This window comes from Rana temporaria, chromosome 1 (genome assembly GCF_905171775.1).
Source record: "Rana temporaria chromosome 1, aRanTem1.1, whole genome shotgun sequence".
Lineage (NCBI taxonomy): Eukaryota > Metazoa > Chordata > Amphibia > Anura > Ranidae > Rana > Rana temporaria.
In genome coordinates this window covers 658,338,685-658,403,592 of record NC_053489.1, presented here as the reverse complement: position 1 = coordinate 658,403,592, position 64,908 = coordinate 658,338,685, and the positions used below count along the sequence as shown (strand labels likewise).

At 43.3% G+C, this 64,908-nt stretch overlaps 1 protein-coding gene across 1 annotated transcript; it reads right to left on the bottom strand.

Annotated features, from left to right (window-relative positions):
• Positions 1–4,319: 4,319 nt before the first annotated feature.
• LOC120944263 (vomeronasal type-2 receptor 116-like) lies at positions 4,320–29,558 on the bottom strand. The gene is made up of 6 exons (XM_040358260.1): positions 29,520–29,558; positions 26,447–27,277; positions 15,468–15,692; positions 11,136–11,227; positions 10,825–10,904; positions 4,320–5,305 (listed from the first exon to the last, which is right to left on the bottom strand). Exons 1-6 carry the CDS (start codon positions 29,556–29,558, stop codon positions 4,404–4,406), a joined length of 2,169 nt encoding a protein of 722 aa, XP_040214194.1. The 3' UTR covers positions 4,320–4,403.
• Positions 29,559–64,908: the final 35,350 nt, after the last annotated feature.

Below are 64,908 nucleotides of genomic sequence, written 5' to 3'. Positions count from 1 at the left end.
TAAATTGCACCACCACAGTTGGGGAAACTCCACTGACTTTTAAACTGGGCAGCAACATCCTGGCATTGCTGGGTGTTTGAAGGTAACTGGGGAGTCAAACAAGTAAAAAAAAAAGGAATACTTCTGCACATACCATTGCAAGCATATTTGACACAAACATTATTGGCCAACATAAAAGTATAACATTTAAATGAGTATTTAAAGACATAAGTGTAATTTCAACATATCAGATTCCTCATCCTCCCTCTGGTGGCCCATTCTAAAAATGTTATGGTGGGGGGTGGGTAGATGTTTTGGACAGGTAACCCTCTCCACTTTCATGAGAGCTGAATGCAGAAATAATGTGTGACAATTTGGCAAGCCCCTCCTTACTTACAATATTGGAAGCCCAGTGGACAGGTAAGAAGGGTCATAATCCAAAAATATGAATACACAGTGCCTACATTTAAGCATATATTGACATTCATAATCAAGGTAATAGGAGACCAAAACTTTCAACAGTACAATTTGAAGGTAATCAGGCAGGCCCTTGCACTACATGCTTTGGTGAATTCATCCAGAAATCTGACCACAGAAGAGGTATACTGTGTGTGGGTTTTGCAAAATCAGCAGATAGAGTAGTTGTATCGGTTTACTTAGCATTTGGGGGGGGGGGGGGGTTACAAAAGAATTTGTGCACCCAAAAAGATGGACTCTTGCACTCTGCATGAATTTGAGGACAACAATAAGATTGTGGAACATTTTAGGAGGTGTTTAGGCTAATAATTTGGCTGACAAAAAACATTGTTAAACCGGGAGTTCACCCGAAATCTTTTTTTAACATTAGATTGAGGCTCATTTTGTCAAGGGGAATCGGGTAGTTTTTTTAAAAACAAAGCAGTATTTACCGTTTTAGAGAGCGATCTTTTCCGCCACTTCCGGGTATGGTCTTTGGGACTGGGCGTTCCTATTTGATTGACAGTCTTCCGACAGGCTTCCGACGGTCGCATCTATCGCGTCATGAGTAGCCGAAAGAAGCCGAACGTCGGTGCGGCTCTATACGGCGCCTGCGCACCGACGTTCGGCTACTTTCTGAAAATCGTGACGCGATAGATGTGACCCTCGGAAGCCTGTCGGAAGACTGTCAATCAAATAGGAACGCCCAGTCCCGCAGGCCATACCCGGAAGCGGCGGAGAAGATCGCTCTCTAAAACGGTAAGTACTGCTTCGTTTTTTAAAAAAACTACCCGATTCCCCTTGACAAAATGAGCATGAATCTAATGTTAAAAATTTTAATTTCCGGGTGAACCTCCACTTTAAGTTACTAGGCTATGTGTGTATTGGCCCAGGGTAGCATGCTGGGGAGGTTAGTGAAGGGAAATATGCATGTAGGCTAAAAATGATCAGAAAAAGCTTACAACATGCATTAAGACAAAGAGGACATTCACAGCATATTACAATAATGGGAATGATGGAATCAATCAATTATTACAATACATTAGAAAACATTAAATACATAGAATATGATGTTAAAGGAGAAAACGTACCCAAATATAGTCCTTCTGCAGGACTTGAATAATGGTAGAACAGGTCTCTGGAATAATGAGTCCCAGAGCCTGGGGGAGATCCCAGTCGTAAACTTCAGGACCTGGAGACTTCTCCCTGTCGCCAAGTACCGCAAGGTACTATGAGCCTTTGCTTTGAAGTAATGGCAAGCCTCATGCATGTGTCCTGATTCCTAATATAGGGGGACAACAATGCCAAGAGTTGCTGAAATCAGGAGTCCATCACCAGGAGTTAATTCCTAAAATCATCAGGATTATTTTCCTGGAGCTCCCGCAACAAAGGCATATGATAAAATTGGTCACGATTAAGCAACCAATTTTTGGTCCAAGAATTCCTTCTCCTCCTTTTTCCTGGATCGGGCTAGGGTCAAAGCAATAACTCAAAGCTCAAAAATAGCATGTTCTCTTCTCGGAATGCACAACTTGGCTGGTTGACGAACGACCGCTCGGAAACAAACTGAAAAGCACGAAGCTGAAAAGCTCAAATCAACACTGACCAAACTTCTAATCTTGAGGAAAACCACTTCAAGTCCAGACTGTTCACCCTTTCCAGTCCTGGCAATTTTTTTATTTTCAGTGCTAATATATTTAAATGACAAATAGTCATGCAACACTTTATCCATATAAATTGTATGTCATTTTTATAATAAGTTACACCTATCAGTGCCAGCCAACTGTCAGTGCCACCTATTAGTGCTCATCAGCGCCAGCCACCAGTCAGTGCCCAAAAGTGCCGCCTATTAGTGCCAGCCACCAGTGCTAGTCACCAGTCAGTGCCCATAAGTGCCTATCAGGGCCAGCCACCTGTCAGTGCCACCTATCAGTCCCCATCTGTCAAACTGTCACATGACATTGACAAAAAGTATCGGCCTACACACGATCGGTTTGGACCAATGAAAACGGTCCATCAGACCGTTGTCCTCTGGTTAACCTATCGTGTGTACGAGGCCTTAAGGTTTGACCTCATATTAGATGGTTTTGGTAAACCCGAAGAGAAAAACCTGCAGGAAAACTAATAGTGTGTATGGGGCTTGAGACTGGTGTGGTGGGGATGAGGAACATTATTGCTGGCTGTACTGGTCTGGTGACATTTTTACTGGTGTGGCAGTAATCAGGAACACTTTTTCTGGCTTACATTGGTCTGGTGCATTGCGCTAAATGACGTCGCACGGACGTCATTGGTTTAGACGTTAAAGTAAATGGCGTCCAGCTCCATTCACGGACGACTTACGCAAACGATGTGATTTTTTAAATTTTGACGCGTCCACCTAGAGGGTGGATTTCTGAAGTTGTAACCACCACCTCTAAACTTTTAAATGGTAAACGGACCATTACAGGGACCGACATGATAGATAAAATGCACCTGCTGGAAAAACAAAAATAGGGAAGAAAGAAATAACAGCTGATTCATGATAATATATGTTTATTATTTATCCTATCCCATACTTCTCCTTTAAATCAATGAAGAATAATAAGTATATATTTGTAAAGTATACAAGTAATACAAATATTTATATAAATATGTTTATAGGCATCAACTTTTAAATATAATTTAAATAAAATTGACCAAAAACCGCAACAGTTTTTCCTTAAAGTGGATGTAAACCCAATTCATGAAATTTGAGCTGGGCACATACAGTACATCTGCAGTATTTTGTTATCTCTTTTCAATGAGCTAAGTCTTATAGCTCTCTCCTAAACCCAATCCTCTGTTATCAGCCTGAGAACTCCTGACATATTTTTTTACTTTTTAGACAAAAGCAGCCAGAATCTTTTGTCGGAGGAGGCTGCTAAAATAGGGTAGCAGAGAGCAGCTCCTATTACAAAACACCTCTGAGAGTCTTTGCCTATGATGAGAGGGGGTGTGTGCCTTTTCCTCCAATCAGCAATGTTAACTATATTGGCTGTATCCCCAGACATCACACTCTGTGTCAACCAGGAAGAGAAAATCTCTACTTTCTAAACAGTATATAAATGTGAAGACAGCAGATATACATGTAAAACCTATGGGCCAGATTTACAAAAGAGATACGACGGCTTATCTCCTGATACGCCGTCGTATCTCTGAGAGACGTTTGTCGTATCTATGCGGCTGATTCATAGAATCAGTTCCGCATAGATAGCCCTAAGATCCGACAGGTGTAATTGACTTACACCGTCGGATATTAGAATGCAATTCTAGGCCGGCCGCTAGGTGGCGATTCCATAGTGGTCGGCGTAGAATATGCAAATGACTAGTTACGGCGATTCACGAACGTCCGCGTTACCCGTCGCTCCAACTTTACGTTGTTTCCGTCAAGATACGCCGCGTAAAACTAGGGATCCCCTCTAGGTGGACTAACCAATGTTAAGTATAGCCGTCGTTCCCGCGTCGAAATTTCAAAAATCACATCGTTTGCGTAAGTCGTCCGTGAATGGCGCTGGACGCCATTTACTTTAACGTCTAAACCAATGAGGTCCGTGCGACGTCATTTAGTGCAATGCACGTCGGGTAATTTTCCCGACGGAGCATGCGCAGTACGTTCGGCGCGGGAACGCTCCTAATTTAAATGGTGCCCGCCCCAATTAGAATTAGGCGGGCTTGCGCAGAGCACATTTACATTACACCGCCGCAAGTTTACAGGTAAGAGCTTTGTGAATCAGGGACTTACGCTGTAAACTTGCGGAGGTGTAACGTAAATGGGATACGTTACGCCGCCGCTGCGTAACGGAAATCTCTGAGAATCTGGCCCTATGTAGGGAGATTTGGTTCATCTCTGTGTATCATCTGAGGCTGTTCACTGGGTGTATGGAGGGTTTACATCCACTTTAATGATAAATGCCTAATATATAAAAATCAGGATGAAAAAGCTTTAAATGTCAGTGTGCATGTCTAAGTAAAACCTGTTTTACATTTAGATCTGGTCTAATCACAATAATGTAACATTTTGGAATAAATATACATCCAAGGACTCCAACACTTGAAGAAATGATTGCGAATATCTCTACAAGCACAGTGTTCTTCCCTGTAACACTCATATAAGCTGGGATAAAAGCAATCCAGACACTGCAGAACACCAGCATGCTGAAGGTGATATATTTGGCTTCATTGAAACTATCTGGTAAATTTCTGGACAAAAAAGACATAATGAAACTAAGAGCTGCTAGAAGTCCCATGTAACCCAGAAGTATGGAAAATGCCAACATAGAGCCTTCATTACACTGAGAAATAATTATGCCTGGATATGCGTGAATATTATTTTCTGGAAATGGAGGAGAAGTACATAACCATATTAGGCTAATTAAGATCTGGATACACGGGCAAATAAAGACAATAGCTTTGGTAATTTTTATTCCAATAAATGTTCCTGAGGAATGTCTAGGCTTAATGGCTTTGAAAGCCATGTAAATCATGACAGTCTTGGCCAAGATAGAGGACACAGCTACTGAGAAGATGATTCCATATGAGGTGTGCTGTGCCATACAGCTGGCAGGCATTGGACGACCTATGAACAATAGGATGCAGAGGAAACTCAACATGATGGATACCAGTAAAAGGATGCTCAAGTTTTGATTATTAGCTTTGATGACCGGGGTGTCTTTGTATATTATGAACATGCCCAAGATAATTGATGTTTTAATGAAAAATAGGGCAGATATTGCACATACTACAATGGAACTTGGGTCATTATCATATGAGAGGAATTCCACTGGTTTTGGAACACACCGATTCTTGTCATTTGGCCACTTGTCTTCTGGGCACTTTATGCATGATGTTTTATCTAGAAAAAAAAAAAATATTTAAATGACATATCAGTAAGATTTTTTTTTTAATTTGCAAAGATTATTTAGGAATTACAAGGAAAGGAAAAGGAACACTAATATGCTCAAAGATGCCTAATACATTTTAAAATAACAGGTGCACTTTAAACACTTCCATACCGGGCCTATTTTGGCACTTCTCTCCTACATGCAAAAATCATAATTTTTTTGTTAGAAAATTACTTAGAACCCCCAAACATATATGTTTTTTTAGCAGACACACTAGGGAATAAAATGCCGGTCATTGCCACTTTTTATCTTGCACGGTATTTGCGCAATCATTTTTCAAACGCCTTTTTCATGAATTAAAAAACGGTTTCATGAATTAAAAATAACAAATCAGTAAAGTTAGCCCAATTTTTTTATATAATGTGAAAGATGAAGTTACGCCGAGTAAATAGATACCTAACATGTCACGCTTTAAAATTGCGCACACTCATGGAATGGCGCCAAACGTCAGTACTTAAAAATCTCCATAGGCGTTGCTTATTTTTTTTTTTACAAGTTACAAATTTAGAGTTACAGAGGAGGTCTAGTGCTAGAATTGTTGCTGGCGCTCTAACGCACGTGGCGATACCTCACATGTGTGGTTTGAACGGCGTTTACATGTGTGGGCGGGACTTACGTGTGTGTTCGCTTCTTAACGCAAGCTACCGGGGATAGGGGTGTTTAAATTTATTTTTTTATTATTTTATTCTTTATTTTACTCAATTTCTTTTATTTTACACTTTTTTTTAATTATTTTTTTATCACTTTTATTCCTATTACAAGGAATGTAAACATCCCTTGTAATAGGAATGGTTTGTGACAGGTACTCTTTATGGACAGATGCGGGGTCAATAAGACCCCACATCTCTCCTCCAGGCTAGAAAGCATTAGATCGTGAAAAAAAATTCACAGACATCGCCCCCTCTCGCCGCCATCCGGTGCTTCGCCGAGCTCTCCCGTGCCATCGGGGGCCCGGAGAAAGAATCATCCAGAGCCGGATGGGAAGCATAGAGATGACTGGTGACCGGATGGTCACCAGTCATCTCTATGACCGTCGGAGGCCCGGACGTGATGTGATGACGTCACGCAAAGGTACCCGGAAGTAAACAAAGCCGCGATTGCGGCTAGAAAGCATGAAATCAGTAAAAAAATTGATGTGGGGTCTTATTGACCCTGCACCTCTCAATAAAGAGGACCTGTCTAATCCTATTACAAGGGATGTTTACATTCTTTGTAATATGAATAAAAGTGATCAAAAAAATGTAAATGTAAAAAAGAGTGTAAAAATAAAAAAAAAGTAAAATAAGAAAATAAATAATAAAAAAAATATTTTAAAACGCTCCTGTCCCCGGTAGCTCGTGCTCAGAAGCGAATGTACACGTAAGTCCCGCCCACGTATGTAAACGCCGTTCAAACCACATATGTGAGGTAGAGCGTGTGCAACAATTCTAGCACTAGACCTCCTCTCTAAACTGGTAACCTGTAAAATTTATCAAAGCGTCGCCTATGGAGGTTTTTAAGTAACGAAGTTTGGCGCTATTCCATAAGTGTGCACAATTTTAAAGCGTGACGTGTTAGGTATCTATTTACTCTGCATAACATCATCTTTCGTATTTTACAACAAAATTGTGCTAACTTTACTGTTTTGTTGTTTTTTAATTAATGAAACAATTTTTTTCCAAAAAAAAGGTGTTTGAAAAGTTATTGAGCAAATACTGTGCAAGATAAAAAGTTTCAATGGCCGCCATTTTATTCCCTAGGGTGTCTGCTAAAAAAACATATATAACATTTGGGGTTTCTGAGTAATTTTCTAGCAAAATAATGATGATTTGTACATGTAGGAGAGAAGTACCAGAATAGGCCCAGTATTGAGGCGGGAGTTCACCCATAAAACATTTTTAACATTAGATTGAGGCTCATTTTGTCTAGGGGAATCAGCTAGTTGTTTTAAAATCGAAGCAGTACTTACCGTTGTAGAGAGCGATCTTCTCCGCCGCTTCCGGGTATGGGTCTTCGGGAGCGGGCGTTCCTATTTTGATTGACAGTCTTCCGACAGGCTTCCGACAGTCGCATACATCGCATCACGAGTAGCCGAAAGAAGCCGAACGTCGGTGTGGCTCTATACGGCGCCTGCACACCGACGTTCGGCTTCTTTCGGAAAATCGTGACGTGATAGATGCGACCGTCGGAAGCCTGTCGAAAGACTGTCAATCAAAATAGGAACGCCCAGTCCCGCAACCCATACCCGGAAGCGGCGGAGAAGATGCATCTCTAAAACGGTAAGTACTGCTTCGATTTAAAAAAAAACTAGCCGATTCCCCTAGACAAAATGAGCAGGAATCTAAGGGTAAAAAACGTTATTTCCGGGTGAACCTCCCCTTTAAAGCACTGTATTGAAGTGATTAAAGAATAAGCACATTTTAATGTTCTTACCTCATTGTCCATTCCACTTCCCCAAGTAGGTAGGATCTACTTATCTACAACCCTGTTTCTCTGATATCTTCACTATGAGACCTAATTTGAGCTATTTATGATCTCTTATAACATAAAGGTCCAACTATAGGGGTGAAAGTTTGGTCACACTGGTGAAAGTGGCACAGAAGGTATGAAGGAACAAGAACTTAGGAGTGATACACAAGTGTTGCAATGAATACACCTTGGAAAAGGACCGATGATCACTATTAACCACTTCAGCCCCGGACCATTTGGCCGGCCAAAGCCCAGAGCACTTTTTGCAATTGGGCACCGCGTCGCTTTAACTGACAATTGTGTGCTCGTGTGACGTGGCTCCCAAACATAATTGACATCCTTTTTTTCCCAAAAATATAGCTTTTTTTAAGTGATATTTGATCACCTCTGCGGTTTCATTTTTTTGCGCTATAAACAAAAATAGAGCGTACATTTTGAAAAAAATACGTATTTTTTACTTTTTGGTATAATAAATATCCCCAAAAAATATATAAAAAAAAATATTTTTTTTCCTCAGTTTAGGTTGAAACGTATTCTTCTACATATTTTTGGTAAAAAAAAAATGCAATAAGCATTTATCGATTGGTTTGCGCAAAAGTTATAGCGTCTACAAAATAGGGGATAGTTTTATGGCATTTTTATTAATATTTTTTTTTTACTAGTAATGGCAGAGATCAGCGATGTTTTGGGACAATTCACATTTATGCAGTGATCAGTGCTATAAAAATGCACTGATTACTGTGTAAATGTAACTGGCAGTGAATGGGTTAACTTGTAGTGGGTGCTGAAGTGGTTAAGTGTGTGACCTAGGGATGTCTTCTAACTGTGTGGGAAGGGGCTATGTGTGACACGACCCTGATCACCACTCCCGATCACAGGGAGCTGTGATCAGTGTCCTGTCACTAGGCAGAAGGGGGAAATGCTTGTTTATATTAGCATTTCCCCATTCTTCCTCTCCGTGAGATGATTGCGGGACTCCCAGAAGACATCGAGTCCACAGGACCTGTTGTCAGACTCACGGAGCTTGCAACCCCCGGGCCTTAAAGGCGACATATATACGTCGATCTGCCCAGCCGTGCTGTTCTGCCTACTGTATATAGTATACTTTTATTGTGATTTTATTAAAATCCCTTTAATCAATGCATGGAGTCAAGTTGAATTTTTATTTTTATCAACAATAAATTGGGTTGCCCCTGCAGGAGACATTGATTGTGATAAAACTCTTCTTTAACCACGTAAGCCCCGGACCATATTGCTGGTCAAAGACCAGAGCACTTTTTGCGATTCGGCACTGCTTTGCTTTAACTGACAATTGCGCGGTCGTGCGACGTGGCTCCCAAACAAAATTGGTGTCCTTTTTTTCCCACAAATAGAGCTTTCTTTTCTTGGTATTTCATCACCTCTGCGGTTTTTAGTTTTTGCGCTATAAACAAAAATAGAGCGTCAATTTTGAAAAAAATTAATATTTTTTACCATAATAAATATCCCCCAAAAATATATAAAAAAACAATTTTTTTTAGGCCGATACGTATTCTTCTACATATTTTTCGAAAAAAAAAAATCGCAATAAGCGTTTATTGATTGGTTTGCGCAAAAGTTATAGCGTTTACAAAATAGGGGATAGTTTTATGGCATTTTCATTAATATTTTTTTTTTACTAATAATGGCGGCGATCAGCGATTTTTTTTCGGTACTGCGACATTATGGCGAACACTTCGGACACTTTTGACACATTTTTGGGACCAATGACATTTTTATAGCGATCAGTGCTATAAAAATGCATTGATTACTATAAAAATGACACTGGCAGTGAAGGGGTTAACACTAGGGGGCGGGGAAGGGGTTAAGTATGTTCCCTGGGTGTGTTCTAACTGTAAGAGTGGGGGGGGGGTGGCCTCACTAGGGGAAATGACTGATCGCTGTTCATACATTGTATGAACAGAGACGGTCAGGCATTTCTTCCCTGACAGGACCGGGAGCTGTGTGTTTACACACACAGCTCCCAGTTCTCGAGCGATCGTGGGTGCCCGGCAGTGATTGCGACCGCCGGGCACGCGCGCAGGAGTCAGGAGCGAGCAGGGGGCGCGTGTGCTTGCCTCTGGCGGCGCGCGGGCTCCCCTATTGGCAGCTGGTCGGCAAGCAGTTAAATTCTAATCAAGCTACTCCCTGCGCACTTTAATTCAGTTTCTGACAGAGATCTCCCCAGTTTCCAGCTTCGGGGGAGGGCAGAGAGTGCCAAAATGGATGGATTTTTTCACAGCGTTTTTTCGGCGTAGGGGGTTTCCCCTTAAAACCCATAGCAGACCGAAGGGCCTGGTATGCTCTTGGAGGGGGAACTCATGCCGTTTTTTTTTTTTTTTTTTATTTGCCGTGGAGTTTCCCCTCAAGATCATCAAAGAACAAGTCGGATCAGGCAAGACGGCGATCTGACTTTGATCAGACTTCAGTGATATTCAATGGGCTGAAGTAGGATCAAAGTCGGACCAAAGTAGTACAGGGAGCATTTTCAAAGTCAAACCGACTTGTGTCGGACCAGTTAAGATGGCTCCCATATGGAAACATTGATTTTTACATGACTATGGTATAACAGATGTGCAATTAAACCGTATTATTACCCCTACTACCCAAAACCAACCTTCTTCCCATTAAATGGAGACCACACCAGTTGTTGGGTAAAATAATAGGCCGTAGCAGCCTTATTTTTATTAAAGATAATAATTTAACAATTTTAACGTAAACAACACACCTGTCCTATAACTAACTGACGTTGGTCTCTGCAGGCGAAAGCCTGTAACTGTAACATTATAAATATATATAAACATATATATACACAAACTCAAACCCTGTATATATATAAACATATATATACAATTAACTCCTCAATTGCACTGCGGTCTCTCGTGCCCTTCTGTCAGGCCTCAAGCCGATGCGTGCTCAGAGACCCTCCCGACCGCAGTGCACCATACCGTTCCCTCCAGGTAACCTCCGTTATCTGGGCACCATCCTTTTTCCTGTCACCGACAGGTCTTAACTCCCTTATTTTCCGGCTCCTCCTTCACCCGCAGAGACCAAAACCACGCTGCCACGACAACCTCGCTGAACCTATGGATGAAACAAAACACAAACCAACATACACAACACAACACTGACGTACAACATGACCTACATGACCGCAAGATACGAAAAACAAGGGAGGGTGGGTGGGAACTTTTCAGCTCACTGTGCTTGCCCAGGGGCGGGAACAGCCCCTTTTATGACCTCCTCTCTCCTCCCCCTCAACCCCTCACAGCCAATGGTTAATTTTCACTGATAACCCAGTCATGGGGGCCCTACTCTGAGTCACTGCGCTCCTGGATCCGGGCCTGCTCGTCATGCGACATGAGCTCCCAATGTCGGTGCTTTTGTCGTACCGGTGTGAACACGGCCTTAGAGAGATAAACACACATATGCAGCTAAGAGGAGTTTCACCTGTTTCATTGGATATTTCACCATTTGAACACTGAGCACAATCAAAGCAGCATTGATGCATTTTTTTCATGAATGTTCTTCTGTAGCCATTAGGGCATTCTTCAGAACATCTGGAAATAGGAACCTAGAACACATTTAGGATAAAAAATATGACCATTCACAACCTTTTCTACCCATTTAATTGCTTATTTTTAGTTTTGGATAAAGTAGGGAAGTGTTAGAATCCATGTGAGGCGTTTATTGCTGCCTGTATCCTGGTTGAGGAGATGTATCCTCTTTATTCATTCTGGTGACTATTTTCTTTGAGACATTGGGGTTGATTTACTAAAGGAAAATAGACTGTGAACTTTGCACAATGCAGATGCTGGGCCGGATTCAGCAAGAATTTACGCCGGCGTATCTATAGATACGCCGCGTAATTTCAAAGCTGCGCCGGCGTTTCTTCTTTCTGTATTCAGAAAGCAAGATACGCCGAAATTAGGCTAAGATCCGACTGGCGTAAGTCTCTTACGCCGTCGTATCTTAGGGTGCATATTTACGCTGGCCGCTAGGTGGAACTTCCATAGTTTTCGGAGTAGAATATGCAAGTATGGACGTTGTTCCCACGTCAAATTTTGAATTTTTTACGTTGTTTTGTTAGTCGATAGCGAATAGGGCTGGACGTAATTTACGTTCACGTCAAAACCAATACGTCCTTGCGGCGTACTTTGGAGCAATGCACCCTGGGATATGTACACGGACGGCGCATGCGCCGTTTGTAAAAAACGCCAATCACGTCGGGTCACCACCCATTTACATAAAACACGCCCCTCTCATCCTCATTTGAATTAGGCGCGCTTACGCCGGCCCCATTTACGCTACGCCGCCGTAACTTGGGAGGCAAGTGCTTTGTAAATACAGCACTTGCCTCACTTACTTACGGCGGCATAGCGTAAATACGATACGCAACACCGCCGTAACAATGCGCGATTCTACATGAATCTAGCCCGCTCTCTGCAAGATCATTTGCTCCAGAGCTTAGTTAATGAGCAGAAGCTCTGCTGACTTCTATCATCCAATCACGTGCAAGCAAACATGCTGTTTTATTTATTTTTTACTTGCATGTGATTGGGTATTCTTTGTAAAGTGAAGCTTCACCTCATTTACTAAGCTCAAAAACAACTGTACTTGCAGAGTTCAACTGCACTTTGCAAAGTGCACAGTCTATTTGCCTTTAGTAAATCTACCCCATAAAGTGATGGTATGTCCTATATTTTACAGTTGTCAATAAAACAACTGGTGAGGGTAAATCTACCAATCGAGACCCGTGTTTCGGGAGTAACCGTCTAAGAGGTAAATTCCCCTAATTTTGTACAGATTTCCTCTCACTTCCTGTTGTGTCTCAAGGATAGTATATAAAAAAATCCCACATAACTGACTTAGATAGCAATTTTTTTTATTTTTAATTAGAGCATTCATGTACTTTTTTTTGCAAAAATATCAATGCTTTCCACTAATTCTACAGACACTTATTTCACTCTCCTCATCCAGTATTCCAGACATATCCATTTGTACTGTCTTACTTCCTTACAGAGTATAGGTTATGACATAGGAAGGAGTTGACCAGCTGACCTCATTAGCACACACCCTGCATCATCCACCCTCCACATTCCAACATGCGTCTTTTTTTTGAGTGGGGAGGTGTTTTGGAGCATTTTTACTCATTACATAGGGCAGCCCATTCACCTGAACTGGCTGCTGTTTGTAGGGCAGCCCATTCACCTGAACGGGCTGCTGTTTGTAGGGCAGCCCATTCACCTGAACAGGCTGCTGTTTGTAGGGCAGCCCATTCACCTGAATGGGCTGTTGTGTGTAGGGCAGCCCATTCAGGTGGATGGGCTGCCTTATGTGTAATGAGTGAAAATGCTCCAAAACACCTTCCCACCCTCGCAAAAAAAAAGATGCATGTGGGAATGCGAGTTCCCGCTATGCAGAGATGTGAACGAGCCTTGACAAGCTTAGTGTTTCTGTCCACTCCCTTCTATGTACTTGTATAAAGATGGCCATACACTATGCAATCTGATTATATATTGTGTATTTAGTGAGAAGTGTGATCACTGATTGATTACATTTCATTTAAAAAACGTGCATCTGGGAGTGGGTGGGTAGATGATGCAGGGTGTGTGCTAATGAGGTCAGCTGGTCAACTCCTAATGGATACATCCGGAAACATGGATGAGGACAAGTAAAGTAATTGTATGTAGAACTAATGGAAAGCATTGATATGTTTGCAAAAAAAGTATATGAAAGCTCTATTGGTACATAGGGGAGCAGGAATTTAGAAAGAAAAAAAGTGCACAAAGGTGAATTTAACCTTTAACCTCCCTGGCGGTATGATTCTTTCAGAAAAAACATGCTGAAAGCGGTACCATTATTTGCAAGGAAATTTGGCGTTTTATACTGTAGGCCTGTAGTTTTTAGGAATAACTCACTTAAATCTGACCAAACCAGAGTTTAATAGGCATCCCGGGTATGACATTTTTTTAAAAACAAAATTATAAATTATAATATAATAAATAATTACAAATAATTATAACAAATAATAATATAATTCTAATAAAAATTATTCAATAATGTAATCAACTCAAAATCACTGAAATTTGCTCAGTTGCAGAATTGTCGCTGTCATTATTTTTTTTTTTTATGACGAATTTCCCCACAAATCGCTATCGCACAATTCTGCAAGTGATTATAATTTATTATCGCTGTTTTCTAGCTGATTTTTTTACATAAAGGGACACTTTTGGTTGCTATGGACAATCTCCAGTTTGCAGGCAGAAAGAACAGTTTTTATTATATAAAAGTACATGTAGGACACTGGGCAGACCACTAGGGACAAGGGGGGTGTGTTTTTTTTACATACAGTACTGTAATCTATAAGATTACAGTATACTGTATGTATAGTGTTTGTTTACGTTTTTGAATTTGACGCCAATCTCCGCTCCCGTGCGTCGTAACTTCGCAGGGAACGGAGATCGGCGGCACAGGAGGATGCTGCGTGAATCGAGCGAGGACCCGCTCACTCACACAGTGCGGTGACATCGCTGGATCCAGGAGAAGGTAAGCCAGCGCACGCTGCAGGCTCTGCATAGCTACCCCGAGCGTGACTCGGGGTTACCGATTTTAGCCAAAAAAATCAACCCCGAGTCACGCTCGGGGATACCGCCAGGAGGGTTAAAGTGGTTGTAAACCCTTAGGCCTCGTACACATGATAGGTTAACCAGAGGACAACGGTCTGACGGACCATTTTCATTGGTCAAAACCGATCGTGTGTGGGCCCCATAGGCTATTTAACCTTTGGTTAAAAAAAGCAAACTTGCTTTAAAATGTAACCGATGGATTGCTAACCGATAGGTCAAAACCGATCGTTAGTATGCAAAACCATCGGTTAAAAATGCACGCATGGTCAGAATCAAGTCGACGCATGCTTGGAAGCATTGAACTTCGTTTTTTTCAGCACATCGTTGTGTTTTACGTCACCGCGTTCTGACACGATCGGTTATTTAGTACCATAAAACGTATAAGAAAGGTACAAGTGCATGGTTCCAACTTAAAGGGGATGTAAAGGTACAATTTTTTTTCCTAAATAGCTTCCTTTACCTTAGTGCAGTCCTCCTTCACTTACCTCATCCTTCCATTTTGCTTTTAAATGTCCTTATTTCTTCTGAGAAATCCTCACTTCCTGTTCTTCTGTCTGTAACTCCACACCGTAATGCAAGGCTTTCTCCCTGGTGTGGAGTGTCGTGCTCGCCCCCTCCCTTGGACTACAGGACAGGACCCCACTAACACACAGCTCCATTCTTTATCTGCAACATAGAGAGCATCGTGACTCTCCTGTAGTTCAAGGGAGGGGCGAGCATGACACTCCACACCAGGGAGAAAGCCTTGCATTACTGTGTGGAGTTACAGACAGAAGAACAGGAAGTGAGGATTTCTCCGAAGAAATAAGGACATTTAAAAGCAAAATGGAAGGATGAGGTAAGTGAAGGAGGACTGCACTAAGGTAAAGGAAGCTATTTAGGAAAAAAAATTGTACCTTTACAACCCCTTTAAGGGAAGGTGGGTTTACTTTAAGAAAAAAATATCTGTATTCACCCTGCCTACACAACCTCCCCAAATTAAATGATGCATTTTATTTTATTCTTGTAACCCACTTACCATACCACGTTTCCAATAGTATGCAGCTTGGCTGACTACGAGTGCCTCTTGTTCTTGCAATGATGCATTGAAAACTGCAAAATCTTTGAATTGGACTCTATTATTAGTTACAGCTGCAAAATAATGTATGTCGTAAAAAGCAGCCATTTCTCCTCTCTCATTAAAATAGACTTGTTCCCCCAATGGATCATGGAAGCGGACTCTTTGTAGAAAGTACTGAAAATTCTGAAAGAATAATCATTTGAAAACTGAGTTCTACGCTACAGAGAAAATATGTTATGATATTGTAGACCTTTAAATGACAGAAATATCGAAATCTCAGTGGAGGCACCAATGAGGTTTTTGTGTGCACTCCCAAAAATTCTACCATTATTCACATAGAACCCCCAATCATGAGCCAACATAATCAAAGTCTGCATTAAACTTTTTCTGCAAGCCAATTTCAAATGCAATAGCAGAATTGACAAGACAGATCCAATAATGTAATCTGTGATGTAATCTTTTGGCTACCTGTGACTCTTGAGACTAAGGCCCGGATTCACGTAGATGCGCGTAACTTTGTGCGGCGTTACGTATCCTATTTACACTACACCTTCGCAACTTTTACAGGCAAGTGCCGTATTCTCAAAAGAAAGTTGCGGCGGCGTAGCGTAAATAGGCCGGCGTAAGCCCACCTAATTCAAATTGTGAAGAGGTGGGCGTGTGTTATGTAAATTAACCATGATCCAGCGTGATTGACGTTTTTAACGAATGCGCCGTCCGTGGACATATCCCAGTGCGCATTGCTCCAAATACGCCGCAAGGACGTATTGGTTTCGACGTGAACGTAAATGGCGTCCAGTCCCATTCACGGACGACTTACGCAAACAACGTAAATTTTTCAAAATTCTACGCGGGAACGACGTCCATCCTTAACATTGGTACGCCGCATGTACGCCACCATATAGAAGGGGTAACTTTATGCCGGGAAAAGTCTAACGTAAACGGCGTATCTGTACTGCGTCGGCCGGGCGTACGTTCGTGAATTCGCGTATCTAGGCGTATTCTAGGCGTAAATCAGCGTACACGCCACTAGCGGCCAGTGTAAATATGCAGTTAAGATCCGTCGGCGTAAGAGACTTACGCCGGTCGGATCTAATAGAAATCTATGCATAACTGATTCTAGGAATCAGGCGCATAGATACGACCGGCCAGACTTAGAGATACGACGGCATATCTGGAGATACGCCGTCGTCATATGACGTCCTTGAATATGAGAAGTGATATCTGAATGATGGGTACACTTACAGACACCATTCAGATATTTTCTTTTTCAACCAGCGATTCCCTACACCATAAGAATGATCATAGTGGTTGTTCAGCCACTTGATCATTCTTACGGGCAGCGAGAAGGGACGTCCCCCCTCCCGCTGCCCTCTGGTGCTTCTCTGGGCTTGCCGCTGCCTTTTGGCGAACCTGAGAAGGGATTTGCCGGCCCCCGAATGCTGACCATAGAGATTTCCTGTGGACCAGATGGTCCCCGGAGTCTCTATAATCGTTCGGAGGCCAGGCGCTCGGCCTCTGCATTCAAGCAAATAAGGCCACCTTGGCTGGGAAGCTGAGATCTTTTTTTTTTATTTCAGGATTCCCAGCCTAGAGGTGAAATGTTGGGACTTATTGACCATATCGCACTGTAAAGAGGACCGATCATGCCATATTCCTATTACAAGGGATGTTTACATTCCTTGTAATAGGAATAAAAGTGATTAAAAAATATGTAAAAAAAAAAGTGTCAAACTAGAAAAATAAAAGTAAAATTTCCAATAAAAAAATTAAAGCTCCCCTGTCCCTGTGTACTCGCAAGCAGAAGTGAAGGCATATTTAAGTCGCGCCCACATATGTAAACGGTGTTCAAATTACACATGTGAGATATTTCCACAAATAATTCTTAGCACTAGACCTCCTCTGCAACTCAAGGGGCCAGATCCACAAAGGAGTTACGCTGGCGTATCTATTGATATGCCGCGTAACTTCTATTTTGCTCCGGCGTATCTTTGTTTTGTATCCACAAAACAAGATATGCCTGAAGCTGTGCTAGATCCGACTGGCGTACGTCTTAGTAAGCTGTCGGATCTTAGGTGCATATTTACGCTGGCCGCTAGGTGGCGTTTCCGTCGATTTCCGCGTTGAGTATGCAAATTAGCTAGATACGGCGATCCACGAACCTACGTCCGCCCGGCGCATTTTACGTCGTTTCCATAAGGCTTTTTTCGGCGTATAGTTACCCCTGCTATATCAGGCGTATCCTATGTTAATTATGGACGTCGTTTGCGTAAGTCGTTCGCGAATAGGGATTTGCGTAGAATGACGTTCACGTCGTAAGCATTGGCTTGTTGTGGGTTAATTTCGAGCATGCGCACTGGGATACCCCCACGGACGGCGCATTCCTTAAAAAAAACGTAATTTACGTTGGGTCAAGACGTATTAACATAAAACACGCCCCCATCACATACATTTGAATTGTGCGCCCTTACGCCGACAAAGATACACTACGCCGCCGTAACTTATGGCAAAATTTCTTTGAGAATACTGAAAATACGCTGTAAGTTACGGCGGTGTATTGTTTCTGAGATACACTACGCCGGACGGAAAGAAGCGCCGCGATTCATGGATCTGGCCCAAGATATGTAACCAGTAAAAAAATCTAATCGTTGTTTATGGGGTTTTCTTAAGTACCAAGGTTTGGTGCCATTCCATGAGCGTGTGAAATTTTTAAGCGTGACATGTTAGGCATCTTTTTACTTGGCGTAACATCATATTTCACATTATGCAAAAAAATTGGGCTAACTTTACTGTTTTTTTTTTTAAAGCATGAATACCGCGTGAGATAAAAGTTTAAACAACTGCCATTTTATTCTATAGGGTTCTGTTTAATTTTCTAGCAAAAAAAATATGGTTTTTACATGTAGGAGAGAAATGTCATAATTGGCCTGGTAGGCAAGAGGTTAAAGCATAAATAAGTTCACCTTTAGTAACATGTTACATGGTACAGTATACCTATTTCCAGTGTGTAAGATGTACCAGGTTACTTACTAAGCCACCTGCCTGTACCTCAACCCAATCCCCGGGGGGTGGGGGATCCTCTCCCCACATCCACTGTCAAAATTCAAAAACAGTGAGGCCATTTGGGCTCCGCCTATACAGCCACATCATTGATTTACAGAGTTCTGTGAATGAATGCACTACAACTACTGCCTATCCCCTCAATGAACTGCAAGGGCATTGGCAAGCCCTCTTTTAGATCATTGATCTTCCTGGACTTCAGTATTTGTTTTCCTGAACTCTGGAAAAATTCAAAATGATAACAAATAATTTTTTGTTGCTTTTCAGTGATAACAGATGTTCAATATTACCATCTAATTTCACTGCCCATTCTGCCAAAGATGGTATTGTGGTAAACGTTTAATGTCGAGGTATTATAGCTCTTGCTCTTGCTGCCAAAAGCAAGCGCCTTAGGACATCCTTTTGAACTAATCTAGTAGGGCATAGAGATTTGCGGCGGCGTAACGTATCGTCTTTACGTTACACCGCCGCAAGTTTTCAGCGCAAGTGCCTGATTCACCAAGCACTTGCGTATAAACTTACGGTGGTGTAACGTAAAGCCGTCCGGTGCAAGCCCGCCTAATTCAAATGGGGCGTGTACCATTTAAATTAGTCGCGCTCCCGCGCCGAACGTTCTGCGCATGCTACGTGTGAAAATTTCCCGCCGTGCTTTGCGCGAAATTATGGCGCCCCGACGTATTTTTTGAACGGCGACGTACGTTACGTCATTTTGTATTCCTGGACGTCTTACGCAAAAAAAAAATTGAAATTCGACGCGGGAACGACGGCCATACTTTAACATGGCTATTCTAAATGTAAGCCATGAAAAAACAGGCTTTTGTTTGCGACGGGAAAAAACGGCGTAAGAGAATGCGACGAACGCGCGTACCTTCGTGGATCGCCGTAAACAGCTAATTTGCATACCCGACGCTGGAAAACGACGCGAACTCCACCCATCGGCCGCTGGAAAATTACACCTAAGATCCGAAGGCGTACAAAGCCGTACGCCTGTCGGATCTTAGCCAAAAGCTGTCGTATCTTTGTTTGTGAATTACAAATAAAGATACGACGCGGCAAATTTGAAAGTACGCCGGAGTATCAGCAGATACAACGGCGTACTTTTTCTGTGAATCTGGCCCAGAATGACAGAGAGAAATACAACTTTCAGCACACAGTCTGTGATTGACAGCCTCGACTGTGCATGTTTCTCTATGAAATTGCATACATGTGGTATAGCCCTTCATTCAGGTCTCAGATTACATTAGACATGTGCAGAATGGAAACCTTTGTTATGTTTCATTGTTTTCATTGTTACTAATTTTTGTTTTGGTGATTTGTTTCAAAAATTAATTTAGTTCCATTTTGTTTCCTTTTGTTTATTACATTTCTAACGAATTCCACATTTTGAGAAAGATCTATATTCAGATCAGTCAAAACATTATTTTAATTCTGTGTAAAGAATAGCTGGTTGTTAAGGAGCGGGCCGAGAAGCCGGTCGCCACGTCCTTGGCAACCGATGACTCATCGGCTGTCAGTGAGCTTCCCTGTCCCCTGACAGCAGAATGAAAACAGGATTGCCGGAAAAAAAATTAGGAAAAAAAACAGTATGCCCCCCAATCCATACCAAACTCTTATCTGAGCATGTAGCCTTGCAGGCCAGGAAGGGGGGAGGGGCGAGAACCCCCCATCCTGAACCATGCCAGGCCACAGTAAAAAAAAAGGTCACCCCCCTAGACATGATTACTCCCATCCAGGGACACAGTTAAATGACAGGTAAACATAGGGGCGTGGGTTATCCGGTGATGTAACTCAATGACCCCGCCCCCATGTCTACCTCTCATTGGGTGAGTGTCATTATGGGGCAGGATCACCAGGTAACCCCGCCCCATGTTTATCGGTCATTCCGGAATGACACTCACCCAATGAGAGGGAGACATGGGGGCGACGTCACATGGTTACGTCGCAATGTAACCCTGTCCCTAGGTTTATCCGTCATTCAGCTGTTTCCCTGAATGGGAACAATCCTGTTCATCTTCATCAGTGTTCCATTTGGGGCAGTGTTTTTTTTTTTTTTTAATCAAGGATTTTTTTACCCTTTGAGCATTTTTCGTTGAATGAGTAGGGGTACTGGGGGTCTGGAATCTGGGGTGGGGCCCTTTTAAAAGGGGCTTCCAGATTCTTATACGCCCCTCACCAGTAGGCCCATACAACCATTGGGCCCCCTCTTTCCTGGCCTGCCAGCCTGCATGCTCATATAAGGGTCCGGTATGGTATGGATTTTTTTTTAACTGGCATTTGTTTTGTTTACATTCTGCTGTCAGTGAGGAATCCCATTGACAGCAGATAAGTCATGATTGTTAAGGGTGCCATCGGAGCGTTCAGAGCTGTCACACTTTAAATGACAATTGCGCGGTCATGCAACACTGTACCCAAACTACATTTTTATAATTTTCTTCCCATAAATAGAGCTTTCTTTTGGTGGTATTTGATCATCTTTTTGGGTTTTTATTTTTTGCTAAACAATCTAAAAAAGACCTGTAAAAAAAAGGTTGTTTTCCCCTTCACTGACGGGCACTGATGAGGTGGCACTGATGGACACTGGTGAGTTGGCACTGATAAAGTGGCACTGATGGGCACCGATGAGGAGGCACGGATATGTAGAACTGATGGGCACTGCTATGCAGCACTGATGGGCACCAATAGGTGGCACTGATATGCAGCACTCATGGGCACTAATGGGAACTGACAGGTGGCACCGATGAGCACTGACAAGCCGCACTGTGATGGGCACTGACAAGAAGCTGTGATGGGCACTGACAAGAAGCTGTGATGGGCACTGACAGGCGGCTGTGATGGACACTGACAGGCGGCACTGATTGGCACTGATAGGCAGTACTGATTGGCACTGACAGGTGGCACTAATGGGCAGTGCTGATGGGCAGCACTTATGATGAGATACTGATAAATTACTGTGGTGGGCTCTGATTTGCACTGTGGTGGACACTGGCAGACTTTATTGTTGGGACACTGCTGGGCACTGAATGGCAGGTGATTGGCCCATCTGATTGGTCACAGCTGATCACATGGTAAGAAGCCTCTATCAGGGGCTTCTTATCACGATCGGAGATGTGGCGTGTCCGACAGAGGGCGCGCGTCGGCATGTTATCCTGCTGGACTTCATATGACGCCGCCAGGCACGCGCATTGACACCTGTGTGACGCGGCCGGTGGCCGTATATAGACGGCCTCCCGGCAGGACAGAGCCACCTTGTGGCTTTATATAGTCGGCCGCAGGGTGTGAAGAGGTTAAAATAACAAACATGTTATACTTACCTCCACTGTGCAGTTTGTTTTGCACAAAGTGGCCCCGATCCACGTCTTCTGGGGTCCCTCGGCGGCTGCCTCTGGTCCTCCCCGCAATTACTGACCACAGTCATGCGAGAGCCCGCATGGTGGTGAGTGGCCATAGCTGTATCACTCAGCCCTGCCCCTCAGTGCTCCGTGTCACTGGATGTGATTGACAGCAGCGCCAGCCATCTCATGGAGAAGAAGAACAGGGAAATGCTGATGAAAACAAGCATTTCCCCATTCTTCCTAGTGACAGGACACTGATCACTGCTCCCTGTAATCGGGAACGGTGATCAGTGTCATGTCACACGTAGCCCACAGTAAGAACACATCCCTAGGACACACTTAACCCCTTCAGCGCCCCCTCCTGGTTAACCCCTTCACTGCCAGTGTCATTTTTACAGTAATCAGTGCATTTTTATAGCACTGATCACTGTATCAATGACAATGGTCCCAAAATGGCGTCAAAATTGTCCGATGTGTCCGCTATGATGTCGCAGTCACGATAAAAATCGTTGATTGCCGCCATTACTAGTAGAAAAAAATTATAATAAAAATGCCATAAAACTATCCCCTATTTTGTAGACGCTATAACTTTTGCGCAAACCAATAGCTAAACGCTTATTGTGATTTTTCTTACCAAAAATATGTAGAAGAATACGTATCGGCCTAAACTGAGGAAATAAAACGTTTCTTTTTTTTATATATATATTTTTGGGGGATATTTATTATTGCAAAATGTAAAAAATATATATTTTTTCCGAATTGTCGCTCTATTTTTGTTTATAGCGCAAAAAATAAAAACCACAGAGGTGATCAAATACCCCCAAAAGAAAGCTCTATTAGTGGGGAAAATAGGACGTCAATTTTGTTTGGGAGCCACATTGTACGACCGCGCAATTGTGAGTTAAAGCAACGCAATGCCTTAACTGAGGTTACTTACGGGTGCTGTTAGGAGAGATCATATCACCCCAGTTTTGAATACCTTGCATTGGTTGCCCATCGGTGAGCGGGTTCTGTTTAAGATTGGCTGTTTTATGCATAGGATAGTTCATGGATGTGGACCAGAGTACCTCCGGAATAAATTCACAGGATATGCTCCTAGTAGAGTACTTCTTTCAGCGGGACAAATTAATATTGTTGTCCCTAGGGTGAAGAAACAGAGACGAGGAGGATGTGCTTTCTCGGTGCAGGGGGGGGGGGGGGGGGGGGTAAGGTATGGAATGATTAACCGTTGGTTCTAAAAATCACCACCAATTTTCCAAGCTTCAGGAAGAGTTTGAAGACCTTGCTCTTCCAGACGTTTTATGGGGCTTATAGGTCACTGCACCCTGGCCAGTAAGGGAGCTAGATTAAGAAGATCAGAATCTCCCTGCTCATTATAGTCATACGCATCGAGGCCCATGGCTAAAGCCCTGTACACACGATCGGTCCATCCCATGAAAACGGTCTGATGGACCGATTTCATCGGTTAACCGATGAAGCTGACTGATGGTCAGTCGTGCCTACACACCATTGGTTAAAAAACTGATCGTGTCAGAACGCGGTGACGTAAAACACAACGACGTGCTGAAAAAAACGAAGTTCAATGCTTCCAAGCATGCGTCGACTTGATTCTGAGCATGCGTGGATTTTTAACCGATGGACGTGCCTACAAACGATCGTTTTTTTTTCTATCGGTTAGGTATCCATCGGTTGAATTTAAAACAAGATTGCTTTTTTTTAACCTATGGATAAATAACCGATGGGGCCTACACACGATCGGTTTGGTCCGATGAAAACGGTCCATCAGACCGTTCTCATCGGTTTGACCGATCGTGTGTACACGGCATAAGACTGTGTTTATAAGCATTTTTTAATAATCATAATAATAAGTGCCGAATCGCAAAAAGTGCTCTGGTCTTTGGGCAGCCAAATGGTCCGGGGCTGAAGTGGTTAATGTAAAGTAAGCACTGTTTTTTTTTTCATAATTTCCACCACTTATCCATCAGAAACTCAACTGTTGATAATGCAATACACGATGCACAAGGATGATAGACCAGAGTATACTGAGTGCAGTATGTCTGATAATATGGAATTTATTAATTAAAACAGCCAAATGGCTACACACTAAAAAGTAGTACAAAATGTGCTCATAAAAAGGGAAGTGTAGTCACTGTGGATCGTCAGCCGATGATGGTGGCTTCTCTGGTAAAGGTTTTGTTGATTGCTGTCCAGGGAAGAAGCGTGGCAGAGCAATGCGGGCTGGAAGTGACTGTTCGGTGGCATGCGTTCCAGCCTGGAGCCCACGCGTCACTCAGCGACAGGAAGTGACGTCAGGCAGGGGCACGTGGTGAACAGTCACTTCCGGGTTTCGCTGTGCCTGCAGTGCTCTGCCACGCTTCTTCCCTGGACAGCAATCAACAAAACCTTTACCAGAGAAGCCACCATCATCGTCTGATGATCCACGGTGACTACACTTCCCTTTTTATGAGCACATTTTGTACTGCTTTTTAGTGAGTAGCCATTTGGCTCATTTTAATTAATACATTCCATATTATCAGACATACTGCACTTAGTAGGCGCATTATTTCTTTTTCTTTTTGCTATTACAGAGTCTTACTTCACTCTCCAAAGTGCTGCCACGATGTATATGTCATCTTGAACTGTTTATATACGAACTTTAAATATTGGGACTTTCATTACCATCCTCTTTATTATTATTCAGTCACTGGTCTTTTCGTTTCCCCTCCTCCCCTTCCCTTTTTATAATTATTTATTTATCCACTTTTTGTGGTATTGTAGTTTAAATTTCCCTCTTTCGCGCCATCATTGTGTTTGTTTGTTTTTTCATAGACCAGAGTATATACCTTGAACAAACAATATTGGCTATCAATTGGCAGCCAGGCAAGCTTATTTCTTTTAAATATCTGAGCAGCGGCGGTCCGTCCATAGAAGGCGCTCCGCACCGCCACTGAAAATAACATACATTCATGCATTGCATGAATGTATGTCATTGTTGCCAGCTGCTGCTGGTCTATTCAGGTGGCCGGACATTGAGAGCCGACCACCTGAATAACGGCAGCTGGTTGGCTGTGCTGAAAGTGCCTATCAGAGCCAGCAGCTCTGATAGGCTATCCGAGTACGGCCCTCGTCTCCCGGATGCTTTATCCAGGGAACGTACAGGGTGCATTCCTTGGATAAGACTGACGGGCGTCTCAGCCAATCAGGTTCACCGATTCTGGTTATTGGTAACCTGATTGGCTGAAGCGTCACCAAGGCGGGAAAAGACATCGAGGGACGTGGAAGGATTAAGGTAAGTGCATTTTACAGGGCACAGCGGCGACAATGGGCACAGAGGTGACAAAGGGCACAGTGGCATCAATGGGCACAGTGGCGACAAAGGGCACAGTGGCATCAATGGGCACAGTAGTGACAATGGGCGCAGTGGCAACAATTAAAGGGCACAGTGACATGCACAGTGGCAACAATGGGCACAGTAGTGACAATGGGCACAGTGGCATCAATGGGCACAGTGGCATCAATGGGCACAGTAGTGACAATGGGCACAGTGGCGACAATTGGCACAGTGGCAACAATTGAGGGGCACAGTGGCTGTGTTTGATGGCAGGGCACAGTGGTGACAATTGATGGCACAGTGGCTGTGTTTGATGGCATGGCACAGTGACTGCGTTTCATGGCATGGCACAGTGACTGCGTTTGGCATGGCACAGTGACTGTGTTTGATGGCATGGCACAGCGACTGCGTTTGATGGCATGGCACAGTGACTGCGTTTGATGGCATGGCACAGTGACTGCGTTTGATGGCATGGCACAGCGGCTGCGTTTGATGGCATGGCACAGCAGCTGCGTTTGGCATGGCACAGTGACTGCGTTTGATTGCATGGCACATCGGCTGCGTTTGATGGCATGGCACAGTGACTGCACTTGATGACATGGCACAGTGGTGCTAATTGATGGCATAGTGACTGCATTTGATGGCATGACACCATGGTGAAAATTGATGGCACAGTGGCTGCGTTTGATGGCATGGCACAGTGACTGCATTTGATGGCATGGCACAGTGGTGCAAATTGATGGCATAGTGACTGCATTTGATGGCATGGCACAGTGGTGATAATTGATGGCACAGTGGCTGCATTTGATGGCATGGCACAGTGGCGATAATTGATGGCACAGTGGCTGCGTTTGATGGCATGGCACAGTGGTGACAATTGATGCCACAGTGGCTGCGTTTCGTGGCATGGCACAGTGACTGCATTTGATGGCATGGCAGAGTGGTGATAATTGATGGCACAGTGACTGCATTTGATGGCATGGCACAGTGGTGACAATTGATGCCACAGTGGCTGCGTTTGATGGCATGGCACAGTGACTGCATTTGATGGCATGGCACAGTGGTGACAATTGATGGAACAGTGCCTGCATTTGATGGGCACAGTGAGGCTGCAATTATTATTTTTTTCTGTTTGCGCCCCCCCAAAAATTTTGAGCACCAGCCGCCACTGTATCTGAGTTAGATCAAATATACAAACACAGTGGTTTTGTTACCTTTTTGATGAAGCTTTGATCTAGGTAGCTGTTTTCAGGATGACCGGATATATATAATTGCATTTCATGAAGAGAATGTGCCATAGCATAGACAGCTTTGTAAACAAGATAAGCTATGCTAAACCTTTCAGTGTCATACAGATAATTGGCTAGTTGGCTTATTTTTACGCTGCTGTTGCATGGATGCAGTGTGATTCCATATCGGCTCTCAATTTCATGATTTAATGATGGATTTGAGGTTAGACATTTGAAATACATTGCAAGGATATGTTCTTGCAGAAGGTCTTTCGGGTGATTTGTGGTGTTGATATTATCTAGAAATCTTTTCAGATGTGGGATGTTCTTTGTTGGAGGTGAGAACACCAGACTTTCATCAAACATTTTCTTTGAGTTTGAAACAAGAATATAGTGGACCATAGGACCTGCTGGTATAATGAAGGTTTTATCATGATGACCATTACATGCCGTCGCAATAAACGAGATGGTCAACAATGAAATGGAACAAAGAACAACAATTTTCGAGGTTGATTTCTTGAAGGTCTTGAAGATATTTTGATTTCTTGGGTCTTGTCTTTGTGAACTTCCCTCAGAAGTTATAAGAATAATGTACTCAACACATATATCATAAACAGAAGCTGCTTTTTTTAACTCTTGAATACTTCTCTCACCACCATCATCATCAGATGTGATAACGCCAATCCATGTCCAGCCAAAGTGTTTCAACAACTTAGCAATGGCCAGATACTGGGTCTGATCACTGGGGAGTGTTTGGAAGAAAGATGGATAGAGGTGCTTATTGGTTAGAAGAGGATCTGTTGCACCATAACTGATCTAAACAATACAACAAAAGCAAAGCATAATTATTGTTGCAGCAAGTAAATAACATGCCCACTCACTTTAAGGCCCCGTACACACGAGGGGACATGTCCGATGAAAACGGTCCGCGGAACGTTTTCATCGGACATGCCCGCTCGGAGATTTCTGTCTGATGGTTGTACACACCATCAAACAGAAATCCACCCGGACAGGATACGCGGTGACGTGGCCGCGCCGTCGCCGCGACGATGACGCGGCGACGTGCGCGACCCTGGAAGGTCAATGCTTCCACGCATGCGTCGAATCACTTCGACGCATGCAAGGGCTTTCGGCGGAGCGGACATGTCCGGTGAGTTGTACAGACGACCGAACATGTCCAACGGACAGGCTTCCAGCATACATGTTTCTTAGCATGCTAAGAAACATTTGTCCGCTGGAAACCTGTCCGATCCACCAGAAAATTGTCCGGTCGGCCGTACACACGACCGAACATGTCCGCAGAAACTGGTCCGACGGACCAGTTTCCGCAGACATGTTCGGTCGTGTGTACGAGGCCTAAAAGAGAGAAATGGGGATTGACTTTTTTTTTTTCATACTTACCTAGGTGGATGCAGCATTGGTTCTCACAGCTCCCTGAACAGTAACCTGGTGACTGTCAGTAACCTGGTCTCTGCTCTGTCCCCCCTCTAATGCTCACTGGAGCACCAGGCTGTGAAGCGGGCGGGGGCAGGTGGGAGCGGGTGGGAGTGGGCGGGAGCGGGTGGCAGAGGGCATGTAGAACAAACTGAATTTCTGTGATCCATAAGAGAATTACAGCCAAACAAGCTTTAGCTGTACTTTTCCTTCATTCTTCTCCAAACAATCATTAATGGTGATTAACTTCTTGGAGCCTGGGCATTTGTCAAATGACGACCACAAGGTGGCTCTACAGGTCCGGAAGGACGACCTCCCAGCCACCGGGGGCGCGCATGTGCCCGTGTCACTGAAGTGGCGTTGCGCGTGCCTGGCAGCCACGATGTCCGCCAGGTACCCGCGATCGGTCGTTACAGAGCCAGGGACGTGGATCTCTGTGTGTAAACACAGAGAGCCACGTCCTGTCAGGGAGAGGAGACCGATAGTGTGTTCCTTGTACATAGGGACACAGATCGGTCTCCTCCTCCAGTCAGTTCCCTCCCGCCACAGTAAGAATAACTCCCAGGGAACACATTTAACCCCTTGATCGCCCCCTAGTGGTTAACCACTTCCCTGCCAGTCACATTTATACAGTAATCGGTGCATATTTATAGCACTGAATAAAGAATGATCATTCTTTATTCAGACCTTTATTTGTTGTTAGCACATTTTAGATTTGAGCAGCATTTTGTTTTTCACTGGTCACTTTTAATTTTCACTGTTGGCTAGCGCTTTAGTCACCCACTTGTCTATATTTATAGCACTGTTCGCTGTATAAATGTGAATGGTCCCAAAAATGTGTCAAAAGTGTCCGATGTGTCCGCCGTAATATCGCAGTCCTGACAAAAATCGCAGATAACCGCCATTACTAGTAAAAATAAAAAAAGTCATAGTTCTATCCTCTATTTTGTAGGCACTATAACTTTTGCGCAAACCAATCACTATACGCTTATTGTAAAAAAATTCCCCAAAAGTATGTGGAAGAATACGTATTGGCCTGAACTGAGAAAAAAAAATAGTTAAAAAAAATGGGATATTTATTATAGCAAAAAGTAAAAAATATTGGCCCGGATTCACAAAGCACTTGCGCCGACGTATCTCCAGATACGCCGCGTAAGTGCAAATATGCGCTGTCGTATCTGTGCGCCGGACCCACAAACTAAGATACGCCTAAAAATAGGCTTCATCCCGCCGACGTAACTTGCCTACGCCAGCGTAACGTGGGCGCATATTTAAGCTGGACGCATGTTGCTTCTCCCATTGATTAGTTATTCAAATATGCAAATGAGGGAAATACGGCGATTCACAAACTCCGCCTACTGTCTGGACTGCTTCCATGTAAACTGACCCTGGCCTGTTTTGTGACTATGCTTTTGCCTACCGCTTGAACTGATCTGCTATTGTAGTACACAAGGCTCTCACATATGTGAGGGGCTCCAGAAAAGTTTTTCCGGATGGAGAAAAATTTTTTTTTTGTTTTCTCCGGGTTTTGTAATTTCCAGATTAGGGTCTGGAGTCCGGAGGCTTCATAGAGATTTGGGTGGGTCGAAGCCTCTACCCCTGTGCCCCTGTGCACAGGTCTTACCCCATTGCGGCCCTCAGCTTGCTGCTGACTTACTGCCATCATGCCTTTGCCTGCCGCATTAACGGACCACACCACAGTCTGCTACCTGGACTATGCAAATAATTAGCTGTAGCAAGAGGCAGTATGTTTATAAAGGGCTGGAGAGCGGTACAATAATGCGTGCCTGCAGGTAACAGTGTACCAGGACCAATATTATGGCTGTGCTGGCTGTCTCTGCCTGGACAATTTCTATGGACAAATGCCTTGGCTGTGCTGACAATATCCTTGTGCTGAGCATAGACAATATTCCTGCCTGCTGCCTGGATAATTACTATTGCTGTCGCTAAGCACATCCCTGACTGCTGCCTGGACCGGTGCTCTCTTTTGTGGACACTACTAAAAGCACAGGTAATACATTTTTTTACCCTTTCCGCAAATGTTTTTATTTTGGATTGTAACTCTTGCTATGCTATGTGTTAACAATATGAAGGGCCTTCAAAAATGATAGGTTGCCAGGAAATTATATATGTAATGTATGCTCCTAGAACGCCTGACAATGCTACTTGGATGTTGGGCCTCTGTACAGTATGTGGCCAAGCTGTGTAAAAGTCTCACACATGTGGTATCCCCATACTCAGGAGGAGTAGCAGAATGTATTTTGGGGTGTAATTTTTGCTATGTATTTGCTAAGTGTTCGAAATATCTTATAAATGGACAACTTTGTGTAAATAAAATGTGTTTTCATTTTTTTTCCATATCTTCCAAAAACTAAAAAAAATAAAAATACCCATTTAAAAGAATCATAGATTATATGTTGGGGTGTTAGCTTTCCAAAATGGGGTCATTTTGTGGGCAATTCTATTGTCCTGGTGCTCCAGGGCCTTCAAACGTGTAATAGGTGGTTGAGAAATGAGATGTGCAATTTATGCTCATAGATCGCCTGATGGCGCTACTTCAATGTTGGGCCTTTGTATGTGGCCAGGCTGTGTAAAAGTCCCACACATGTTGTATCCTCATACTCAGGAGGAGTAGCAGAATGTATTTCGGGGTGTAATTTGTTGTATGCATATGCTCTGTGAGAGAAATGACCAGTCAATATGACAATTTTGTAAAAAATATATAAAAACAAATCTTAATTTTGCAAAGAATTGTGGGAAAAAATTACAACTTAAAAAAACGTACTTAATACCTTGGAATGTCTACTTTCTAAAAAGGGGTCATTTGGGCGGTATTTGTACTTTTCTGACTTGTTAGTTTTTCAAGAAATTAGATAGGCCGTCAGTATTTCAAGTGTGATCAGATTGAACAATTTTCAGGGATTGGCACCATAGTTTGTAGACTCTATAACTTTCACAAAGACCAAATAATACACACCAATTTGGGTTATTTTTACCAAAGATATGTAGCAGTATAAATTTCGGCCCAAATTTATGAAGAAAAATTAGCAATTTGCTAAATTTTATGACAGAAACAAAGAAAAGGGCAATTTTCACGAAATTTACGGTCTATTATTATTTATAGCACAATAAATAAAAAGCCCACAAGTGATTAAATACCACCAAAAGAAAGGACTCAAATTTTATTTTGGTACAGTGTTGCATGACTGAGTAATTGTTATTCAAAGTGTGAGGCCTCGTACACACGACCAAGGAACTCGTAAATGAAACATCGTTTTCCTCGACGAGTTCCTTGTCAGGCTTGTCGAGAATCTTGACAAGCTTTCTTTGCATACACACTGTCAAGACCAAATCTCGTCGTTCTCAAACGCGGTGACGTTCAACGCGTACGACGGCAGGGGAAGTTTGATTCCACTGGCACAACCCTTGGGGCTGCTTTTGCTAATCTCATGTTACTGCGTGTTAAGTAAAAGTTTGGTAAGAGACGATTTGCAGTTTTCAGTCCGTTACAGTGTGACAAATGTGCTATCTCCCTTACTTGTTCTCTTTTTTTCTCATCGAGTTCCTCTACAGTTTTCTCGATGAAAATCATACACACGACCGTTTTCCTCGGCAAAAAAGCTCTGCCACCAAGTTTCTTGATGAATTCTGTCGAGGAAAACGGTTGTGTGTACGAGGCCTGAGAGCAACGAAAGCTGAAAATTGGTCTGGGTAAGAAGGGGGTTAAAGGGGCCTGTATTGAAGTGGTTAAAGGGGTTGTAAAGGTTTGTTTTTTATTTTCTAAATAGGTTCCTTTAAGCTAGTGCATTGTTGGTTCACTTACCTTTTCCTTCGATTTCCCTTCTAAATCTATTTTTTTTTCTTTGTCTGAATTTCTCACTTCGTGTTCCTCCTCAGTAAGCTGCCCCCATCACCCGAGTCATTCTGGCTGGGGGTTAGTCACTGTGCTCACCCCCTCCCTTGGGACTACATCCCTGCGGATGAACGTTCATAGAGCGTCTCCCCGCAGGGATGTAGTCCCAAGGGAGGGGGCGAGCACGCTGACTAACCCCCAGCCAGAACGGCTCGGATGATGGGGCAAGCCTACTGAGGAGAAACACGAAGTGAGAAATTCAGACAAAGAAAAAAAAAGATTTAGAAGGGAAATCGAAGGAAAAGGTAACTGAACCAACAATGCACTAGCTTAACCTCCCTGGCGGTATGATTATTTCAGATTTTAGGTGCTGAAAGTGGTACCATTATTTGGCGTTTTACATTGTAGGCCTGTAATTCTAAGGCCGGGTACTAACGAGCAAATATGTACGATGAAACCGGTCCGTCGGACTGTTTTCACCGTACATGTCTGCCAGAGGGCTTCTGTACGATGGCTGTACTAACCATCGTACAGAAGTCCGCACGTAAACAATACGCGGGATGTGTCCGTGTCACCATTTAAAGGCTTCCACGCATGCGTCGAAGTCATTCGACGCATGCGAGGGACGGCGGGCGCCTGGACATGTACGGTAGGTCTGTACTGACGACCGTACATGTCCGAGCGGGCAGGATTCCAGCGGACGGTTTTAAAACACGTCCAGGAATATTTGTCTGCTGGGAAAAGGCCCGGCGGGCAAATGTTTGCTGGAATTCGGCCCGCTCGCGCCTACACACGACCGAACATGTCTGCTGAAACTGGTCCGCGGACCAGTTTCAGCATACATGTTTGGTCGTGTGTACGGGGCCTTAGGAATAACTCACTTAAATCTGTCCAAACAAGAGTCTAGTAGACATCTTGGGTATGATAAAGTTTGAAAAACAAAATATAAAATAAATTATAATATAATAAATAACTACAAATAATAATATAATTATAATAAAAATTATTCAATAATGTAATCAAATCAAAAACACTGAAATTTGCTCAGTTGCAGAATTGTCGCTGTCATTACTTTTATTTTTTTTATGAAGAAATTTCCCCACAAATCGCTATCGCACAATTCTGAAAGTGATTCTAATTTATTATCGCTGTTTTCTAGCTGCTCTAAAACCACTTTTGACATAAAGGGACACTTTTTGGTTGCTATGGACAATCTCCAGTTTCCAGGCAGAAAGAACCGTTTTTATTATACAAAAGTACATGTAGGACACTGGGCAGACCACTAGGGACAAAGGGGGGGTGTATTTTTTACATACAGTACTGTAATCTATAAGATTACAGTATACTGTATGTAAGGTGTTTATTTACTTTTTTGAATTTGGCGCCGTTCTCTGCCACCGTGCGTTAACGTCGCAGGGAACGGAGATCAGGGAAACAGTGCATCGGGCGGAACATCCGGCTGCAGTGCACTGCAGAAATACATCCCTGGATCCCAGGGAAAAGGTAAATAACATTTTCCAGCATCCAGCCAAGGCAATCCCGAGTGTGGCTCGGGGTTACCGATCGTAGCACAAAAATCTCACCCTGAGCCACACTCGGGAATACCGCCAGGGGGGTTAAAGAAACCTATTTAGAATATAAAAAACAAACCTTTACAACCCCTTTAACTAATAGGAGATTCTAACCATTTATGGCCGACTTTACTGACACTTTATTGGACAGCTTATTCTGTTAAAGGAAGTTTAAAAAAATACTTACTGGCCGATCAGCAGGTGAAAATAAAGTGATAAGACTAAATAAAATAAAAAATGTAGCCACCACATCTAAAGTTTGGTAATCAGCAATATATTACATTTCTTTTTTTTTAAGCTTAGAAACACTTTATTTTTTTTCCCTGCCACGTTTTTTTTCAAAAATGTTTGTAGTAAATTCACACAATACTTAGTAAACCAATGACAAATATATTGATAATACAAAATGTTTTTACCTGAGTATATCTATATATATTTAGGATTTCAAACACATGGAGAGAACTCTCAGAAGTCTGATCTCCTATAACCCCGGCCAGTTTGTCCTGATCTTGGCAGGAGTAATTAGGAACTGTGTCACCAGACCCAGATAGGATCTGTAATGTATTCTGTACAGCCTTACTCACATCATTACAGGAATCATACACACGGTAACCCAAAGTCACATTGGGTAAAATATTTGGATTCTTGTTTATTTCATTTATGGCAAAAATCAAAGTTAAAACATATTTATAGTAATAGGGCATGGGTCTGTGAGGGAAGAAAAAAAAAGACATTTGAATAATTTGTTTATTATTAATATTTTTGTTATTAGAAGTAGCAGTAGTAGTAGAAGTATTTAATTATTTCATTTTTATTTCTTTTCCTAAAATTGGGTGTTCCACCTATCACGGAGGTCCTCTCATCCTCGAACTCAGTTTCCCAGCAGACACTGTGTTCAGTGTTCCTCCAATCACGGGCATTGTTTCATCTTTGAACAAGAGGATGTCCGCGATTGGCGAAACACTGAACACAGTGGGCCAGATTCATCAAGAGATACGCCGTCGTATCTGTGAGATCCGCCGTCGTATCTGTGAGATCCGCCGTCGTATCTGTGAGATCCGCCGTCGTATCTGTGAGATCCGCCGTCGTATCTGTGAGAGCCGACGTCGTATCTGTGAGAGCCGACGGTCGGATCTATGCGACTGATTCATAAGAATCAGTTCCGCATAGATCTCCCTTAGATCCGACTGGTGTAAGTGACTTACATCGTCGGATCTTAGGCTGCAATCTACCGCCGGCCGCTAGGTGTCGTCGCTGTTTTTTACGCGTCGGCTATGCAAATGAGGAGAACAGCCGATTCAAGACCGAACGCCCGCCCGTCGTTTTTTTTTAACGTCGTTTGCGTTCGGCTTTTTCCGGCGAATAGTTACCCCTGCTATATGAGGGGTGGCTAATGTTAAGTATGGCCGTCGTTCCCGCGCCGAGATTCAAATTTTTATGTCGTTTGCGTAAGTCGATCGGGAATTCTGATGGCCGCAATTGATGTAGCCGCCGCAAACAATGACGTCCTAGCGACGTCATTTGGAGCATGCGCACTGGGAAATTTCGCCGGCGGCGCATGCGCAGTTTAATCGGCGCGGGAACGCGCCTGATTTAAATTGTACACTCCCCCTAGCCGCGGAATTTGCATTCCGCCGGGGGAGTTACGATCCGACGGTGCAATTTTCGAGGTAAGTGCTTGATGAATACTGCACTAGCCTCGCTAAATTGCACCGGCGGATCGTAAAAAACGTAGATCCGCTGATCTACATGAATCTGGCCCAGTGTCTTCTGGGAAACTGTCCGAGGATGAGAGGACCTCCCTGATAGGCAGAACACAGTGTCAAATGCTTATCACGGAATGGAACACCAGGAGGAAGCCGTGACTTTTCTAAAAAAATGGACTCCTGGCAACAATTCAGGTACTGACTCGAGTATAAGCCAAGGGGGGTATTTTCAGCCCTAAAAAAGGGCTGAAAAACTCGGCTTATGCTTGAGTATATATGATAAATCCAAAATGTATTGAAGTCTATGGGAGATGTTTTATTATAGTCTTTTTCAAGAACAATTTGCAAATCTTTTTTTTTTTAATAGAGATCAGGGGAGTCTTTTAATATGGCTTAAAGAGGAAAAATAACATATGCAAATTCTTTAAAAGATGAGGTCACCTCATATGTTACTAAAGCAACAGCAGCAACCCCCACCCATACCCCGTTGTGACAGCTGGCAAGGGGTCCTCTCCCCGAACCTTCTGTTACAACTTAAAGATAGCACAACTATATGGGGCTCCACTCACACCATGTCATTTATTTATACAAATCTGCGAATGAATGAACTACAAGTCCCTTCTTCCACTGCAGCAAATGGCTTGTTGTTGGCAATATACTGAGAGGCTGCTAGTGAGCGTCTTTGTAGTTCATTAACCACTTAAGGACCGCCTCCTGCACATATACGTCGGCAGAATGGCATGGCTGGGCACAAGCACGTACAGGTAGTCCTCTTTAAGTGCCCAGCCGTGGGTCGCGGGCGCGCCCGCGGCGCGCTCCCGCGACCCGGTCCGAGGCTCGGTGACCGTGACCATGGGACCCGCAGACCCGATCGCCGCTGGAGTCCCATGATCGGTCTCCGGAGCTAAAGAACGGGGAGAGCTGTGTGTAAACAAAGCCGCAATCGTGGCTGTCGGCATGAGATCTGTGAATTTTTTTTCTCAATCTCATGCTTTCCAGCCTGAAGGAGAGATGTGGGGTCTTATTGACCCTGTATCTCTCCATAAAGAAGACCTGTCACAATAAAAAAAAAAAAAATTAAAAAAAGTGCAAAAATATAAAAAAAAATTTAAAAAAAAAACTATACAGTACAGACCAAAAGTTTGGACACACCTTCTCATTCAAAGAGTTTTCTTTATTTTCATGACTATGAAAATTGTAGATTTACACTGAAGGCATCAAAACTATGAATGAACACATGTGGAATTATACATAACAAAAAAGTGTGAAACAACTGAAAATATATTTCATATTCTAGGTTCTTCAAAGTAGCCACCTTTTGCAGCAGACACATCTCTAGAACTGGTAAGAGGAGACTGTGTGAATCAGGCCTTCATGGTAGAATATCTGCTAGGAAACCACTGCTAAAGAAAGGCAACAAGCAGAAGAGACTTGTTTGGGTAAAGAACACAAGGAATGGACATTAGACCAGTGGAAATCTGTGCTTTGGTCTGATGAGTCCAAACTTGAGATCTTTGGTTCCGACCCCTGTGTCTCTGTGCGACACAGAAAAGGTGAACGGATGGACTCTACATGCCTGGTTCCCACCGTGAAGCATGGAGGAGGAGGTGTGATGTTGTGGGGGTGCTTTGCTTGTGACACTGTTGGGGACTTATTCAAAATTAAAGGCATACTGAACCAGCATGGCTACCACAGCATCTTGCAGCGGCACGCTATTCCATCCGGTTTGCGTTTAGTTGGACCATCATTTATTTTTCAACAGGACAATGACCCCAAACACACCTCCAGGCTGTGTAAGGGCTATTTGACCAAGAAGGAGAGTGATGGGGTGCTGCGCCAGGTGACTACCTCTTGAAGCTCATCAAGAGAATGCCAAGAGTGTGCCAAGCAGTAATCAAAGCAAAAGGTGGCTACTTTGAAGAACCTAGAATATGAAATATATTTTCAGTTGTTTCACACTTTTTTGTTATGTATAATTCCACATGTGTTACTTCATAGTTTTGATGCCTTCAGTGTGAATCTACAATTTTCATAGTCATGAAAATAAAGAAAACTCTTTGAATGAAAAGGTGTGTCCAAACTTTTGGTCTGTACTGTATATATTTAAAATTCCCTTGTCCCCGGTAGCTTGCAATCAGAAGCGAACACACACGCAAGTCCCGGCCACATATGCAAACGCCATTCAAACCACACATGTGAGATGTTGCTATGTGCATTAGAGGGCCAGCAACAATTCTTGCACTAGACCTCCTCTGTAACTCTAAACGCGGTTCTTTTGAATGGCAAGAACGCAGTGACATCATCGCGTATGACGAGCATGCGCTCGTCACATTCAATGCCGTCGCCGCCATCTTGCTGCACCCTACCTATGCCTAGGAAGCTATCGCGCATGCGTCAAAGTCATTTCGAGTATGCACGGGTTTCCATGGTGACAGGTAAGTATACACACTCTCGGGTTTCTCGGCAGGAAAACACTGCCGAGAATCATGATGAGAAAATAGAGAGCAGGTTCTCTATTTTTCTCGTCAAGATTTTAGGCAGTTTTCTTGACAAGAAACCTGAAAGCCTCGTACACACGCACGGGATACCGAGCGTGTGTACGAGGCTTCTGTCTGTGTTATTAAAGACTCTGTTCGGTGTCACAGCCAGGTGCTTGGGCAACACTAGGTTACTCCAGGACAGATAGTTTTCTGTATTTGTTGTTAGATGCCCAACGTGGCAAGGGTTTATGTTTAATTATTTTTTTTTTTTTTTTAATACCTGCACTTTGTAAACACAGACATTGTACTGTAAATAAACCGCACTTTTGTTTCACCAAGATCCTGCTGTCTTGCTGTGCCTTTTTCACTGTGCTGCGGCTCATCCAGGGAGTAACGCACAACCCACTACTGAGCTAATTCCTCACACAATGTTGTGTCTGAACAGTGTTTATGAACACAGTCAGCTGGTCTGTTATTTGATGGCAACAGCTGAAACAGCTGTTGTATTTACACAGCAATACCTGAGGAGTGCAGAGTCTATGGCAAGAGGGCAGTATCTACAGGAGAGTGTAAAGGATATAACATTAGGCATTATGGACAGAAGCGGAGAAGTGGAAGGTATGAAAGCAGGAAAAATATTCAAAAAATGATTCTAATGCCTCGTACACACGGTCAGACTTTTGAGCGTGCATGACCCTGTCAGAAGTCCGACGTACAAAAGGAGAAAGGGTTCTCTATCTAAGGTGTGTCATATTTCCGACAAAAAAAGTCTGATGGAGCAGTGGCGGTTCGTCCATAGAGGGCGCTGGAGCGCCGCCCCCTCTGGCTCCCACCGCCACTGAGTCTAATAACATAGATTCATGCATTGCACGAATCTATGTTATTGTCCCGCTGCCGCCCACTATTCAGCTGGCCAGATGTTGAGCGCCAGCCAGCTGAATAACGGCAGCTGGTTGGCTGTACGGAAGTGCCTATCAGAGCCAGCGGCTCTGATAGGCTTTCAGAGTACAGCCCTCGGGTCCCCGGAAGCTTATCCTCGGAACGCACGATATGTGCGCTCCTTGGATAAGACTAACAGGCGTCTTAGCCAATCAGGTTGGCCAGTTCTGGCTACCGGTAACCTGATTGGCTGAAGCGTCATCGAGGGCGGGAGAAGACATCGAGGCGAGGGTCGAGGACGTGGATGGCTGACTCCAGTAAAGGTAAGTGCCGGGCGGGGGGGGGGGAAGGGGCACAGTGGCGACGAAGGGCACAGTGAAATCAATGGGGACAATTGGCACAGCGTCGACAATTAAAGGGCACAGTGACGAGTCTGACGACAATAGGCACAGTGGGGACAATGGGCACAGTGGGGACAATTGGCACAGCGGCATGAATGGGCACAGTGGCGACAATTAAAGGGCACAGTGGTGACAATTGGCACAGTGGCGACAATTAATGGCACAGTGGCTGTGTTTGATGGCATGGCACAGTGGCTGCGTTTGATGGCATGGCATAGTGACTGCGTTTAATGGCATGGCACAGTGGTGACAATTGATGGTACAGTGGCTGCGTTTGATGGCATGGCATAGTAACTGCATTTGATGGCATGGCACAGTGGTGCGAATTGATGGCACAGTGGCTGTGTTTGATGGAATGGAACAGTGGTGACAATTGATGGCACAGTGGCTGCGTTTGATGGCATGGCAGAGTGGTGACAATTGATGGCACAGTGGCTGCATTTGATGGGCACAGTGAGGCTGCAATTTTTTTTCCGTTTGCGCCCCCCCAAAAATGAGCACCAGCCGCCACTGCGATGGAGGCTACACACGGCTGGACTTTCCGAGAAAAAGAGCTTGTCTGATTTTTTTTCTCGGAAAGTCCGGCCGTGTGTACAAGGCATAAAGGGTTTGACAGTAGGTGGTATATGCGGAAGAGGATTTTGAATGACAACTGGCACCTGGAGAGCATGACAGTAGAAAGTATGTGCAGGAGAGGGTTCAAAGGATGTGACAATGGGCCACAGGGGCAAGAACATATCACTTTTTACATACAGATGTTTAAGAATTAAAGTATACCTACAGAAAACATACATTACTGAGACCGAATCTTTGGTAATAATGATGAATTGTGAATATTCCAGCAATAATAATATCTCCAGCCTGAAAATATTCTGTATCAAACACAGAATGTATACTCCTGATAAAACATGGTAGTCCAGTGATTAGTTTTTGGTTTTGCATGAGTATGAAGACAGCAAAACATGTTATTGCTTTAAGAAATATCCATCTTCCAGGCATTATTGCAGTGAGTTAGCGCTAATCCTTTCTACAGCAGCTTTTCAGGTTATAATGTAGGATAAGCATGCAATACAGGCTGCTTGAAAGTTTGATATGCTAGCTGCTGTGCAAAATGTTAAATCTTATATAGTCTTTAAAGTGTTATTAAATTTAATGCAGGGTTTATATTTAAGTGCTTTCGTCTTATGTGTTTTCACTTTGTACAATATTTGCTTTTTTTATCAAGCACGTTTTTCAGATATTACTATGAATGTAGACACCATGTGGTTGATTTACTAAAACTGCAGAGTGTAAAATCTGGTGCAGTTCTGCATGATAGCCAATCAGCTTGTAATCTCAGCTTGTTTATTGACAAAGCAATTTGTTGTCTGGAGGTAGATAGCATGATGGCTATATTGGCATGGAGATTCCTGGTAAGGTTGATCTGTAGCGTGGGGAGCAGCAGGATTGTAGCATGACCGAGCTACGGCTGACAATAATAGAACAGCGTGTATTATACACGCCATTCTGTTTATAGTAGGACAGCATGTGTGCCGAATGCAGCTACCGTATTTATCGGCGTATAAAGCGCGCTGGCGTATAACACGCACCCCAATTTTAAGAGGGAATTTTCTGGAAAAACAAATAAGATAAGCAGCAATGTACAGCAAGCAACTCAGAGAGCAGCTCCTATGTTCAAGGAGATACACAGTACCTTAGGGCTTCTAGCTGTCAGCACTCAATGGTGGAAGGGAGGGAGCTGGAACTCTCAGACGCAGGCAGCGCTGACTGGGACTGTATCGCGGCTTGGGGCGTCTGAACCCAAATGTTCAGCAGTCTGTGGTGAAGGGGAGGGGGAGGAAACCCTTAAACGTGGGCAGTGCGGCAGCGCTGACCGAGACTGTAGCGCGTACCCATGGCATACCTCGGAGGGGAAGGAGGGGGACAAGCGCCCGCCGGAAATCACCGCCGGAAATCACCAAGCCGTCATCTCCACTCGGCTCTCACTCGGCTGTCACGTCACACACGCACAGTCCCACCTCCGCCATCGGCATTGGACCATCTCCTGTGACAGACAGTACACTGGTCCAATGCTGGTGGCGGAGGCGGGACTGTGTGTGTGTGACGTGACAGCCAAGTGAGAGCCAAGAGGAGATGACGGCTAGGTGATTTCTGGCGGGCGCTCGTCCCCCTCCTTCCCCTCCGAGGTATGCTATCGGTGTATAGCGCGCACCCGTGATTTTCCCCCTATTTTCAGGGGAAAAAGTGCACGGTATACGCCGATAAATACGGTAATTGAATTCGGCACTTCCACGTTCCAGGCTGAAACGCACGCGGCGCCGGGCGATGACTTCATCCACGCTGCACTGCGCTTCAGCGTGGAATGCAATACGGCGCCAGGCACCGATTACAAAATGCAGCCAAGTTATGCATCCCGGTCCTATGGGGCAAGACTAATATCCCCTCAATCAAAGATTGGTTTGAGAATCTACAAAATTGTCGAAATGGAGGAGCTCATTGCCATCTCTCATGATAAGATATCCAAATATACCCTTTGGGCCTGTTGATCTCATTTTAAGACTACTCTTGACTACACCCAAACCATGACTCTACATACTAATTGATTTGATTGTTTAGCTTATCCACCCAAAGACCCCATAACACTTTGTTCTACAACAAGCTACAGTAACAGCTTGCCGAGGATAGGCAGGCCAAAGTTCAGGGCTAGATTGGGGGCTCATGCCCCCCCCTGTCTCGGCCCGTCCTACCCCCTTATTACACAACTTTACCTACCCCACGTCTTTCACTCTCTACCCTAAATCAAACCACCCCATACCACTCTATCTCTATCCTACTTATTACCATCTCTCTTATACCCTCCTCACATTTGCATACATACAACCAACAGAACTAACCAAGGACTTTCAGCCTTGAGATTGGCCTTAACAACAAATAATCCTAATTATCAAAAGCTTTACCTTTTATTTAAATGGCTCTATTTCCAAATCCTCTTCTGCATTCCTGTTAATTTTTTTTTTATACGTACATAACAAAAGAATACATATCTCATCTTGGTTATAGCTACAGATTATGGGCTAGATTCAGGTAGATTCGCGCATTGTTACGGCAGCGTAGCGTATCATATTTACGCTACGCCACCGTAAGTAAGTGAGGCAAGTGTTGTATTCACAAAGCACTTGCCTCCTAAGTTACGGCGGCGTAGTGTAAATGGGGCCGGCGTAAGTGCGTCAAATTCAAATGAGGATGAGGGGCGTGTTTTATGTAAATGGATGGTGACCCGAGGTGATTGACGTTTTTTCCGAACGGCGCATGCGCCGTCCGTGTACATATCTCAGTGTGCATTGCTCCAAAGTACGCTACAAGGACATATTGGTTTCGACGTGAACGTAAATTACGTCCAGCTCCATTCACGGATAACTTACGCAAAGGACATCAAATTTTCAAATTTTGACGCGGGAACGACGGCCATACTTAACATTGGCTACGCCACCTAGGGGGCAGCTTTATCTTTACACGGCGTATCTCTTACGGTAACGGCGTATCTTTACTGCGACGGGCAAGTGTACGTTCGTGAATCGGCGTATCTAGTCATTTACATATTCTACGCCAAACTCAACTGAAGTGCCACCTAGCGGCCAGCGTAAATATTTACGCCAAAGTAAAAAAAAGGCGTGGGGTTCCCCCAAAATCCGTACCAGACCCTTATTCAGGCATGCAGCCTGGCAGGTTATGAAAGGGGGGGAGGGGATGAGCGAGCTCGTTCATGTAAGAACTACATTTCCCAGTATGCATTGCGGCACACCCAGTAATTCACACCTCCTTGAAGCCTCTAACACGTAGAGAGCGTCCTGCCGCACAGATGTAGTTCCCAGGAGGGGGCGGGCACGTCATTGACCTCCACAGTAAAGCCTCCCATCACGGTGGTGAGTAACAATCAGACAAGCAGGAAGTGAACAGAACAGAGAAGAAATAGAGCAACTTCTGAGCAAAAATTAACAATGAGGAAGTCAAAAGAGGAGTATATGCAGGTAAAGGATGCTTATTATGAAAAAAAAAATCCTTTACAACCCCTTTAAAGGGTCACTAAAGGATTTTTTTTTTTAGCTAAATAGCTTCCTTTACCTTACTGCAGTCCTGGTTTCATGTCCTCATTGTTCGTTTTTGCTCTAATGTTGCTGTAATTCTTCTCTGTTCTGGACACTTCCTGGTTGTCTGTTTCCTGAGGACCACAGTACTAGTAGCTTCTAGTTTTGTTTTCCAAACCATCAATGCTCTATGGCTCTGTACATGCACACAGGCAGGATAACATGCAAAAACGAAACTAGAGGTACATTATATGTTTGATTTTTATCAATTTTTAATCAATTTTAAAAGGAATCAGTTAACTATTATGTCTATACCCTGTAAACAGTCATTTCAGCAAAAAATTGTTTTTCCTTTGCAACCCCTTTAATCTTAATTAACAATGGCTACATATATCTAAAGGGATCCCTTTGTAGATTGTGAGAAATGTAATATAAAACACTTTGCTTGTTAATTAGCATGTCTTAATAAAATGTTTTTTTCATATTTAAATCTGGTCTCATCAGAATAATATAGCATTTTGTAAAAAATATACAAGCAAGGATTCCTACATTTGAAGAAATGATCGCAAATATCTCTACAAGCACAGTGTTCTTCCCTGTAACACTCATATAGGCTGGGATAAAAGCGATCCAGACACTGCAGAACACCAGCATGCTGAAGGTGATGTATTTGGCCTCATTGTAACGGTCTGGTAAATTTCTGGCCAGGAATGCCATAATAAATGCCACAGCTGCTAGAAGTCCCATGTAACCCAGAAGTAAGGAAAATGCCAACATAGAACCTTCATTACACTGAATGATAATTTTGCCTAGACATGAGTGAGTGTTCATTTCTGGAAAAGGAGGGGAAATGGATAACCAAACCAAGCAAATTAAGACCTGAATAGATGAAAAAACAAAGACAACACAGTAGGTACATTTCGCTTGAATACATTTCCTCCAACAACTTCCAGGCTTGGTGGCTTTGAATGCTAGATAAACCATGATAGTTTTGGCCAAAATACAGGCCATAGCCACTGAGCTGATAATACCATATGATGTGTGACGGAGCAAGCAGCTGGCACGTGTTGGCCGGCCGATGAACAAAAGTACACAGAGGAAGTTCAACATGATGGAGACCAGTATAAGGAAACTTAGACTTTGATTATTAGCTTTGACGACTGGAGTGTCCCTGTATACAACGAAGATAACCAAGATAATAAATGTTTTAAACAAATGTATTAAGGAAATGATTGCGGTCACGATTGCTATTGGATCATTGCCATAGGAGAGAAAATCAGTCGGCTTTGGAACACACTGGTTCTTATCATTCGGCCACTGGTCCTCTGGGCACTTTATACATGATCCTTTGTCTAGAAAAAAAAAGATAAATAAAATATTTGTTAATTGCTCTTCCAAATATTATCAACAATGAAAAATGAATGGGGATGATTTACGAAAGTAGAGGTAGTTCACCTAGTGGATGTTCATAAAAAATAATGGCCCGGATTCAGGTAGATTTGCCCCTTATTTGCGGAGGCGCAGTGCAGCGTTTTTGCCCTGCACCCCCGCAAATTTACTGCGCTACCCGCGATTCACGGAGCAGTAGCTCTGTAAATTGCGTGTGCGCTGTGTAAACTTGCCCTGCGTAAGGGCGCATAATGTAAATGATCCCGTAGGGGGCGGGAATCATTTAAATTAGGCGCGCTCCCGCGCCGAGCGTAGAGCGCATGCTCAGTCGGGAAACTTTCCCGGCGTGCATTGTGGCAAATGACGTCGCGAGGACGTCATTTGCTTCAAATTACGCATCACTTGCGCAAATTACGTAAAATTCGAACGTCGCGACGCGGGAACGACGGGTATACTTTAGCATTGGCTGCCCCTGCTATTAGAAGGGGCAACCTTACGCTAAACACGCCGTACGGAAACGACGTAAATTGCGTACGCAGGGCTCGCGCAACATTGTGAATCGGTGTTAGTATGCAATTTGCATACTATACACTGAGCACAATGGGAGCGCCCCCTAGCGGTCATCGCTAGAATGCAGCCTAAGATATGCGTGGCATAAGAGCCTTATGCCACGCAGATTTTAGGCTGCAGTCGGCGTTACGATGTTCCTGAATCAGGAGCATTCGTAACGCCGGGGCAAGTAAGCAATTGTGCTGTGTAACCTATGGTTACACAGGCGCAATTGCTACTTGAATCCGGGCCAATAATTTTTTTAAACTTTTTTATTAACATTTACTTTGGAAAGTAAAAATATCTTTACTACATATGCCTTTTAAACCTCTAGTACTTTGACAAATCAACCCTACTGTGTCAGTAAGGAAAATCAATATGTGGGTAAAAAAAGCTTTACACCCTTAAAGCGGAGGTCCACACAAAAATGGAACCTCCGCTTTTCGGAACCATCACCACATTTGGCACCTTTCAGGGCGGAGGGGGGTGCAGATCCCTCTATAATACAGGTATTTGCACCCACTACCGGGCATAGACTCCCGTGGGGGGCACACCCCTTTCTGTCCCACCGCTGTCTTCTGGGAAACACACAGGTCCCAAAAGACCGCGGGGACCAGTTAGGACGCGTGGCGTGACTCGCGCATGTGCAGTAGGGAATCGTGAAGTGAAGCCGCAAGGCTTCATTTCCTGATTCCCTCACCGAGGATGGTGGCGGGGCAGCTGAGAGCTGAGCGATTGATCGGCCTCGGCTGCTGACATCTTGGGCACCCAGGACAGGTAAGTGTCCATTTATTTAGTATTTGTAGCTGCTTGCTTTTAATATTTATTTTTTTAGGCGGACCTCTGCTTTATTGAACAGGGCATTTTTTTTGTTATATTAGTACTGTACGCAAATTCAATTTATATAATTTCTTTCACATAAAAAGAGCTTTCCTTTTGTGGTATTTGATCACCACTGTTTTTTTTTTTTTTATATATAAAAATGAAAAAGTCTGACAATTTTATAAAAGAAACAATATGTTCTACTTCTGTTATAAAACAAACAAAAAAATAATAGAAGTTAAAAAAAAAAATCAAAGTTCCAAATGTATTCTGCTATGTGTCTTTGGTAAAAAAAAAAAAATCTCAATAAGTGTGTATTAACCACTTCCAGACCTTAGGTGTTTTTCAGATTTGGTGTTTGCAAGACTAAAACAGTTTTTTCTGCTAGAAAATGACTTAAAACCCCCAAACATGATATATATATATATATTTTTTCTAACACCCTAGAGAATAAAATAGTGGTCATTGCAATACTTTTTGTCACACCGTATTTGCGCAGCGGTCTTACAAGCGCACTTTTTTTGGAAAAAAAACACTTTTTTGAATTCAAAAATAAGACAACAATAAATTTGGCCCAATTTTTTTATATATTGTGAAAGATAATGTTACGCTGAGTAAAATGATACCCAACATGTCACGCTTAAAAATTGCGCCCGCTCGTGGCATGGCGTCAAACTTTTACCCTTAAAAATCTCGATAGGCGATGTTTAAAAAATTCTAGAGGTTGCATTTTTTGAGCTACAGAGTAGCTTTAGGGCTAGAATTATTGCTCTCGCTCTAACGATCGCGGCGATACCTCACTTGTGTGATTTGAACACCGTTTTCATATGCGGGCGCTACTCGCGTATGCGTTCGCTTCTGCGCGCAAGCTCGCCCGGACGGGGCGCTTAAAAAATTTTTTTTTTTGTTTTCTTATTTATTTTTATTTATTTTATTACTTTTTACACTGAAAAAAAAAATTGATCACTTTTATTCCTATTACAAGGAATGTAAACATCCCTTGTAATAGAAAAAAGCATGACAGGTCCTCTTAAATATGAGATCTGGGGTCAAAAAGACCTCAGATCTCATATTTGGGCTTAAATGCAAAAAAAAAAAAAAAAAATTTGGAAATGACATTTTTTCAAATGACAAAAAAAAAATTGTCTCTTTAAGAGGCTGGGCAGGACTGACGTTTTGACGTCACTTCCGCCCAGCAGAGCTATGGGGACGGGTGAAGGAGATTTTTCCTTCAGTCTCGTCCCCGCTCAGCTGCCGAATGGTCCCGATCGCCTCCGCCGCTACCGACGGCTCCGGTAAGCGGCGGAGGGCGCGGGAGAGCGGGGGGAGCCCCTCTCCCGCCACCGATTACGGCGATCTTGCGGCGAATCAGCCGCGGAAACCGTCGTTATCGTTTACCAGACCGCGCACACTAAAGATTGATACCTTGGTTGTGGCAGCAGCTGCTGCCGTTACCGAGATATCAATCTTTAAAAAATGGACGTACATCGTCGTGCGCAGGTCTGGAAGTGGTTAATTGGTTTATGTGAAAGTTATAACATTATAGCCTCTACAAACTATGGTATATGTACAGGAATTTACAAAGCTATGACACTACTGTATATCAGTAATGGCAGTAATCAGAGACTTACTGGGATCGTGTGGCAGGCAATCTGGTGCTAGCTGATGCTGTCTAGGGGGTACACTAACTGGCTAACAGACACTGATCTTATTAGTGACACTAATACACTAATCACTGCTAATACTTTACTAAAGACACTGGCTGGGAAGCAGTTAACATCTAGGGACAATCGATGGGGTTAATTGTGTGCCTAACAATGTGTAATGTGTGTAATATGTGCTGCTTTTACTTTACTGTATGGCTGTTTTTTTCTCCCTGCTTTATTGGGAGAAAAAACAGCCAGATCGATGTTCCCTGTATACAGTTTTGTAAACATAGAACTCTGTGTGTAATTGGACACAGCATTGGCTGAAATCAGCTAACAAATTCATGCTGTGTCCAATCACAGCACGTGTCAGCAGGGGGCATCCACAGACCCGTAAGATGGCAGTTTTATATATATATATATATATATATATATATATACATATATATATATATATATATATATATATATATATATATATATATATATATATATATGTATATATATGTATATATGTATATACAGGTAGTGCAGAATTATTAGGCAAGTTGTATTTTTGAGGATTCATTTTATTATTGAACAACAACCATGTTCTCAATGAACCCAAAAAACTCATTAATATCAAAGCTGAATATTTTTGGAAGTAGTTTTTAGTTTGTTTTTAGTTTTAGCTATTTTAGGGGGATATCTGTGTGTGCAGGTGACTATTACTGTGCAGAATTATTAGGCAACTTAACAAAAAAAAAATATATACCCATTTCAATTATTTATTTTTACCAGTGAAACCAATATAGCATCTCAACATTCACAAATATACATTTCTGACATTCAAAAACAAAACAAAAACAAATCAGTGACCAATATAGCCACCTTTCTTTGCATGGACACTCAGAAGCCTGCCATCCATGGATTCTGTCAGTGTTTTGATCTGTTCACCATCAACATTGCGTGCAGCAGCAACCACAGCCTCCCAGACACTGTTCAGAGAGGTGTACTGTTTTCCCTCCTTGTAAATCTCACATTTGATGATGGACCACAGGTTCTCAATGGGGTTCAGATCAGGTGAACAAGGAGGCCATGTCATTAGTTTTTCTTCTTTTATACCCTTTCTTGCCAGCCACGCTGTGGAGTACTTGGACGCGTGTGATGGAGCATTGTCCTGCATGAAAATCATGTTTTTCTTGAAGGATGCAGACTTCTTCCTGTACCACTGCTTGAAGAAGGTGTCTTCCAGAAACTGCCAGTAGGACTGGGAGTTGAGCTTGACTCCATCCTCAACCCGAAAAGGCCCCACAAGCTCATCTTTGATGATACCAGCCCAAACCAGTACTCCACCTCCACCTTGCTGGCATCTGAGTCGGACTGGAGCTCTCTGCCCTTTACCAATCCAGCCACGGGCCCATCCATCTGGCCCATCAAGACTCACTCTCATTTCATCAGTCCATAAAACCTTAGAAAAATCAGTCTTGAGATATTTCTTGGCCCAGTCTTGACGTTTCAGCTTGTGTGTCTTGTTCAGTGGTGGTCGTCTTTTAGCCTTTCTTACCTTGGCCATGTCTCTGAGTATTGCACACCTTGTGCTTTTGGGCACTCCAGTGATGTTGCAGCTCTGAAATATGGCCAAACTGGTGGCAAGTGGCATCTTGGCAGCTGCACGCTTGACTTTTCTCAGTTCATGGGCAGTTATTTTGCGCCTTGGTTTTTCCACACGCTTCTTGCGACCCTGCTGACTATTTTGAATGAAACGATTGATTGTTCGATGATCACGCTTCAGAAGCTTTGCAATTTTAAGAGTGCTGCATCCCTCTGCAAGATATCTCACTATTTTTGACTTTTCTGAGCCTGCCAAGTCCTTCTTTTGACCCATTTTGCCAAAGGAAAGGAAGTTGACTAATAATTATGCACACCTGATATATGGTGTTGATGTCATTAGACCACACCCCTTCTCATTACAGAGATGCACATCACCTAATATGCTTAATTGGTAGTAGGCTTTCGAGCCTATACAGCTTGGAGTAAGACAACATGCATAAAGAGGATGATGTGGTCAAAATACTCATTTGCCTAATAATTCTGCACTCCCTGTATAAATATATATATATATATATATATATATATATGTAACTGTGCCTGACTGTGCCACCCCACCACAGTAAATTACAGCAGTGGGGCGGCAAGTGGTTAAATACCACCTGTGTACTCTGCAACTATTCACAAGGCACAGTGTAGGCAGGCAGAGTACCTTTATTATGTTGACTGACTTTGTATTATATATTATAACCGGGGGTATTTCAGAATATTTGTGAACGTTTTTATGTAAAGAATATTGTTTATTATATTTTGATAAACCAAGTACTTTAAGTTCTCCAAGTAATTAGGTATGCGCGGTCTTATCGTTTTTTTTTTAAATCAGCTACAGCCTGAGCAGAAAATCCTGTCACCCGCTAATATGCTGCAAATGTTGGTGGAAGCAGTGGTCTCTCTGCAAATGTCCATCACATGTCCTCCTGAGCTAGGGCCTTCCAATCAGCAAAGAACATGAACTTTGCTGATTGAGAATGGATTGCAGATGTTTCCCTTTTTTGATCTAGAGCCCTGCTTAGCCCTGTCATGCCCCCTTTGATTCAAAAATGGGCATATTGGATGTTGGCAGACAGTCTACTGCTTCCACAAACACAGAAACAATCTTTCTCTGCCGCACATGTGTTATTTGAATGTGCCTGCAATCTTTCATTTGAAAGTTTAATTGGGTTTCAACTCTTACTGCCCACATGATGCTTATGTGTGTCCCCCTCGCCCCAGATACACCCATGCATTCATGGGGGGCCAAGGTTTCTGTGTTGACAGCAAGCTCACTGTCCCAGCATTTGGCTCTCTAGTCAGGATCTGGTGGCACAGGGCTGGAGAAAAGGGAAAGATCTGCACCATCCTCTCGGCCCTTATACACTTGCAGGTTCTAGTGACTTAGAAAGTTGAACTAATAATAAGGTTAAAGTCAAATTTTCATCTAAAGAAATAGACACATATATGTGGTTTGGAGGAGTTTCACCTGTGTCATTAGATATCTCTCCATCTGAACACTGGGCACAATTAAAGCAGCACCGATGAATTATTTTTGTCATGGTTCTTCTGTAACCATTGGGGCATTCGTCAGAGCACTGAGAAATGGGAACCTAGAACAGAAAAAAATATACTTTAGGCATCCTATTTTGAATTTAGTTGAATTTTAGATACTAGGCAAGACTATAGTTTGACGAACAGTTCGGGCCGAGCAAAAATTTAGCCCGAACATCGCCTTTTTTTGCCATTCAGCGATCCACATTTTTAGGATGTTCTGGTGAGTGTGCGCCCCACTAAAGGCCCTTCAATGCACTATGCACTACACAGTGTATTCTAAGCCCGCATTGGGCAAAGATTTACAGCTGAATGAAAAAATATCTGGCAACAAAAATAAAAATAAAATAAAATGTGTGGGGTGCCCTCCGAAATCCATACCAGACCCATATCCGAGCATGCAGCTTGGCAGGCCAGGAAGGTGGGGATCGAGCAAGCACTCCTACTTCTGATCCATACCATTCCACATGCATTTAACATGGGAGGTAGGTGCTTTGGAGCAGAGGGGGGCCCTGGGGACAAGGGCCTCATCCCCACAACCCTGGCCAGTGGTTGTGGAGGTCTGCGGGCAGGGGGCTTATTGGAATCTGGAAGCCACCTTTAACAAAATAAAAACAGGAGGCAGTTTTTGACAATTCCTTTATTAAAAATAAAAAACAGTGTTCCTGACACATCGCTGGCCCAAAAAAGAAAAAATGCTCCACCATCAACTAAGACAAACTTCCAAATGCCTGGTTTGCCATTTCAAAGTTCTTACATAGGTAGGGTGTGCAGCTACATGGTGGCACCGCCCCCTTGTGACATCACTCACCAGTGCATGCTGGGTGAGTGATGTCACAAGGGGGCAGTGCCACCAGGTGACATCGCAAGGTGGCCCCTCCCTTACCTATATAATTAGGAACTGTCAAATGGCAAGCCAGGCATTCCGTGGTTTGTCTAAGTTGACAGTGGAGCATTTTGTTTTTTCTTTTTTGGGTCTGACGGTGGTGGCAGAATTGTGATTGATGATGGATTTACATCATGTCATGATCCGTGTTATGGCTTCGGTCACCTGCTGGTGGCACTATTGCTTCCAGCAACAAAGGATGTAATTCTGGTGGCCACCAGCGGGTGTCTCTTCATTAATCAAGCTGCACTTCATGTGAGCTGCTGGAAGTATATAAGCCCGCCCTTCACTGAGGTTCAGGGCTTCAGTATTCCCTCTGCAAGCTTGTCCCTGTAAACAGCATCCACGGTCGCTGATTGTGTTCCTCGCTGAAATGCATTCGGCGGCCACGCATTGACGTCATCGGCCGGCGCCGTGTGCGTTCCAGCGTGGAACGCGGAAGTTCCCTGCATAATCACTATAAGGAATATGAAATAATGAAATGTTATATGTTTGACATTGGCTACTCCATTTTAGATTTAAGGTTCCATTTTGTATAACATAGGTCTCTTAGAGACATTGCAATATGTACTTTATTCTTGTTTTTCTTCTACCATTTAAGCTTTGTGGTTTTTGTCATAGATACAAATAGATTATGTGTTAAACAGCTAGCTGAAACTTGTGAACTTGTTCCCCTTTTCTCTGAACATGTAAAAAAGGGGGAACTTCTGTATGTGTATATAAACTCTGTGACAAATATAGCAAGTTGCAATCTTTAATACAGCATATCGTGTCTGTGTTTTAATTGACCCACCGGTGTAGGGGGCTATACATCCACCTGTCCAAAGTCCAGCCTAGGCAACGGAACCAGAACTGAACCTTACAGAACCTGGTACCAGAAGTGGGGTGCTGATTGACCAGGTAAGTCCGCATCTATTCTCGAATTTTACTATTTGGGTATTTTTGTGTTCTTTGCCTGGCTCAGTAGCACCTCGGATAAGAAGTTTTAAAGTATTATAGATACATTCTGTGCGTATTGCAGAGGTTGCGGTTATAAAGGATAGGGAGAGTCCGACGGGTTTTGTCTGACTATAAACTATTGTAAGAAAATTTTCAGGGTAGCAGCAGATTGCTCCCTGAGGAAGGACGGACATAGAGTGGAGCCCCAAGTATAAAATAGCTCATTTGTATTGTCTGAATTTGATGTGATTTAATCTGTTGCAACCTTTTGAATGATATAGAACATAACGCATTGTATAAGATAAGATTGATTATTGTAATTTTGATGAAAGTGATTGCATGTCATACTCTGTGTTCAGGACCTCCTGTATTCAGTGTAAAACAGGTTTAACCTTTTCGGTAAACGGGACTAAGTTATCCCTAATCTCTGTATGGCCGGGAGGACATAGAAGTCCAACCTAACTAGGCAACAGGAGATTTTACCCGTTTAATCCTCAAAAACAGTCCCCCTGCACTAGAGTGCACCGAGTAAATATACACAATCAAATACCGTTCACCCCGCAGGAAGGTCTTCGAGAGGGCCTGTCACCGGACGAAGTGAAAAAGATTGTACAAAGGACACGACAAACTTTAGTTGTCTGTCCCTTTTCTTTACCAGCATCCCAAATATTTTAGGAGGACTTGAAATACAGAGTACCGACATGGGTAATAAATTTGGGAAGGAAGATTCAGAAGGTGAGCTGAAGCAACCCTCCCCTATAGAGTTTGTTAAGAGTGAAATACCAATTGTATATTGTGAACCTTTTTGGGATTTGATATTGAAACGAAGCCACCAGTTGCATATGTCAGGATATAGTCCCGTGGGTCCCACGAATAGGGAACAATGGTATGAGGTAGAGAAAATGTTGTAAGAAGTGGAGGCCTTTAGTGGAAAGATATGAAAAGAAATATGCAGAGTTGGAACAAGATATTAATTCTATCAGAGAGGTTCCCCCACCTTATACCAGGCGCCCATCCCCAGTTCCAACTGCGCCAACTCCACCATCTTATGTTTTTGTTAAAGAAGAAGCCACTCAAAGAAAATTGTACCCTGTTCTTTCAAATCCTCAAGTTGCAATCATAGTTGCGTCTAATAGAAACGCAGGCAGTCCTCATTGCCCCTCGGACTAGAGAAGATGCAAAGAAGTTAGAAGCCTCTAAGGCTGCCAAGGCAGCTCAACAGGCTGAAACTATACAAGAACAGCAACCTGACAGAGAGAGCGGTGATGAGGAAGAGATTGCTGCCCCAAGTTTGGAGGAAGAAATGAAACATATCGCCCTCACACAAGTAAAAGTCCAAACAGAACCCCAAGTTTCTCCACATCTTCCAGGGACGGGGGTATTCCCAATGATGACCATAGGCACCATGGAAGTGTATGTCCCCTTTACCGTGGGTCAGTTAAAGGATCTTAGAGATACTTGTCCTACTCCAAAAAAGGACCCTAGAGGCGCAGCTACTTTCTTAAGTAGGTTCTGTGCTGGTGCCGGAATGACAAAGGAAGACTTACAATTAATTATACAGATGGTCGACCCTGACCCTGGCCAGGATTTTCCTTTTGATAACACCTACAAATCTGCTCTTACAACTGAAGGACAGATAAACCTCCAGGAATTCTGGAGACTGACTGGCCACCATTGGATGACCATATACAAGGGTACTAGTGCGCTCACATCCTTCATAACAAGCTCTCAAAAGACAGGGGAAGAGTATTTTGCATATGTTAAACGTATGCATTTGGCTTGGAAGGATGCGGGTCTTACAGACCATACACTTTTTGTGACCACCACACTTAACGGGGGGGAGGCCAGAAGATAGCACAGATGCTAAAAATACTAGACCCTACAATTATGAGAATGGCCCCGGACGCCTTCGTAGAACATGTAAAGGTCAGACACCAAACAGGTCTTTTTGAGGCAAAGGGAGGACTTTTCCCAGCTTTAACGGGAGAGCCCGTGCTGGAGGAAACACCCCTGTTGGCGGCGCAAATGCCTTACCAACAACAGAATCAGTACCCTGGTGGCAATCAGTATCCCTCACATTTTGTGCCGTATCCCCGCCAAGGCCCACAAAATGACCAGGCATGTTTCCATTGTGGTGGCTTTGGCCACTGGAAGGCTAACTGCCCTCAAAGGAGACAAAGTCAGAGAGGGAGAGGGGGAAACAGGGGAAACTATAGAGGTCAAAACCCTAACTGGAATGACAATAGACAGATAGCCCAGTACCCACAGTGGAACCAACAGGCACAATCTCAAAATCAACAACAGCAGCAACAAGCTGGTGCCGGACCTCTTCCCTCTCCCCAAATACCGGTACAATGGCCAAATAGACAAAACCCATAGGGAGGCCCGGAGCGTATCCCGTCCTTAGTTCTTTGCTCTTATTCTGGCACTTGGCAGGCTTTACCTATTATAAACCTTGTTGTAGAGGGGGTAGACACCTCATTTCTGGCTGACTCAGGGGCGACAACCAGCTCGTTAAACAACAAGGCTTTTGCCAGTAGGGCTATTACACAAGGACGCTCTGTGGGAATTAATGGGATACCAACATCACACGACATAACATCGGACTTAGAAATATGTAATCAAGATGGCAAGTTCCTATGTAAATGTAGTTTTGCCCAGTCTCTCTAGCTGGTAGAGACTCACTATCCAAACTACAAATCAAAATAATTTTTGAGCCCAATGGCACTGTGTCAGTTAAATCACCAGACTGTGACGTGTCAGTGCAGAAACGGGTGGACATCAGATCTTTCTTTGTGGCTCTACCCCCACCAGTAGGTCAGCATAAAATATGGGCAGAGTCCAAAGATTCTGTGGGTTTTCTAAATTGCACCCCCTACCGGCCGACAATCAGACAGGGATGTATCCCCATTTTTCAGAAACAATATCCCCTGTCTGAGGAGAAGTTGAATGGTATAGACCCACAGATACAATTATTTTTACAAAAGGGCATACTGACTCCAGTCATCAGTCCTTGGAACACACCCATTAACCCCGTAAGAAAGGCAAATGGAACATGGCGCTTGGTACAAGATTTGAGGCCCTTGAACAAATGCATTACACCTCTACCTCCCCTCGTTGCAGATATTAGCACCATCTTTGCTCCTTTGACACCAGAGCACAAATGGTATACGGTGATAGACCTTGCCAATGCATTTTTAGTGTGCCCGTTGATGCTGCTAGTCAGCCCCTCTTTAGTTTTTCATGGAAACGCGGCCAACTAACGTGGACCAGATTACCGCAGGGCTTTGTGGATAGTCCAGCCGCCTTCAGCATGGTGTTAAATCAATCCCTGACTGACTGGGTTCCTGAACATGGTTCAGTTCTGATCCAATATGTGGACGATCTTCTAATAGGAAATGGGACGGAAACTGGCTGCTATAATGACTCTGTGCATCTGTTAGACCATCTTGCTGGCAAGGGCCACTTAGCATCTTTTAAGAAGGTGCAGTGGTGCTGGCCTCGGGTGGAATACTTGGGAGCGGTCATCTCGGAAGGTGCCAGGCTGGTATCCCCTGCCAGAGTAGAGGCCATATCGGCACTAAGCAGGCCGAGCGACAAGCGCTCACTGCTGTCTTTCCTAGGCTCAATAGTGTACTGTAGGCAATGGATTCCAGACTGTTCATTTCATGACTCAGTCCTTAGGAAGGCTACACTCGCCACAGCCCCCAAACAAATTACCTTGACCCCTGAGATGGTCACTGCCTATGACACGCTGGTGCGTTCACTTCGTAATGCACCCGCTTTGGGGTTGATACAACATGGTAGGGCCTTCTCACTGTATTGCCTCGTTGTGGGGAATACCATGGCTGCTGTTCTGACCCAAGAGCATGGTGGTAAGCAAAGACCTGTAACGTATATTTCAAAGAAACTACCTCTTCAGGTTCTAGGTATGCCCGCTTGTCTTCAAGCACTGGCCGCCTGTGCCTTAGCAGTACAGGCGGCAGAGTAACTTGTTCTGGCATCACCCATGACCCTTTTCACAACTCACAGCGTCACACAACTGATGCAAAACATGAACACGCAACATATGACAGCTCAGAGGTTAAGTGGGTACGAGATAATTCTCCTAAACACACAAAATTTAGAAATTAAAACTTGTCCATCCACAACTCCTATAGTACGGTTTCTACACATTAAACTAATGCCTGAATCAGAACCAGTGCCCGAACATAATTGCGAAGACCTAATTTCCCAAACAACCTCCCCAAGAGCTGATTTAACGGAGAAACCCCTAGAAGGGGGCATTGACATATACGTGGATGGTAGTTGTACGCGCCCCGATGATAAAACCTACCATACTGGTTATGCAGTTGTCCAACTTCCTGACATTATTCATGAAGCAAAACCCTTAGTCGCAAAATCTGCGCAAGAGGCTGAACTTACTGCGCTAATACGCGCCTGTCAGCTGTTTGCAAACCAAATTATAAATATATATACCGACAGTCGGTACGCTCATGGAATTGTGTACGATTCTGGGAAGATTTGGCAGAAACGCGGATATCTAACCACAGAAGGGAAACCTATATCACATCAAACCCTTATCGAAACATTACTAGATGCCATACACCTGCCTAAAGCGATTGCAGTGATTAAAGTGAAAGCTCATACTACGAGTAGGACCACGGAAGCACTTGGCAATGCATTTGCTGACAGAGTAGCCAAACAAGCAGCGGATACTATCCCTGCACATGACACCCCTGTAACCTCTATGTTTTACATGAGTGATTTTAGTGCACCAGACTTCAAAACTACGGTTATGCTTTTACAGTCCATGGCGAAGATCCTTCGGGTCTTTGGACAAATAAGGAGGGAATCATGGGTATTCCTAAATCTGCGGCACCATTGATCATCTCATACATTCATGGACCAGGTCACATAGGCCAGAAGTCCATCTTGAAACAATACAGAGACCACTTTCAAACAGAAGGACTCATAAAAATAATACAAGACTTTGTAAGCTCATGCGTTACATGCGCACAAAATAATGTACAAGGCAAGGCAATGGGAGGACACGGAAATTTGCCCCCTCCATTAGGACCTCTCACAGACTTACAAATAGACTTTACACATATGCCAAAACAGAAAGGGAATGTCAAATATCTTCCAGGTATACTTTACCAGATAAGGGTTACCCCTAATTCTAGAGGGTATTCCCCTTTTGAGATACTCATGGGACACCCTCCAGCTGAGAATAGTGTAGGGAAGGATAATGATTTGTTTTCTCAACAGGAGACTTGGATGCAACATCTGGTAAGTACTATCCAACATACCCAAGAAGGAGTTGCTGTCACCTTTTCTCCTCTTTCCACAGATCCAACTCACCCCTTTATACCTGGAGACGAGGTATTGGTTAAGCAATTGGCCGTAAGGAGAAAGACAGGCCCCATTTACCAAGGTCCATATACGGTGGAAAAGGTCTCCCGAACAGCCGTAAAGGTTGAAGGCCTAGGACCATGGATTCATGCGAGCAGATTGAAAAAGGGTCCCTTGAAGATAAAGACCCCAGAAGCCCCGATGGCTCCCCCCTTGGAGCGAGGGCTCAAGAACAATGAGGACGTAAAGCCAGAGACCCTGATGGCTCCTCCCATAGAGCAAGGGTCCGGGAAAACCAGCACTTAACTGCCAATCAGAATAGAAACTGTATGGGACAACGGTCAGGGGTGTACAATAGAATGATACGAGGAGGGAAATATTGTGGACTATTGCTTATACTGTTTGTGGTGACCGCTTCTGGGGTTTGCTACTTCACCCCAGGTTGCCATGGGATACATGGGATACATGAGATAGGAAAAGGCCAAGACCCAAAATTAGTCATAGTAAGGAAAAGATTCATACCATTTAGATGGCGAACCAGAGAACAATATTGGGATTCAAAAGGTAATATTTTGATCCTTTTTCTGGATCTCTGGGAGGATTGTGGCCTAATATTATGGGTTTCTTTAAAAAGGCAGGAATAGTAATTATAATGATCTTGCTCCTGGCCCTGTGTGCATTTCTTTCAGTAAAAATAATATTCTGTATAATTGGGAAAACAACAGGGTTGAAAATAAAGCAGAATCCAGAATCCAGCCAAGATTCCCAGAAGGTGTCCATGCTACGGAGGCAGATTTGGTATAGTGAGTGATCCCAAGAAAGTAAACATTCTTTGGGATCAGAGGAGGGATTATAAGGAATATGAAATAATGAAATGTTATATGTTTGACATTGGCTACTCCATTTTAGATTTAAGGTTCCATTTTGTATAACATAGGTCTCTTAGAGACATTGCAATATGTACTTTATTCTTGCTTTTCTTCTACCATTTAAGCTTTGTGGTTTTTGTCATAGATACAAATAGATTATGTGTTAAACGGCTAGCTGAAACTTGTGAACTTGTTCCCCTTTTCTCTGAACATGTAAAAAAGGGGGAACTTCTGTATGTGTATATAAACTCTGTGACAAATATAGCAAGTTGCAATCTTTAATACAGCATATCGTGTCTGTGTTTTAATTGACCCACCGGTGTAGGGGGCTATACATCCACCTGTCCAAAGTCCAGCCTAGGCAACGGAACCAGAACCGAACCTTACAATCACTGCTGTTCTCCATGCACCTGGCTGCCTGCTATAAATCTACTCAGCCCTCACTAAACAGCGTTCCTTTATTTTCGGCCGTAGCCAGCCTGAACCCCGGTACCACGCTACCAGCAAACTACTCCTTTGGTCCTCCCTAAGAACAAGGCACTATCAAACCGGTCCACGCTACCATCAATGCCTTACCTGCTGTGGGGACACCTAAAGCCATTTACCTGCAAGAGAGCCTTATTACCTCTGCCTCATTCTCTACAAACGGATAAGTACCCTTATTTCCATGCTTCAAATGCTCTAGAATGACCCTGCTTTCATACTGCACATACAGGCTACATTAATTGAAGCCTGCTCAAGTTTAAATTACCATCTTGCTTGGGAGTACCTATCATACTACTAATGTGGGACAGTTTCATATTAATTATTCTTTGAGTATTTATGAAGATTACTGCTTGATTATATGTCTCAGTTTATGTCTTAAAGGGACATACTTTCCTAAAGCCGTTCATATAATCATCAGCGTACCTGCTTCCAGCATATGTAATCCTAATACAGTATTTTCTCATGCTACGTGCCTGACATTTGTTAATTATAGTAAACGTGCCTTTGGCCTGTATATGAAACATGTTCGTATATATCTTTTAAAACTAAGGGTTGTAGGTATTTAGTAATACCTCCTCCCTTAGTAGCTCAACGCATTCCTTTATGTGTGAGAGATGATGTAGTGAACCCCCAAACTCTTTTTCTCAGATTAGAGTGATGCCTGGAGTCCAGTACTGAAAGTCACATTACATTTAGAAGTGCATTGAATCCTTAGAAATATCCTAACCACAGTTGTGGCTCACTCTCGTTCACCGTAGTTTGTGACAGAATAAAGGAACCTTATCATGAACCCAGCGGAACTTGCTAACCATGGTGTCGCTCTTACTCAAAAAGTAGACGCTCTTGCTTATACTGTACAAACTCTTCAATTGGAGAACCAAACCCTGCAAGACTTAGTTGTTTAGAATCCAAATGTGCTTCGTGTTGCTCCTGAACCTAAGGTCAATCCACCTGTACCCTTCACTGGTGATCGAAAGACCTACAGAGAATTCATTAATGCATGTAAATTAATGTTTGAATTACGCCCTTGCACGTTCCCCAATGATAAGGTTAAGGTGCTTACCCTTATATCCTATTTAAGGGGAGAACCACGTGCTATTAAGAAAAAGAGGAATTCTTGCCCACAATTTTTGACAACTATGTCTTTGCTCTATGACGATTTCAGTAAGCAACTGACTGCTGAAAATTCTATCAGGAATCTCAAACGAGGTAGATGACCAGTTGAGGACTTGATAGAGGAATTTCAGAGATGGGCTACCGAGACTGATTGGAATGATTTCAGTCTCAGTAATCAATTTCGTCATCAAGGATGAGTTGGCTAGAGCAGATCTCCCCCAATCTCTTAATGACATCATACAACGTTCTATCACTATAGATCGTAGGTTAAGAGAGAGACGTGCTGAACGTCAATCAGGACCCGCAGCACCTGTCCCTACACCTCAAAAATTGAGTCTCCCTCCTCTTGATGAAAAAATGGAGATCGGGACTGTGCGTGTTCCACTTACGTCATCCGAGAGGGCCAGTCGACGCTCATTGAATCTCTGCCTTTACTGTGCTTCACCGGACCACACAGTATCTTCTTGTCCTCTTGTAAAAAAGAAAGAGGATAAACGTAAGCCAATTCACCTTTGCAAATTGACACGCTTCATTTCTAAGCACACCCCTTACATTTTTCTTCTTATTATTTTACAGTGGCACCATGTTAGGATTCCTGTTAAAGCTATGTCGGATACAGGCGCTTGTGGTAACTTTATTGATTCAGGCCTTTATTGATTAAGGAAAAAACTGCCTCCTGTTTTTATTTATTTTTACACTTTTTGGTGAATGGGTAGGGGTAATTTGTACCCCACACTTATTCACATAGGAGGGGCTGGGATCTTGAGACTCCCTTGTCAAAGGGTGCTTCCAGATTCCAATAAGCCCCCTGCCCGCAGACCCCCACAACCACCGGCCAAGGTTGTGTGGATGAGGCCCTTGCCCCCATCAACATAGGGACAAGGTGCTTTGGGGTGGGAGAGCTCTCCCACCCCAATGCACCCTCCATGTTGAGGGCATGTGGCCTGATATGGTTTAGGGGGGGCACTCACTCGTCTCACCCCTTTCCAGACCTGTCAGGCTGCATGCTTTGATAAAAGTCTGATATGGATTTGAGGGGGGGCATGCCATTTTTTTTTCAATTTTGGCATGGAGTTTTCCTTAAAAAATTCTATTGATGCCAATGGTATTGTACTACTGGTAATTTAAATGTAGTTTTAATCATTTCTTCTTTATAAATGTCAGTTTTGCTGCAGCAGGTGTCTATACTGTACATGCTACAGATGCACCACTTTACAGGCAGACTAAGGGGACCCCTGTACTGTATTTAAAGGAATTTTTCATTTTTATTGTTGCACTTTAACCACTTAAGGACCCCCTACCGACGATATACGCCGGCAGAATGGCACGACTGGGCACAATCATGTACCTGTACGTGTCTCTTTAAGGCCCGACCGTGGGGTCGCGAGCACGCCAACGTCTTTATAGGGAAAGACGATCACTGACGTCACATGTCCAGCCCCGCCCCTCTACAGTTAGAAACACATATGATGTCACACTTAACCCCTACAGCTCCCCCTAGTGGTTAACTCATTTTCACAGTAATCAGTGCATTTTTATAGCACTTAGCACTTTTTGCTGTGAAAATGACCCTTCAGGTCTGGTATAGATTTTAAGGGGACCCATGTGCCAAATTTAAAAAAAAATTGCGTATGGTCCCCCCTAAAATCCATACCAGATCCTTATCTGAGCATGCAACCTGGCAGGTCGCAGGAAAAGAGGGGAAAACAAGAGAGAACCCCCCCTGAACCGTACCAGGCCACATGCCCTCAACATAGGGGGGGATGGGTGCTTTGGGGCAGGGAGACTCTGCACCTCCACCCAAAGCATCTTGCCCCCATGTTGATGGAGACAAGGGCCTCATCCCCACAACCCTTGCCTGGTGGTTGTGGGGGTATGCAGGCAGGGGGGCTTATCGGAAACTGAAAGCCCCCTTTAACAAGGGGACCCCCAGATCCCAGCCTCCCCCCATTTTAATTTGTTAACAGGTACATTGTACCCCAACCATTTCATTAAAAAAGTGGCAAAAATGGTAAAAAAGACAGGAGACACTTTTATTCTTTATTAAAAAAAAATGTCCCACGATGTAGATCAATCTTACGCCGCCAAACACACCAAGTAATGCATCTTCTTGGTGACAGCTGTTATATACCTGAGGGCTATACCCTCTGTGAATGTACCCGTTACCAATTCACAGAGGGTGGATCTGGGGGTCCCTTGTTAAAGGGGGCTTCCAGGTTTCCGATAAGCCCCCCACCTGCAGACCTCCACAACCACTGGGCAAGGGTTGTGGGGATGAGGTCCTTGTCCCCATCAACATGGGGGCAAGTTGCTTTAAGGTGGGGGGTGCAGACCCCCCTGGCCCAAAGCACACATCCCCCATGTTAAGGGCATGTGGCCTGGTACAGTTCACCCCTCCGCCATTTTTTTTATTTGGTGCAGGGTTCCCCTTAATATCCATACCAGACCTGAAGGGCCTGGTATGGATTTTTGGGGGACCCCCAGGCAATTTTTTTTACATTTTTGATTTCGGAACCCATGCCGTTTTTTCAATGAGTTTTATGTATATTGCCGAGACCCAACAATTCATTACAGCCAAGATCAGTTTACTTTTTTCCTTTAGAAATGTAATTTTTCTGTGGTACTGTTCTGAACACGGGAACACTGCGCCACTTTACAGGCATACTATAGACACCCCCAAGACATGATATTTAAAGGAATATTTCATTTTTATTGTTTCACTTTAAGCATTATTAAAATCACTGCTCCCAAAAAACTTCAGTTTTTAAAACTATTTTTGAATCAATACATGTCCCCTGGGGCAGGACCCGGGTCCCCAAACACTTTTTATGGCAATAACTTGCATATAAGCCTTAAAAATTAGCACTTTTGTTTTTCATGTTAGTGTCCTATAGACTTTAACGGTGTTCCGCTGCTTTCGAATTTGCCACGAACACTGCATAATGTTTGCTGTTCAGCAAACAGGTGAACACCCGATGTTCGAGTTGAACTTACGTTCGACTTAAACATCGGACTCATCCCTATTCACTAGACAATATGGGGTTGCTTTACTAAAACTGGACAGTGCAACATCTGCATAGAAACCATTCAGCTTCCAGTTTTTTTTTTCAAAGCTTATTTAAACAAGCTGAAGTTAGAAGCTGATTGGCTACCATGCACAGCTGCATCATATTTTGCACTCTCCATTTTTAATAAATCAACCCCTATGTCCACTAGGCTATAGTAGAATAGAATAGAGTTCAACATAGCTAAATTAGAGTAAACCTGGTAATCCACAAAATCAGCAGTAAGTATTGGCATTAAAAAACAGTAACAGCTATGATAATCAATACTACAATAATCCCTCTGTAAACAGTAGGCTACATCTACTTTAGAGTACACTCTATATAAATGGCAGGGATGAAATGTAAGACTCCCTAAAATGTACCCCTTACTATGGACAACAGGCAAAGTTATTGTGAAGCTGCTATCTGAGCAAGTATTCTTTAGCCTTAGTATTTCATAAAGCTAACCATGGGGCCCAGTCTTTATGGTGGTGCACATGAGTACAGCCCCAGTAAAGTGTGCATACAGTAAATAATGCTTCTTTTTTAGATGGCTGGTCTTTATGTGCTCAGTCTCTGCAAGTAGCAACAGGTTAAAGGCAGCAAGTTCCTCTCACTACTTCCAGCAATACAGCAACAGGGGTCCTAGTCAGATGTTATCACACTTCTAGAACTGCATGTAGTGACTCTGGCCCTCAGCATACAGCCACAGGCTTATAACAGGTTGATGTGTGCACAAGAGCAGTGATATCAGTCTCTTCATAACAAAGAGGAAGTCTTTTGGTATTCAGCCTGTGAAAATGGTGCTTCCTCTCTCTTTATACCCAGCTTAAATTAGGAATTCACCCTTCTCCATGTTTTATAAAGTATATTATTTAGCATTGCACCACACTTACCTTACCATTTTTCCAGAAAAGGCTATCTTCGTTTACCACAAGTGCCTTTCCTTCCTCTAATGAGGCATTGAAAACTGCAAATTTCTTGAATCTGAATCTGTTATAATCTAAAATTGCATAGCTATGTATGTTGTAAAAGTTAGCCATTTCTCCTTTCTCATTAAAATAGACTTCTTCCCCCATTGGATCTTGAAAGCGAATTCTTGGTACAAAGTACTAAGAAAAATAACAATGTTAAAACTAAGCTTTGGGCTTTTGGGTAATGTTACAAAATAATGTAGATTTTCAAGTGTCAGACATCCCTCAGTCTTTCCCGAGGGCTCTGCTATTATTTATGTAAAGAGTCCACAGTGTGGTCTGTTGAGGTGCCACCACAATTTCCCTGGCCAGTAAACTTATGCAATTTAGTGCACCACACTGCACAGATGTCAACTATCTGTGTGTTTTAATACAACCAACTAATCCAAAAAATTCCTATGGAATTATAATTAGGGATGAGCCAAACATCCCCCGGTTCGGTTCGCAGCAGAACAGGCAAAAAATGTGTGCGAATATTCAAACACTGTTAAAGTCTATGGAACGTGAACGTGAAAAATCTAAAGTGCTCATTTTAACCACTTAACCTCCCTGGCGGTATGATTCTTTCAGAAAAAACATGCTGAAAGCGGTACCATTATTTGCAAGGAAATTTGGCGTTTTATATTGTAGGTCTGTCATTTTTAGAAATAACTCACTTAAATCTGACCAAACAAGCTTCTAATAGGCATCCCGGGTATGACATTTTTTTAAAAACAAAATTCTAAATTATAATATAATAAATAATTATAAATAATTATAACAAATAATAATATAATTATAATAAAAATTATTCAATAATGTAATCAAATCAAAATCACTGAAATTTGCTCAGTTGCAGAATTGTTGCTG

Bases quoted from the DNA above. Each gene is read 5' to 3' on its own strand.
- LOC120944263 (XM_040358260.1), bottom strand. From the start codon at position 29,558: ATGGCAGTAAGTCAGCAGCAAGCTGAGGGCCGCAATGGG. The intron at 11,228-15,467 runs GTAAGTGGGTTA...TATCTCTCTAAG, and splicing joins ACTATTGGAAACGTGGTATG to GCCGTGTTCACACCGGTACG. The intron at 5,306-10,824 runs GTCGGTGACAGG...TTTTTTTTCTAG, and splicing joins AAATAAGGGAGTTAAGACCT to ATAAAACATCATGCATAAAG.